We start from the raw sequence: 72089 nt of genomic DNA, 5'->3' as shown, positions 1-72089 counted from the left end.
TTTACAGTTTCACTCCTTTTGACGGGCTCAGGAGACAACCCTTACAGAACCTTTCTCTCCTCTCTTTACAACTCAAGACTTGAAGAACAGAAAGAGGAGAACTTTTGGACTTTACACAAATTTGAGCTCTTAGAATCACAGAAAAGATCAAGAATTCGATGTAGTTCTGTATCTTTTCAGTGCTGAATGGGTGGGGTATTTATAGGCCCCAACCCAGTTCAAATTTAGAGCTCAAAATGATCAAATCCCGGAATTCCGGGATCAGGCGGTTGCACCTCCTGACTGGGGCGGTTGCACCGCCTGGCAGAGCTCGAAGACTGAGCCTCTGGGCGGTGCTACCTCTGTCAGGGGCGGTTGCACCTCTCTGCTAGAGCTCGAAGACCGAGCTCAGGCGGTTGCACCGCCTGACTGGAGAGGTTGCACCGCCTGGCAGAGCTCGAAACTTGAGCTCTAGCGGTGCTACCTCCTGACAGAGGAGGTTGCACCGCCCAGTCTCGCTCGGAGACTGAGCCCTGGGCGGTTGCACCTCTTGGTTGGGGCGGTTGCACCGCCCAGTCTCGCTGGGAGACATAGCTTGGGCGGTGCTACCTCCCTGCCTAGGCGGTTGCACCTCCCACAGCAACCTGGGTCCGAATGGGTTGAACCATTCGACCCAATTTGAGTTCTTCAGGGGCCCAATTGCCCCAGGATTAAGCTAATGGGATCACCTCCCATTTCTAACTTAATCAAAGTGCTAACTACGATTATTTCCTAAGACATATTCTGCAGCTTGCTTCGGTGCGTCACTCGCTTCTTCCGGCGAGTTTCCGGCGAACTTCCGTCGATCATCCAATGAACCCTCGGTGATGCTCCTGCGGACTTCCGGCAAACTCCTAGACTGCGACGATCCACTTGGTAAGTTCCGACAAGCTCCTTTGGTAAGCTTCTGGACTTCTTGGATTTGTTCCCGTAGAACCTCCGACGACTGTCCGAACTTCCGTCGAGCTCTCGAACTTCCAGCGTGATCTTTGTCATGACTCCGGTGCAACTCCTGCTACATGTCTTTCTTCCATCGTAGTTAATCCTGCACACTCAAAACAAAAACTTCGATCGAGAAAATTAGTCCTAAGCAATTAACCAAGTTGTCCGGCATGTCATTGGTCTCTCGATGCTTCGTCCGATTCTTCGGCACATCGTCCTTTCCTGCAGCCTATTGCCCAATCGGCCAGTTGACTCTGCAACTCCGATATCTTTGGCACAATACCCGCTCTTCTTGGCCCGATGCCCGAGTTCACGACCCGAAGCCTTCTGTCGATACGTCGACCGATCCACCGGCCCGACGTCCAATCTTCTGACATGTTCCTCCGGCACAACATGATTTTCCTGCTTTAATTGTCTCATCCAGATCGAAACATCCTGCGTCACTCAAAACGCAGATTAAATCATAAACATATATCAAGTAGTTTCATCATCAAAATACTAGATTCAACAATTTGATTCTTAAATAGCCGTTATTTTTTAATCCCAATTTTTAGAAAGTGATCGTAAAATCTTGTTAACGAGTTCAAAATTCAAAAAACTTTTACCAAGTGCTTTTAAACCATTGACGACATCCGTATAACGGGTGTACATGTCAACAATGGTTTCACTTGGTTTCATATGAAAAAGTTTAAAATCATGCATTAAAAGGTTAATATTAGAATCTTTAACTCTATTCGTGCCTTCATGTGTGATTTCTAATGTGTGCCAAATCTCGAAAGTCATTTCGCAAGTAGAAAATCGATTAAATTCGTTTTTATCTAAGGCGCAAAATAAAGCGTTCATACCTCTAGCATTTAAAGAAAACGTCTTCTTCTTCAAATCATTCCAATGGTTCATTGGAAGAGAAGACATTTGAAAATCGGATTCGACTATGTGCCATAAATCGATATTCAATGAAAGCAAGAAAACTCTCATTCGAGTTTTCAAATAAGTGTAGTCTGTCCCATTGAAAAAGGGAGGACGAATGAGAGAGTGACCCTCTTGAAAGCTGTAAAGAGTCATTTCTCTTGGGTGTTAAACCAACTGAGAAATAACGAGGCTCTAATACCAATTGTTAGGATCAAAAGGTCGGCACTAAGAGGGGGGGGTGAATTAGTGTAGCGAAAAAATCACGTCAACTTCAAAAACTTCGTTGCGATAAAAATTGATTCCGACGAAAACCTTTTCATAAAGATCTTAACTTGATACCCGTTTGTAAATGTATTGAAAGCAGTAAACAATTAAAGAGGTTTGTAGTAAAGATATATTGCACAAATAAAAATACAAACCAGATTTTAGAGTGGTTCGGTCAACGTGACCTACATCCACTTTCGGCTTCCTCCTCCGACGAGGTCACTGGCGTCCACTAGAGGTCTTCCTTCAATAGGCGAAGACCAACCACCTTTTACACCCCTCTTCTCCTTTTCACGGGTTTCAGAGACAACCCTTACAAGCACTCACACTCCTCTTATAGGCTTCAAGTTGATTCAAACTTGGAGCCTAAAACTTTCCCATCCTAGGTTCCCAGGGCACGGGTGGTACCACCGCCTGCGCTGGGCGGTACCATCGCCTAGTGTCAGTTTGATACTAACACTGCCCTGGGCGGTACCACCGCCTAGCACCTTGCCAGGGGCGGTACAACCGCTCGGACTAGTGGTACCACCGCCTAACATAGTCTCGAAGACTGTGCCATGACGGTGAGACTTCTTGGGATATTGTTTGGGCCTCTTATTGGGCCCAACATAGTCCTTACATGGGCTTAGCTGGCCCTTAATTGGGTTGGCCCAAATCCAAACTCAATTATGTGCTAACTATTGAATCTCGTATTTTGATGATGAAACTACTTGATATATGTTTATGATTTAATCTACGTTTTGAGTGACGCAGGATGCTTTGATCAGGATGAGACAATTAAAGCAGGAAAATCATGTTGTGCCGAACGAACATGTTAGAAGATTGGACGTCGGGCCGGTGGATCGGTCGACGTATCGACAGAAGGCTTCGGGCCGTGGACTCAGGCATCGGGCCAAGAAGAGCGGGTATTGTGCCAAGGATATCGGAGTTGCGGAGTCAACTGGCCGATTGGGCAATAGGTTACAGGAGAGGACGATGCGCCGAAGAATCGGACGAAGCGTCGAGGGACCAATGACATGCCGGACAACTTGGTTAATTGCTTAGGATTAATTGTCTCGATCGAAGTTTTGTTTTAAGTGTGCAGGATTAACTACGATGGAAGAAAGACATGCAGCAGGAGTTGCGCCGGAATCAAGACGATGATCACATTGGGAGTTCGAGAGTTCGACGGAAGTTCGGACAGTCGTCGGATGTTCTGCGGGAACAAATCCGAGAAGTCCATGAGCTTGCCAAAGAAGCTCGTCGGAACTCGCTAAGTGGATCGTCGCAAGTCCAGGAGTTTGCCGGATGTCCGCAGGAGCATCACTGAGGGTTCCTCGGATGATCAACGGAAGTTCGCCGGAAGCTCGCCGGAAGAAGCGATTGACGCACCGGAGCAAGTTACAGTAAATGTCTTAGGAAATATCGTACTTAGCACAATGATTAAGTTGGAAATGGAAGGTGATCCCATTAACTTAATCTTGGGGCAATTGGGCCCCTGAAAAACCCAAATTGGGGCGAATGGATCAACCCATTTGGACCCTGATTTCTGCCAGGCGGTTGAACCGCCCAAGCCAGGCGGTGGCACCGCCTGGGCTCAGTCTCCGAGCGAGACTGGGCGGTGCAACCGCCCCAGCCAAGAGGTGACACCGCTTGGGCTCGGTCTTCGAGCTATGGCTGAGCGGTGCAATCGCCTCAATCAGGCGGTGGCACCGCCTGAGCTTGGTCTTCGAGCTCTGGTAGGAGGTGCAACCGCCCCTGACAGAGGTGGCACCGCCCAGAGGCTCAGTCTTCGAGCTCTGCCAGGCGGTGCAATCGCCTCAGTCAGGCGGTGCAAACGCCAGATCCTAGAATTCCGGGAATTGACAATTTTGAGCTCCAAATTCAAACTGGGTTGGGGCCTATAAAGACCCCACCCTTTCAGCACTGAAAGGGCACTCAAAACACACCAAAATCCTGATCTTATTCTGTGATTCTTAGAGCTCAAAATTGTTGTAAAGGCCAAAAGTTCTTCTTCCTCTTTTCTTCCAAGTTCTGATCGTTAAAGAGAGGAGAGAAAATTCTGTAAGGGTTGTCTCCTAAGCCCGTCAAAAGGAGTGAAACTGTAAAAGGGTGGTTCGCCTTCGCCTATTGAAGGAAGGCCTCTAGTTGACGTTGGTGACCTCGTCGGTGGAGGAAGCCAAAAGTGGAGTAGGTCAAGATTGATCGAACCACTCTAAATCTCGGTTTGCATTTACTTTGAGCATCTTATCCTTACTGTAAATCTCCTCAAAAGATTACTACTTTCTGTGCATATACGATCGGGTTTTAAGCTTTGCACTTTCGGAATCGGCGTTTAGACGTAAATCAGTTTTATCGTACGATCATCATATTTCAGTTTGCATTTACGTTTTGATTTCTATCATAACTGCAAACTGCTTTTATATCCTTGCTTTAATTGCATCTTGCTTAATCAAGTGATTTACGAATCAACATTTAGACATAAATCAGTTTTTTCGTACGAATATCATATTTCAGTTTGTGCCTACTATCTGATTTGAACCATAACTGTAATCTGCATTTATATCTTTGCTGCATCTCACTTAATCAAAAGTTAAAGTGATTTACGAATCAGCTTTCTTATCGAAATCACTTTTATTGAACGAACGTAGTTTTTTTTTTAATCGTAGAAGGTTTTCCGCTGCATTAATTCACCCCCCCCGCCCCTCTTAGTGCTCTTGATCCTAACAATTGGTATCAGAGCCTGGTATTTCTCATTTCGGATTTACACCCGAGAGAAATGGCTCTTCATGGCTTTCAAGAGGGCTTATCGGTTGTTCATCCACCGTTGTTTAACGGATTGGACTACACTTATTGGAAAACTCGAATGAGAGTTTTCTTGATTTCTATGAGTTTGGATTTTTGGAATATCGTTGAAAACGATTTTCAACTTCCCTCTAAACTGATGAACGAATGGTCGGATTTGGAGAAGAAGTATTTTTCTTTAAACGCAAAGGCTATGAATACCTTATTTTGCGCTTTGGATAAAAATGAGTTCAATCGGATTTCTACGTGCGAAACGGCTTTTGACATTTGGCGAACACTTGAAATCACGCACGAGGGAACTAGTAGAGTCAAAGACTCGAAAGTTAACATTTTATTGCATGATTTTGAGCTTTTTCGAATGCAACCAAGCGAGACTATAGGCGACATGTACACCCGTTTCACGGATGTCGTCAATAGTTTAAGAGCTCTTGGAAAATGTTTTTCGGATTTTGAACTCGTAAACAAGATTTTGCGTTCTCTTTCTAAGAAGTGGGATTCAAAAGTAACTGCAATACAAGAAGCTAAAAACCTAAACAACTTACCACTTGAAGAACTAATTGGTTCGTTGATGACATATGAAATGGTGCACAATGCACATGATGAACATGATGAACAAAATCACCTTCCAAAGAACATGAAGGATTTGGAAATCCGGACAAATGAATACCACTTGAGCGATGACTCAAGTGATGAGGACAATGATGAACTTGAACTTCGAACACTAAATTTTAATAAGTTTATTAAACAAAAATCTAAAATAGACAATGAACTTGAACGAAGGAAGAGGCCAAAGAAGAGGAAGGCAACCAAGGATGAATCAAGAACTTCCAAAGGTGAAATGGCGAATTGGGCTTTGATGGGCTTCGACTACAAGGTAAGTAACTCAACTCTCTTGAATTATTTTAAAATTACTTGAAGTTTTTCATGAGTGCTTAATTTAGATAGTAGGAATAAAAAAAAAATTTGTTTTTAAAAAATTATATCATGTTTTTCTTTTTAGCATCTTTGAAGAACTAAAAATTTTATCATGAAAAGTATATTGCTAAGGTTTCATGCATGTTATGTTTTGAAATGTTGAATGATGTATGCAACATTATGGATGATAGTTATATGATATGTGATAATGCTTAAGATTAATCCATGCATGTGTATTTTGATGATTTTATGTCATGCATAAGCTTTTGAAGTAAATGTTGATTTGAAACTCTCATTTTAGATTAACATTTTTTTGGTTTAATCATTTTTATGACATATTAAGATGACATAATGCATGTACATCTATGTATGAATTTCTTGATAATCTTTTGATGATAGAAGTGATATCATGATGTTTTATTTTTGATGTGTTTGGTCTTGACGGCTTTATGATGAAACTTATGTTTTGATTTTAAATGATGATACATGTTTTCACAAAAAAGACTTGAACACCCTCACATGAAATCAATTGTATGAAATGGAAATAAATTTTATATCCTATTGAGATTAATGAATTTATTTTACCAATCTTGTAAATCTCATGAAAATAAACATGATGAATATTTTGAAAATAAATGAGTGTATCATGCATTTGGTCTTAATGATTTCTCTTGAACATACTTTTTGAAATCATACTTGATAATGAATATCAAGATATTAAAAGGATGTTATCATGGAATCATGCTTGATAATTTATTTTATGAAATTTACCTTTCTATGTTGACATTCTTTTTAAAAGCAAAGTCATGCTCATAAGAAGCAAATCACATGAATAGAAATTTATAAAAATGTAATGTAATCCTCTATCTTATTGATTTTTCAATAAATCTATGCTTGTCATATATGAATTTATTGAATGTAATTTTGAGGATGATTTCAGATTTGACAAATGCTTGATTCGTATTTACGACATAAGATATATTTTAAATATGAATCATGCTAAATGCTTCAATCATTTTCTATCTCTAGTGTTCTCGATTTTGATGAAATAGTAATAACGTTATTCATGTTATGAATCTCAAAAATGATAATTTGATTATGATTTTTTTTATGAATTAACTTGAATGAAATTTTGTTTTAACCGAATCATGAACTTTCCCTTGACTTCTTGACTTAAGAATTTTGAAGAAACATGATGATTACTTGATATTTGATACTTGAAATTTCTTGTAAAATGTGATCTTGATAAGAACGTTTCAAGTTGCTCTTTGTGCTATATCTTTTCAAATGAATCATGAGCATTGATATCATATATTTCATAATATAGAAATAACAAGATTTCTTTGCCTTGTATGTCTTGTGTAATGATTGTACATCAATTTGCTTTATTATGAATTATATGAATCATGATCGTGAACTTGTTAAGAAGAATTTTAATGAACCATGAATCATATCTTTGGTATTCATGAATTGATCCTCATTGATATCTTTCATTGATATGATAAATTATCATCTCATGATATATCGCATAATTATATCATGCTTTGCGATTGTATCATGTGATCTTTGCTGAATTTTCACATTGATATTCTTCATGACATGATTTCTTTGCATTGTATGCTTCATGTGATAATATGAATACATGAAACACTTATGATATGATTTTTATACAATTCCGTGTATTTATAAAATATTTATCTCATCACCCAATAACTCTTCTTGATATTCCTTATGAGATAAAATGAAATAATGCATGAAATACAAATGAGAAGTTAATGCTCATGCATGATAGGATGTAATGAATTTTGACATTTAGATACCATCATTTGAATAGCTATGATCATGTTGCCAAAATGATATATCATGAATGCTTGAATATTATGTCTGATATGCTCATAATGATGATTGATTTTTTGGTATCGAGCATAAAAAATGAAATGTTAATGAATTTATGCATTAAAACTATAATGATGCACAAATAAGAATGATTACTTACCTTTGTCATGATTTATAAATTAATGTAAAGGGTTTTTCCCTTCTTTTTGACAATGACAAAGGGGGAGATAGATTGCTAGCACAATTCAAGAAAAAGACAAAAATTACAAAAGAGAAGAAATTGCTATCTTGAACATCACCGATAATTGCTAGCTTGAAATGTCAAGAAAATGCAAAAACTTGTTTATTTTCTTGCACATCTAAAGAGAAGATGCAAATGTAACACTTGCCAAATTGTTTGCTTGCCTCATGTAAAACATTGTCTCTTGGTAGTTTGGCATTTTGCTAAGAAAGCAAAAATGACACTTCTCAAAAGAGAAGAAAGAGCTTGCTATCTTAAACATCACAAGCTTGCCTATCTTAAGAAACAAAAATTTGCAAAATTGCTATCTTACCTATCAGAAGAAGCAAAACTTGCAACTTATATATTGTAATAGGAAGCAAGAATCATGAGCTTACACAAGAAAGCTATCTTGCATTTCCTTTCGAAATTTTTGCTAGCTTGTATGTAGTAAAACTTGCATATCGTAAAAATTACTAGCTTGTAGTATAAAGAGAAGCAAATAGTTGCTATCTCAAGAAAATTAAACATGCTAAACTTACACCTTGCAATGGAAGCAAAATTGGGAGCTCAAACATTGCAAAGGAAGCAAAAATTTGCTAGCTTGCAACTTGCATATTTCAAGAAGCAAGAGTTGCCTTCTTGAACATCTCTAAATTGCTAGCTTGCAAGTTCTAAAATGTTGTAACATTGCTAGCTTGCATGTTCTAAAAGTGCTATCTTGTATGCTATAAAACTTGTATATCTAAAACTTGATAGCTTGAATGTTCTAAGCATGATGTAACATTTGCTGAATTTTCTGGCTTCAAAACTGCATGATGATAAAACTTGATATTATGTTTTTTCATGCAATAAGTTAAACTAATATTCCAAACACAAGAATAGTTGGACTTCTCCTTTTTGTTGATGACAAAGGGGGAGAAGTATGATGTAATGCATAAGTTCATGATGACGTGTTGCAAGTATTCATGATGAATATTGTAATGACTTGAATTCAGTTTGAATTCAAGGTTCTATCAATATGGCATATTGATAGGGGGAGTTTGTTCAAACTCCGGGAGTTAAGTTTAACTCCGTCATCAAGTGGTTGTCATCATCAAAAAGGGGGAGATTGTTGAATCTTGTATTTTGATGATGAAAATACTTGATATATGTTTATGATTTAATCTGCATTTTGAGTGACGCAGGATGCTTTGATCAGGATGAGACAATTAAAGTAGGAAAATCATGTTGTGCCGGAGGAACATGTCAAAAGATTGGACGTCGGGCCGGTGGATCGGTCGACGTATCGACAGAAGGCTTTGGGCCGTGGACTCGGGCATCGGGCCAAGAAGAGCAGGTATTGTGCCAAGGATATCAGAGTTGCGGAATCAACTGGCCGATTGGGCAATAGGTTGCAGGAGAGGACGATGCGCCGAAGAATCGGACGAAGCGTCGAGGGACCAATGACATGTCGGACAACTTGGTTAATTGCTTAGGATTAATTGTCTCGATCGAAGTTTTGTTTTAAGTGTGCAGGATTAACTATGATGGAAGAAAGACATGCAGCAGGAGTTACGCCGGAATCAAGACAATGATCACGTTGGGAGTTCGAGAGTTCGACGGAAGTTCGGATAGTCGTCGGAGGTTCTGCGGGAACAAATCCGAGAAGTCCATGAGCTTGCCAAAGAAGCTCGTCGGAACTCGCCTAGTGGATCGTCGCAAGTCCAGGAGTTTGCCGGAAGTCCGCAGGAGCATCACCGAGGGTTCATCGGATGATCGACAGAAGTTCGCCAGAAGCTCACCGGAAGAAGCGATTGACGCACCGGAGCAAGTTGCAGTAAATGTCTTAGGAAATATCGTAGTTAGCACAATGATTAAGTTGGAAATGGGAGGTGATCCCATTAACTTAATCTTGGGGCAATTGGGCCCCTGAAAAACCCAAATTGGCCCGAATGGATCAACCCATTCAGACCCTGATTTCTGCTACGCGGTTGAACCGCCCCAGCCAAGAGGTGGCACCGCCTGGGCTCGGTCTCCGAGCTTTGGCTGAGTGGTGCAACCGCCCAGTCAGGCGGTGGCACCGCCTGAGCTCGGTCTTCGAGCTCTAGCAGGAGGTGCAACCGCCCCTGACAGAGGTGGCACCGCCTAGAGGCTCAGTCTTCGAGCTCTGCCAGGCGGTGCAATCGCCTCAGTCAGGCGGTGCAACCGCCAGATCCCAGAATTCTGGGAATTGACAGTTTTGAGCTCCAAATTCAAACTGGGTTGGGGCCTATAAATACCCCACCCTTTCAGCACTGAAAGGGCACTCAAAACACACCGAAATCCTGATCTTATTATATGATTCTTAGAGCTCAAAATTGTTGTAAAGGCCAAAAGTCCTTCTCCCTCTTTTCTTCCAAGTTCTGATCTTTAAAGAGAGGAGAGAAAATTCTGTAAGGGTTGTCTCCTAAGCCCGTCAAAAGGAGTGAAACTGTAAAAGGGTGGTTGGCCTTCGCCTATTGAAGGAAGGCCTCTAGTTAACGTCGTTGACCTCGTCGGTGGAGGAAGCCAAAAGTGGAGTAGGTCAAGATTGACCGAACCACTCTAAATCTCGGTTTGCATTTACTTTGAGCATCTTATCCTTACTGCAAATCTCCTCAAAAGCTTACTGCTTTCTGTGCATATACGATCGGGTTTCAAGCTTTGCACTTTCCGAATCGGCGTTTAGACGTAAATCAGTTTTATCGTACGATCATCATATTTCAGTTTGTGTTTATGTTTGGATTTCTATCATAACTGCAAACTGCCTTTATATCCTTGCTTTAACTGCATCTTGCTTAATCAAGTGATTTACGAATCAGCATTTAGACGTAAATCAGTTTTTTCGTACAAATATCATATTTCAGTTTGCGCCTACTATCTGATTTGAACCATAACTGCAAACTGCATTTATATCTTTGCTGCATCTCACTTAATCAAAAGTTAAAGTGATTTACGAATCGGCTTTCTTACCGAAATCACTTTTATCGAACGAACGCAGTTTTTTTTTTAATCGTAGAAGGTTTTCCGCTGCACTAATTCACCCCCCCCCCCCCCCCCCCCCCTCTTAGTGCTCTTGATCCTCACACTAACTATGAAATCTAAGACATAATCTGAGCTAAACAAGTCCGTAAGTCTATTCTTCCGGCGATCTTCTGGTGAACTTCTGACGATCTCTCAGCAATGTTCTAGCGGACTCCCAGCAAGCTCCTGGACTTCACTACGATCTTCTTGGTGAGTTCTGATGAGCTTCTCTAGCAAGCTACAAGACTTCTCGGCTGGTTTCGACAAAACTTCCGATGAACGTCCGGACTTCCGATGAACTCTCGAACTCCCAACGAAGTCGCATCCTTGACTCTAGGACTTCATTTTGCTTCATGGCTTGCTATCATACTTAATCCTGCATATGTAAAACATACTTCGATCTAGACAATTAATACTAAGCATTAATCATGTTGTCTGGCATGTCATTGGTCCCTCGACGCTTTGTCCGATTCTTCGGCGCATCATCCTCTCTTGCGGCCTATTGCCCAATCGGCCAGTTGACTCCACAACTCCAATATCCTTAGCGCAATATCCGCTCTTCTTGGCCCGATACCCGAATCCATGGCCTGAAGCCTTCTATCGATACGTCGACCGATCCTTTGGCCCGACGTCCAATCTTCTGACATGTTTTCCTCCGGCACAACATGATTCTTCCTACTTTAATTATCTCATCCTGATCGAAACATCCTGCATCACTCAAAACGTAGATTAAATTATAAATACTATCATTGGTTTCTTCATCAAAATACGAGATTCAACACTAAGTGTCACGAGCAGGTATCAAGCGGATCCAGGCTTGGAGCACTGGAAAGCAGTAAAGTGTATTCTAAAGTACTTGAGAAGAACTAAGGATCTTTTACTAGTATGTGGAGGTAGTAGCCTCAAGGTTGAAGGCTACACGGACTCGAGTTTTCAGTCCGATGTCGATGATAGCAAATCAAATTCGGGGTTTGTGTATACCCTGAATGGAGGAGCAGTATGCCAGAAGAGTTCCAAGTGAGATATTACTACTGACTCGACCATAGAGGCATAGTACATTGCTGTAGTAGATGCAGCAAAGGAGGGAGTTTGGATGAAGAAGTTCATCACAGATCTGGGAGCCGTGCCGGGTAGCGAGGAGTCGATTCCTTATATTGCGACAACTATGGGGCGATTGCTTAAATAAGGGAACCTAGGTCTCATCAGAAATGTTCTGAGGAGGTTCCAACTTATTAGAGAGATCATGACCCGAGAAGATGTAGTAGTGGAAAGAGTTCCATCCGAAGATAACATTGTAGATCCACTGACAAAGCCATTATCTCAGATTGTCTTCGAGCGTCACAGGGGTCTGATGGAGATCAGACACATTGGTGATTGGCTTTAGGTTAAGTGGGAGATTGCTAGTCATAGGTGCCCAGCAAGCCAATCACGTGAGTGATAGCATGTGTGACTTGACACGGAATCATTTTGCTTATTATATTTTGGCATTTATCACTTTATATTGACTATTACATATATGCATGTAAATATTGTGATGTCCTTGGATCTGTGCAATGGAAATCGAATCGTGATGAGATCACAATAATGAGACCGGTTCATCTTTAAACACATATCCTAAATAATTTCGGTCATAAGTTACTCGAGAGGGACATCGAGATAACCAGACAGACCGGTGTGCTGTATACCCATCTATATGATGGATAAAATTGGTGTCATAGTTGCTCATGTGGGGACACTAGGGATATAGTACAGGTGCTTATTGGAGAATGAGTTCACTAATTAATATGTTTACAAAATGCTGGATGGTTGATGATACCTTATTGTCAGACACCGACTCCGTAGTCCTAGTGGTGTATCTGGTCCTTAGACTTGAGACACCAAAAATTTTCTGTATGAGTGATCCATTCTTTGATACTGGAATTATAGGTTTAGATGTCCCAGATCTTGTACAACCGGTCATTGGGAGTGGTAGTCAACCTTATGAGGGCTATTGAGTGTCGATAGAGGATCATCCACTCTCAGTGTCATTAGAGGAATATCCCATGTGTTCTTGCTCAAACAAATCCCTAGCTAGGGTTATTCGGATTGAGAGAACAAGAGTTCTCCGGGAGAATTCGATTAGAGTGAGACTCGAGTAGAAACCGTATGGGTTTGACAGCACCATGCCCGTTATACGGTTTCTGGGATATTAGATGGATGAGAGACTATAGGTACATGGTAACTGAGAACAGATAGATCTAATGGATTAGATTCCCCTATATCGTTTGGAGACTACGGCATAGTGGCCTAATACGTCCATAGTCGATGATTCGAGTGAATTATTATAGAGATAATAATTCACTAACCTAGAAGGAGTTCTAACAATTATGACTCACGACCAGCTCAATATTGGGCCTAAAGGGTCACACATATATGGTAGGCACTACGATGAATAGAGGTACGGATATGAGATATCCATTGGAGCCCCCGTCTTATTAGATATCCAATAAGCCCCTGAATTATTGGGTCATATGTATGAGATCCAATAAGTGCCCATAAGAGATGATTGGATAGAGATCCACTAATCTAAGAGGCTTGGGTAGTTGGATGCAGATCCAATACCCAATAGGGGAGGATCCATTAGGGTTTGACAAGGGACCTCTATAAATAGGAGGGATTCAGTGGTTCATAGGCTAGAGCTTTTGCTTGCCTCTCCTATTCTCCTCCCCCTCTCCACCTCAGAGCAGGCCTCGAGTTTTGAGGAGTGTCGTCGCAGCCCTGCTGTGTGGATCACTATTAGAGAGGAGGGCACTTGACCTCCTTCACTCTCTCCTAGTGATCTACAAGGAAATAGGGATATATGATCTCCCTAGGTAACATAGTCTATTCTATACGTAGTTTTAAGTTTCGTGAATTTTTGCGCACCAATCTTTGCACAACGATGAACATCTCTTTAGGAATAGAGGATTTTGTTTTATGTTCTTCCGCTACACATGTGATGTCGCCCCCAAAGATTTACCAACACCAAAAACCTGGTTGGGCCTTGAATCTAACCAAAACTAGTCCAATTATGGGCCCAATTGGCCCTTAATAGGGTTAATGAGATTATCTCCCAAATGTAATACTAATTATATACTAATTATGATTTTTAAGGCATACACTAAACAAAACAAGCCCGATAAGTCTAGTTTTCTTCTAGCAAGCTTCTAGTGATCTTCTAGTGGACTTCTGATGATCTCTCAGCAATCTTCCAACAGACTTGTGGCAAGCTCCTAGATTTCATGATGGTCTTCTTTGCGAGTTCCAACGAGCTTCTTCTCGGTCAATTCCGGTAGCATTTTCGATGAACTCTCAAACTCCCAACGAAATCTCGATCTTGACTCTAGCACTTTGTTTTTCTTTATATCTTGATCGCTATTGTAGTTAATCCTGTATACTTTTCTCAATATATAAATTTGATTAAGTAATTTATCAATTGATTTCATCATCAAAATCCAAGATTCAATAATCTTCCCATTTTTGATGATGATAATCAATTGATGATGGAGTTAACCTTAACTCCCCCTATCTATATGTTAAACTTGTGAAAAGACACTCTTGAATTCAAGGCCTTTGAATTCAAGTATCAAACCGATAAGTTATATGCATTTAAACTTATCGATATGCACATCATGATACCAATCATGATTTACCATATCAAAATATGATACCACGTATTTATCATAATACAAATGATGTTAAGACATGACATCCATTTTTAAGTCCAATATATAATGATGATAGACAATAATCATTTCCAAGTATGATACGAATTTCAAATATGAAATTTAGCAAGATTCAAATTTCAAAGATGATAATTCATCAATCCGAGAAATGATATTAATTGTAAGTAGGAAATTAAGCTAATGATACTTTATCATAATGATAGACATTTATCAAGCATTCAAGAAACATTCCAAGTATCTACGATACATATGATGCATATGAAATGCATTTTGATATGTTTCAAGTATTTGCGATATGTTGTGATATATTTGACGATTCCAATCATATTTCAAGCATTTGCAAAATATTCAAGCATTTACGATAAGATACATTTTACACATTATTTCAAACATTCATAATACCAATTTGTCATCAATTCGCTATATTTCTCCCCCTTTGTCATCAACAAAAAAGAAAACCATTCAATAATACAAGCGTGTTAAAAAAAATTCAAGCAAGTTCCACACCAATTTATCTAAGCCAAAAAGGAAGATAAGCAAAAACTTTGCATGATAACTACTTTTGGTTTTCAAAATGGATAAGCTAACATTTTTTACTTTAGATGTGCAAAAGCTTTTTGGTTCTTCTTGAGATGTGCAAGTTTCTTTGTTCCTTTGTCATAAAAAAATAAGAAGAAGAGTAAGGGAGGAATTCATCAAGAACCAAATTCATGAAATGATTTGGACCAAGTCAAATTCAAAGCTGAAAAATATATTTCATTACAAAGATCATTAATGTCGATAGTGTATACATTGTTTTGTTTTAGAGCAATCATAGATTTGTTTTTGTATGGTTTTTCAATAATGCAAGCATTGGATTCAAATCTAATGATGTATCCTTTATCATACAATTGACTAATGCTCAAAAGGTTATGCTTTAATCCATCAACTAACAATACATCTTCAATAGAAAAGGTGGATTTATTACCTATGGTTCCTTTGCCAATGATTTTACCCTTGTTGTTGTCTCCGAAAGTGACATATCATTCGTCTATGTTAGTGAGCTTAGAGAATTGAGATAGATCTCCGGTCATAAGTCTTGAGCATCCATTATCAATATACCATCTTTTGCTCCTAGCTTGTGATGGTATACGTTTCTATAAAAAAGATGATTTTTAGGTACCCATTTGATCTTGGGTGCCTCAAAAATCTATCGTTTTAACTTATCATTTTGCATGGAGTTCTTTATGGTTCCTTTAGGAACCCAAATCAATTTGTGTGGACTGCATTTCTTAAATGGACAATGATAAGCTACATGCCCAAATTTGTAACAAAAGTTACATTTGTTTTGGGGTGAAACATGCAAAGTAGGACCTTTAACAAAGGTGGTTGGATTTTTGTGAGAGCTACTCACAAATCTGATTCTACCTTTTCTATAAACGTGACCCTTGTTGGCAAAGATCATGTTTAAGGACTTGCTACCAACCTCAAACTTTTCTAAGATTTTTTTAAGTAGCAAGTTTTCCTTTTGAAGTATTTCTTATTCATCACATTTCGTATATGGAGCTAAACTATCATTGTTCTCAACTTTTAATCTATTGTAATCACTAACAAGAGAATCATACTCCTTTTTTAACAATTTATATTTTTTACTAATTGATTTACATTTATCAAATAAATCATGAAAAGTATTTAATAGTTCATCGAAGGATAAATTTGCATCAAATGAACTTGTTATCTCATCTCCAATGGCCATTAGTGCATAGTGAGCAACTTGTTCAGTGTTGGTAGGCTCCTCTTATTCGGATGCACTTGAGTCGTCCCATGTTGCTTTAAGGGCCTTCATCTTTGGTGGCCACTTCTTGACTAGGGGACATTCACCCTTATAATATCCCGGCTTCTTACATTCGTAGCATATTACTTGATCTTTCTTATGTTCAAATTTATTTTTAGTATCATTTTTAAATTTATTCCTTTTTATGAATTTTTTAAATTTCCTTGTTAAGAGTGCCAAGTCTTCATCAAGGTCCTCATCACTTGAGTTTTATTTCAAGTGGTCTTCTTGGGTTTTAGTATCATATTCTTCCTGTTCTTTGGAAGGGTGTCCTCAAGCTCTTCATGAGCTTTACAAGTCATCTCATAGGTCATTAGTGATCCAATTAGTAATTTGAGAGAAAAATTATTTAGGTCTTTGGTCTCTTGAATGATCATGACTTTAGGGTCTCAACTCTTTGGAAGGGATCTTAAAATTTTATTAACAAGTTCAAAATCTGAGAAACCTTTACCAAGTCATTTTAGACCATTGACGACATCCGTAAATCGGGTGTACATGTCTCCAATGGTCTCACTCGGTTTCATTCGAAACAACTCGTAAGTATGCACTAAAAGATTAATTTTTTACTCTTTCACTCTATTAGTGCCTTCATGAGTAACTTCGAGTATGTGCTAAATATCAAAAGCAATTTCACAAATGGACACACGATTAAACTCGTTTTTATCTAAGGCACAAAACAAGACATTCATAGCCTTTACGTTTAAAGCGAAGTCTTTTTCTCCAACTCATTTGAATCTTTCATTAGAAGATAAGACTTTTGAAACCCATTTTCTATAATATTTCATAATTCAAAATCTATTGAAATTAGGATGATCCTTATTCTAGTCTTCCAATATGTGTAATCCGTCCCATTGAACATGGGTGGACATGTAATTGAGTGACTCTCTTGGTTACCGGCAAATACCATCTCTCTTGGGTTTCAAACCAAATGAGAGTGACTTCGCTCTAATACCAATTGTTAGGATTAAGAGCGGCACTAAAAAGGGGGGGTGAATTAGTATGGTGGAAAAATTATTCGTTTCAAAAGTCTTCATTTCAATTAAACTCGATTCCGACGAAAATCGGTTCATAAAGATTTTAACTCGAAAGCATATTGGAGCGAAGAGAAGGCAGTAAGAAGATAAAATAGCTTGTAAGAAAAGTAAATTGCTCAAGACAAAATGCAAACCAGAATTTAGAGTGGTTCGGTCATTGTGACCTACATCCACTTTTGAATTCCTCCTCCGTCGAGGTCACCGGCGTCTACTAATGGCCTTCCTTCAATAGGCAAAAACCAACCACCTTTTACAGCTCTTTCTCCTTTTACCGGGTTTAGGAGATAACCCTTACAAGTCTCACTCCTCTTTCTTAAATGGTTACAAAGCTAAGAGAGGGAGGAGGAGGACACTTCTCACTTTTACAACACTTTTGACACCCCAAATGTAACATCCCATTAGTCCCACATCGGAAGTGGGCAATGTGTATGATTAGCTTATAAGGGCCTGATGAGTGTACTACGTTAACTCCCGCTTAAGCATTTTGGTCCGCGGTTGAAAGGACCAAAATGGAGTTATTGGCCAATTGGCTCATCAGACTCGGGTCGTGACATTTGGTATCAGAGCCGACCTAGCATTAGAGCAGGGTGAGAGGGCTCGAGTAGGAAAGGGCTACCCGTGGATGGAGTCGAGAACTCATCACGGCGTGGAGCCACCACTGAGTTAAACCTCATATGCACTATGCTATGGTTCGATCTGGGTTATGTCGGGCCTTGACGAGGACGTCAAGCTAATTGAGTTGGGGATATTGTAACATCCCATTAGTCCCACATCGGAAGTGGGCAATGTGTATGATTAGCTTATAAGGGCCTGATGAGTGTACTATGTTAACTCCCGCTTAAACATTTTGGTCCGCGGTTGAAAACCGCCTTTGTCACGCCCCTTAAAATATCGACAATATTTAAAATTTTCATCACAACTAATCCAGGATCCAAACACACATTTGAGGTCACTAAGAAAACATTCAGACCAAAATTTCACCAGACTACAAATTTATAAACCCTGTGCAGTTCATAAATATACCACACAATCACTCGATAATTCATACAATCATTTCATTAGATACAGAGTGGCTTATACAACGCCCAAAATCTTCTAACTTTCCACTGCCTCAGCCCAGACGCTATCCTGAAAAATTTATCAACAAACGGATCATATCAAACATATAGAAGGTGTAGTGGGATCCAGAAAAATTTATCAACAAACGGATCATATCAAACATATAGAAGGTGTAGTGGGATCTCAGTCCTGAATGACCACCTGACAAAAGTCTCCCACGTCTGGGAGCAAACATATAGAAGGTGTAGTGGGATCTCAGTCCTGAATGACCACCTGACAAAAGTCTCCCACGTCTGGGAGCTCCATCCACCCACGTCTAGGTGAAGCCAGAGGGGGCCGGCAGAGCATCGCAGGCTCTAAGCACATACCCTTTACCATTTCTGGCAAAGGTCCAGACAATCCCACAAACACCTTATCAATAAGTAGCATATATCGGAAGCACACGCGGAACAACAAAACGTACATGTGCCTTTTCGAGATAATACGATGCAAGGAAAAAATCTCTCACAAATGTATTCAGATTTTGGAATGAAAGGAAAGTAAGAGTATACAGGGATTCCAAGCAATCATATTTAGCTTAATTCAAATAAGAAGGTTGGATGAATTCCATATCCAAAGAAATGAAACAGAAAACGCGAAATCGACCAGAGCTCGATTTCTGATAGAATTCAAGTGGCACATCGAACAAATACTTCAGATTATCAATTATGCTCCAATACCCATAAGAAAACTACTGTCGAAAGATATATCAATCTGTTTTCTGTCGAAACAAGTTTCGTATGAATCATGGTTTCCAACAAGGAGTTACCTTTGATTTGGTAACCCAAAGTCAAGGACACAATCACTGTTTTACAGAATACATAGGGTCAGATTCAACAGATAATAGGGAAGGCATTTGAATTCCAAAATTTTCAAACTATATGTCAAAAGAAAGGTCTGCAAGTCTAGTTTTGGACAAAGTCAGCTTGGTACAAATCAGAATTTTAAACAGAGAGTTATAGGCATTTTAGTATCGAAAGGTCAGAAATCTTAATCCCTGTTTTGCAGCATCTATAGGCTCATTTGAAACAGATGATTGGGTAAGTATTCGGTGTCCAAAATCTACAAAATCAGTGTCAAAAGAAAGTTATAAGAGTCTAATTTCAAACAAAATAGTTCCTGCCTGAATTCACCTTTTGTACTAAAAATTATAGCTGAAAAAGTGTATAGGGGTCAGTTTACCGAAAAATTTTCAGAATCCATGGTTCTATGTCCAAAGAGGGACATTTCAGGTTCCAAATGGAAATCTTTCAGATCTTTATGAATCAACATAAGAACATAAGCTAATATTGTGTAGGATGGGGTTAGAACACTTGCCTTTGAGAATTTTGACCCTAAGTGAAAGGATTTGAGCAAGAAACCTTAAAGCCCCAATTTTTATTTCTTCTTCTTTTCTTCTTCTTCTTCTTCTTCTTCTTTTTTTTCTTTCTTTCTTTCTTTCCCTGATCATCCATGCAGCTGCCTTCTCTGCTTCCTTAAGAATGAAGGCAGAGAGGCTTAAATGGTGGGATTTGTCATTTTGTGCATTTTGTAATTTAGTCATTGTATTTATTATTTTTACGATTAGGTCCTCAGGGTTTACATATTGGTCCTCAGACTTTTCTTTAACAAATCCTCCAACTCTTATGAATAAGTTCTCAGATTCATACTTTGAAATTTTATCAAATTTAAAATAGATACTTACATTTCAATTAGAAACTTATACGAAAATTCAGAAATGAGGGATGTTACACTCTCCCCCCATAAAAAGAAAATTTTAGTCCTCTAAATTTATTATACCTCTATCGATGAAGAGATGGGGATAAACCTTTTTCATTTCCTCCTCTAGCTCCTATGTTGTTTCCTCTCCAGAATGATGTCTCCAAATTACTTGAACCAGAGGGATAACCCGATTCCTTAAGATCTTTTCCTTTTTATCAACAATTTGATTGGGCTCTTCCACATAAGATAAATCTTTATCCCATTCACCTTTCTATTCCATAACATAGGCTCTAAGCAAATCCTCAAGTATTTGAATTGTTCTTTCTGACTGACCATCAGTTTGAGGATGATATGCAGTACTAAACTTGACTTTAGTTCCCATAGATTCCTGTAATCTTCTCCAGAATCTAGAGAGAAATCTGGAGTCTCTATCAGAGATGATCTCCTTTGGAATGCCATGAAGTCTTACTATTTCATTGGCATATAGATCTGCAAGTCCATCAAGCGAATAAGTCATATTAATCGGTAGGAAATGTGCAGATTTTGTTAACCTATCAATGATAACCCAAATAGCATCATGCTTTCTAGAGGTTATGGGAAGTCCTGAAACAAAATCCATGGTAGCCCATTCTCATTTCCATTCAGGAATATCTAAAGGTTGCAACAACCCTCCAGGTCTTTGGTGTTCTACTTTGATTTGCTGACAAGTCAAACATTTTGAAACATACATTGCAATTTCCTTCTTCATGCCTTCCCACCAATAGTGACTTTGGAGATCTCTATACATCTTAGTGCTCCCAGGATGCATGGTGTACTTCAAAGTATGACTTTCCTTTATGATTTGATTCTTGATATTTGGTTCATTTGGTACATATACTCTCTCCCCAAATCTCAATAGGCCATCCTTTGAAACTTGAAATTTTGGCTTCAATTCCTTTTCTACTTCATTCCTCAAGTAGATTAAACGTGGATCTCGTAATTGTCCTTCCTTAATTTGTTGAATAAGATCATTTTGCACTTGAATGGGGGCCATCAATATCATCGAGTCTTGCTCTTTCCTCAAAGCTTTCAAATCAAAATTTTCTTCTAATAACTTCCATTGCTTCACGACCAGACTAGCTATAAAACTTGTAGATTTCCTACTAAGTGCATCAGCTACAACATTGGCTTTGCCCGGGTGATAACGGATGGCACAATCATAATCCTTCAGAAGTTCTATCCATCTTCGCTGCCTCATGTTTAACTCTTTCTGAGTGAAAATATATTTTAAACTCTTGTGATCAGTAAAGATTTTAAACTATCGACCATACAAATAATGTCTCCAAATCTTTATAGCGAAAATAATTGCTGCCAATTCCAAATCATGAGTTGGATAATTCAATTTATAACCTTTTAGTTGCCTAGAAGCATAAGCAATCACTCTCCCTTCCTGCATCAAAACACATCCAAGGCCCTTTCTTGAAGCATCAGTATAAACTACAAACTCATCACTACCACTTGGAATAGTGAGAATAGGAGCACTAGTCAATCTTCTTTTTAACTCTTGAAAACATTGCTCACAATCATCACCCCATACAAATTTCATATTCTTCTTAGTGAGTTTGGTGAGAGGTTGAGCAATTCGAGAAAATCCCTCCATGAATCTCCTGTAATAACCTGCCATGCCCAAGAAGCTTCTAACTTCCGTTACATTTGTTGGTACTTCCCATTCAACTACAGCTTTTATTTTTCTTGGATCAACAGATATACCCTTCCCTGAAATCACATGGCCTAAGAAAACAACTTCATTCAATCAAAATTCACATTTGCTGAACTTTGCATACAACTTCTTTTCTCTTAGTATGGACAATACATTTCTCAAGTGTTCCTCATGCTCTTGATTACTCCTTGAATACACCAATATGCCATCAATAAATATAATTACACAGATATCCAAGAGCGGTTGAAATATCCTATTCATTAGTTCCATAAAAGCTGTAGGGGCATTTGTCATGCCCCTCAAAATATCGATAATATTTAAAATTTTCATCACAACTAATCCAGGATCCAAACACACATTTGAGGTCACTAAGAAAACATTCAGATCAAAATTTCACCTCTGTAGTCTACAAATTTATAAACCCTGTGCAGTTCATAAACATACCACACAATCACTCGATAATTAATACAATCTGAACTCAACTCATCAAAATAATAACCACAACATAATTTCACAAGTCGGGAAGTCTATGCAGTCACCAACCAACGTTTACCATAAGTTCATATCATTACATGAATTTAACTTATCATTCCAAAATCCTAAACATTAAGGGTCCTTTAACTTACACAAAATCCATGGGTTTAGATTCATCGTCAACATTTCATTAGATACATAGTGGCTTATACAACAAATACATATATGCTAATAAAGATCTGCCCAAAATCTTCTAACTTTCCACTGCCTCAGCCCAATCTTAACATTTAAGCAAGCGGTACGCTATCCTGAAAAATTTATCAACAAACGGGGTGAGCATAAAGAGCTCTGCAAGTGACTAACATATCTATATCGAAATAGGACAATTTCCAAAGAGATAAAGTTTCACAATACAAGGCAGAATGTACGAATTCGTAGACATAATATCATTAGGTGCAGAATCGCAATTGTCCTTTCAATCATACATATTTGGTTTATAACAGATGGGGCATATTGTAATTGGAGCATATCAGTAACGAATGAAATATTTCGGAGTTTATCAATGGCGTATGAAATGTTCCAAAGCATATCAACGGCATATGGAACATTTCGAAGCATATCAACAGAGAATGAACCATTTCAGAGCATATCAAAAACAAATACCGTACAGAAGCTCAAACGTCGTCCTTGACGTTGCAATCATATCATTCTTATCCAAAGCATGTACAAAAACACATAACCAAAGCTCTGGATATCATATCAAACATATAGAAGGTGTAGTGGGATCTCAATCAGAATGTGATTCATCCATTTCTGAATGACCACCTGACAGAAGTCTCCCACGTCTGGGAGCTCCATCCACCCACGTCTAGGTGAAGCCAGAGGGGGCCGGCAGAGCATCGCAGGCTCTAAGCACATACCCTTTACCATTTCTGGCAAAGGTCCAGAATAACACCCTTTACCATTTCTGGCAAAGGTCCAGAATAACACCCTTTACCATTTCTGGCAAAGGTCCAGACAATCCCACAAATACCAGAGTACAAGAGGGCAGTTTTATCAATAAGTCGCATATATCAGAAGCACACGCGGAACAACAAAACGTACATGTGCCTTTTCGAGACAATACGATGCAAGGAACAAATCTCTCACAAATGTATTCAGATTTTGGAATGAAAGGAAAGTAAGAGTATACAGGGATTCCAAGCAATCATATTTAGCTCAATTCAAATAAGAGGTTGGATGAATTCCATATCCAAAGAAATGAAACAGAAAACGTAAAATCGACCAGAGCTCGATTTCTGATAGAATTCAAGTGGCACATCGAACAAATACTTTAGATTATAAATTATGCTCCAATACCCATAAGAAAACTACTGTCAAAAGATATATCAATCTGTTTTCTGTCAAACCAAGTTTCGTACGAATCATGGTTTCCAACAAGGAGTTACCTTTGATTTGGTAACCCAAGGTCAAGGACACAATCACTGTTTTGCAGAATACATAGGGTCGGATTTAACAGATAATAGGGTAGGCATTTGAATTCCAAAATTTTCAAGCTATATGTCAAAAGAAAGGTCTACAAGTCTAGTTTCGTACAAAGTCAGTTTGGTACAAATCAGAATTTTCAATAGAGAGTTATAGGCATTTTAGTATCGAAAGGTCAGAAATCTTGATCCCTATTTTGCAGCATCTATAGGCTCATTTGAAACAGATGATTGGGTAAGTATTCGGTATCCAAAATCTACAAAATCAGTGTCAAAAGAAAGTTATAAGAGTCTAATTTCAAAAAAAATAGTTCCTGCCTGAATTCACCTTTTGTACTAAAAATTATAGCTGAAACAGTGTATAGGGGTCAGTTTATCAAAAAATTTTCAGAATCCATGGTTCTATGTCCAAAGAGGGACATTTCAGGTTCAAAATGGAATTCTTTCAGATCTTTATGAATCAACATAAGAACAGAAGCTAATATTCTGTAGGATGGGGTTAGAATACTTGCCTTTGAGAATTTTGACCCTAAGTGAAAGGATTTGAGCAAGAAACCTTAAAGCCCCAATTTTTTTTTCTTCTTCTTTTCTTCTTCTTCTTCTTCTTCTTTTCTTTCTTTCTTTCTTTCTTTCCCTGATCATCCACGCAGCTGCCTTCTCTTCTTCCTTAAGAACGAAGGCAGAGAGGCTTAAACGGTGGGATTTGTCATTTTGTGCATTTTACAATTTAGTCCTTGTATTTATTATTTTTACGATTAGGTCCTCAGGGTTTACATATAGGTCATCAGACTTTTCTTTAACAAATCCTCCAACTCTTATGAATAAGTTCTCAGATTCATACTTTGAAATTTTATCAAATTTAAAATAGATATTTACATTTCAATTAGAAACTTATACGAAAATTCAGAAATGAGGGATGTTACACTCTCCCCCTCTTAAAAGAAAATTTTAGTCCTCTAAATTTTTTATACCTCTATCGATGGAGAGATGGGGATAAACCTTTTTCATTTCCTCCCCTAGCTCCCATGTTGTTTCCTCTCCAGAATGATGTCTCCAAATTACTTGAACCATAGGGATAACCCGATTCCTTAAGATCTTTTCCTTCTTATCAACAATTTGATTGGGCTCTTCCACATAAGATAAATCTTTATCCTATTCACATTTCTATTCCATAACATAGGCTCTAAGCAAATCCTCAAGTATTTGAATTGTTATTTCTGACTGACCATCAGTTTGAGGATGATATGCAGTACTAAACTTGACTTTAGTTCCCATAGATTCCTGTAATCTTCTCCAGAATCTAGAGAGAAATCTGGAGTCTCTATCAGAGATGATCTCCTTTGGAATGCCATGAAGTCTTACTATTTCATTGACATATAGATCTGCAAGTCCATCAAGCGAATAAGTCATATTAATCGGTAGGAAATGTGCAGATTTTGTTAACCTATCAATGATAACTCAAATAGCATCATGCTTTCTAGAGGTTATGGGAAGTCCTGAAACAAAATCCATGGTAGCCCATTCTTATTTCCATTCAGGAATATCTAAAGGTTGCAACAACCCTCCAGGTCTTTGGTGTTCTACTTTGATTTGCTGACAAGTCAAACATTTTGAAACATACATTGCAATTTCCTTCTTCATGCCTTCCCACCAATAGTGACTTTGGAGATCTCTATACATCTTAGTGCTCCCAGGATGCATGGTGTACTTCAAAGTATGACTTTCCTTTATGATTTGATTCTTGATATTTGGTTCATTTGGTACATATACTCTCTCCCCAAATCTCAATAGGCCATCCTTTGAAACTTGAAATTTTGGCTTCAATTCCTTTTCTACTTCATTCCTCAAGTAGATTAAACGTGGATCTCGTAATTGTCCTTCCTTAATTTGTTGAATAAGATCATTTTGCACTTGAATGGGGGCCATCAATATCATCGAGTCTTGCTCTTTCCTCAAAGCTTTCAAATCAAAATTTTCTTCTAATAACTTCCATTGCTTCACGACCAGACTAGCTATAAAACTTGTAGATTTCCTACTAAGTGCATCAGCTACAACATTGGCTTTGCCCGGGTGATAACGGATGACACAATCATAATCCTTCAGAAGTTCTATCCATCTTCGCTGCCTCATGTTTAACTCTTTCTGAGTGAAAATATATTTTAAACTCTTGTGATCAGTAAAGATTTTAAACTATCGACCATACAAATAATGTCTCCAAATCTTTATAGCGAAAATAATTGCTGCCAATTCCAAATCATGAGTTGGATAATTCAATTTATAACCTTTTAGTTGCCTAGAAGTATAAGCAATCACTCTCCCTTCCTGCATCAAAACACATCCAAGGCCCTTTCTTGAAGCATCAGTATAAACTACAAACTCATCACTACCACTTGGAATAGTGAGAATAGGGGCACTAGTCAATCTTCTTTTTAACTCTTGAAAACTTTGCTCACAATCATCACCCCATACAAATTTCATATTCTTCTTAGTGAGTTTGGTGAGAGGTTGAGCAATTCGAGAAAATCCCTCCACGAATCTCCTGTAATAACCTGCCATGCCTAAGAAGCTTCTAACTTCCGTTACATTTGTTGGTACTTCCCATTCAACTACAGCTTCTATTTTTCTTGGATCAACAGATATACCCTTCCCTGAAATCACATGGCCTAAGAAAACAACTTCATTCAACCAAAATTCACATTTGCTGAACTTTGCATACAACTTCTTTTCTCTTAGTATGGACAATACATTTCTCAAGTGTTCCTCATGCTCTTGATTACTCCTTGAATACACCAATATGTCATCAATAAATATAATTACACAGATATCCAAGAGCGGTTGAAATATCGTATTCATTAGTTCCATAAAAGCTGCAGGGGCATTTGTCAAACCAAATGGCATCACCAAGAATTCATAATGACCATATCGAGTTCTGAAAGCTGTTTTTTGAAATATCCTCCTCTTTGAGCTTCAACTGATAGTAACCTGACCTCAGGTCAATCTTAGAGAATACTTGTGCACCCTGCAATTGTCAAACAAATCATCAATTCTAGGTATGGGATACTTGTTTTTGATGGTCACCTGATTCAACTGTCTATAATCAATACAAAGCCTCAATGTTCCATCTTTCTTCTTCACTAATAGTACCGGAGCACCCCATGGGGATACACTAGGTCGTATGAAACCCTTATCTAATAATTCTTGTATTTGCTTCTTTAATTCCTCTAGCTCGAGTGGTGCTATTCTGTAGGGAGGCTTAGATATTGGGGTTGTACTGGGGACCAGATCAATAGCAAATTCACCCTCTCTATCTAGAGGTAAACCAGGCAAGTCATCTGGGAATACATTAGGGAACTCTTTGACCACTGAAATTTCATCTAGATGGGTTTCCTGATTTGAATGCTCCTTTACACACACCATATAACAGAAACAACCCTTCTACATAAGACGATAAGCTTGAAGTGCTGATATCAAGCAAGGAGGTAAATCATGCCTAATGCCCTCAAAGTAAAATATAGGTTGATTTGGTATGCTGAAAGTAATTTTTTTTTTTTGTAACAATCAATACTAGCATGATAAGAATATAACCAATCCATGCCAAGTATAATATCAAACTCCAAATCTTTAGGAGAACTAAATCAACAAAAAGTTCAAGTTCTCCAATATAAATCAGACAAGAGGACCAGATTCAAGTTCATTATCAAAGAACCTCTAATGATCTCATTTTATATATATCACAAAATGCAGTGGTCTAGCTTGAATGCCCAAGTGATAAGCAACATGTTACGAATCAAATCGTAGATAGGACCCATGGTCAAACAAATATTTGCATTCTTTCATAAACATGCATAATACCTTTGACCACTGATTCAGAAGTTTTTGAAACATATTCAGTGATAGCATACACTCTGACATGGGCTGATGATTTATGAGGAAGTGACTCTTTCTTCTTGTTCAATGGGCAGTCTTTTATTTCATGATCCAACTTTCCACAAGCAAACTAGACTCTAGTCACCCACAAACATAAACTTATTTCATAATTTAACTTGCAATTCACATGCGATTGAATCTTTTGTGGTGACTTCCTTTTCAAATCCAAATATCTTGACCCTCTTGTTATCATTTTCTGATTCATTTCTAATCATATTCTTATTGGTAAACTTGCCCTTGTCATTCTTGCCATTGATCTCCAAAAATTCTTTTCATTTTTGCCATTAATGATCATCCTCTACTTCCAATATAAGGTGGCAAAAGAAATCTTTCGATCATCAGAACAATTTAGTACATCAAATATCTTTTCTATTCGCATCATCCATTTTTCTGCCACCAACGAAATTAGGTTCACCACGCTTCTGCTGCGTCACTCTGATTCAATATCCCCGATCAATCCTTTCATTCCCCTTAATTAATCAGAAACAAATGAAATAGGAAGACCAAATGTCCTCATCATCCCAGATTCCTAAAATACATCAAAGAAATTTCCACCAATCACTATAGTTCACTAGACCACAATATATTTTGCACATCAACATATCAAATAATTCAGTGATCCTCAAACCTTGCTCTGATACCACCTATGTCACGCCCCTCAAAATATCAACAATATTTAAAATTTTCATCACAACTAATCCAGGATCCAAACACACATTTGAGGTCACTAAGAAAACATTCAGATCAAAATTTCACCTCTGTAGTCTACAAATTTATAAACCCTGTGCAGTTCATAAACATACCACACAATCACTCGATAATTCATACAATCTGAACTCAACTCATCAAAATAATAACCACAACATAATTTCACAAGTGGGGAAGTCTATGCAGTCACCAACCAACGTTTACCATAAGTTCATATCATTACATGAATTTAACTTAACATTCCAAAATCCTAAACATGAAGGGTCCTTTAAATTACACAAAATCCATGGGTTTAGATTCATCGTCAACATTTCATTAGATACAGAGTGGCTTATACAACAAATACATATATGCTAATAAAGATCTGCCCAAAATCTTCTAACTTTCCACTACCTCAGCCCAATCTTAACATTTAAGCAAGCGGTACGCTATCCTGAAAAATTTATCAACAAACGGGGTGAGCATAAAGAGCTCAGCAAGTGACTAACATATCCATATCGAAATAGGACAATTTCCAAAGAGATAAAGTTTCACAATACAAGGCAGAATGTATGAATTCGTAGACATAATATCATTAGGTGCAGAATCACAATTGTCCTTTCAATCATACATATTTGGTTCATAACAGATGGGGCATAGAGTAATTGGAGCATATCAGTAACGAATGAAACATTTCAGAGTTTATCAATGGCGTATGAAATGTTCCGGAGCATATCAACGGCATATGGAACATTTCGAAGCATATCAACAGAGAATGAACTGTTGAATCTCGGATTTTGATGATGAAGTCAATTGTCATTTGTTGTCTAATCTATGTGTTGAGATAAGTGTGCAGGATTAACTACGATGAAAGATAGACAAGCAGCAGGAGTTACGCCGGAGTCAAGTTCATGATCACGTTGGGAGTTCGAGAGTTCGACGGAAGTTCGGACGGTCGTCGGAGGTTCTGCGAGAACAGATCCGACAAGTCCAGAAGCTTGCCAAGCGAAGCTCGTCGGAACTTGCCAAGTGGATCATCGCAAAGTCCAGGAGTTTGCCGGAAGTCCGCAGGAGCATCACCGAGGGTTCATCGGATGATCGACGGAAGTTCGCCGGAAACTCGCCGGAAGGAGCGATTGACGCACCGAAGCAAAGCTGTAGAAGTTGTCTTAGATTTAATCGTAGTTAGCATGTTGATTAAGTTAGAAAATGGGAGGTGATCCCATTGGCTTAATCTTGGGGCAATTGGGCCCCTGAAAGACTGAAATTGGGCCGAATGGAATGAACCATTCGGACCCTGATTGCACCAGGAGGTGCAACCGCCCAGGCCAGGAGGTGGCACCGCCTAGGCTAAGCCTCCCAGCGAGACTGGGCGGTGCAACCGCCCCAGCCGGGAGGTGGCACCGCCTGAGCTCAATCTTCGAGCTAGACTAGGCGGTGCAACCTCCCTGACAGAGAGGTGGCACCGCCTGAGCTCAGTCTTCGAGCAAGACTGGGCGGTGCAACCTCCCTAGCAGAGAGGTGGCACCGCCTGAGCTCGGTCTTCGAGCTCTGCCAGGCGGTGCAACCTCTCCAGTCAACAGGTGCAACCGCCTGATCCCAGAATTCCGGGATTTGATTGTTTTGAGCTCCAAATTTGAATTGGGTTGGGGCCTATAAATTCCCCACCCATTCAGCACTGAAAAGATACAGACCTACACCGAAATCTTGATCTTTTCTGTGATTCTAAGAGCTCAAAAGTGTTGTAAAGCCTTTAAGTCTCCTCCTTCTGTTCTTCAAGTTTTCAATTGTAAAGTGAGGAGAGAAAGGTCTGTAAAGGTTGTCTCCTAAGCCTGTCAAAAGGAGAGAAACTATAAAAGGGCAGTTTGGCCTTCGCCTATTGAAGGAAGGCCCCTAGTTGACGTCGGCGACCTCGTCGGTGGAGGAAGCCAAAAGTGGAGTAGGTCAAGACTGACCGAACCACTCTAAATCTCTGGTTTGCGTTTATTTTTGAGCACTTTATCATTACTGCAAACCTCCTTCATTACTACTGCTCTCTGCGCTTTCACGAACAAGTTCTAAGTGCTGTTCTTCCGAATCTGCATTCAGACGTAAATTTATGTTTTCGTACATTATAGTTTACTTTTACGTTTGATTCTGCAGAACCATCTTCCGTGCTTTTACGAACGAGTTTCTTTGCAGTTTACACTTACATTTTGATTCTATTGATAACTGCAAACTGTCCTCTACAATTTTACGAACGAGTTTCAACATTTAGACGTAAAACTGCATTTAGACGTAAATCGGCTTTCCTCGCACAATCATCAGATCTCAGTTCACGTTTACGTCTTGATTTCAACTGCATACTGCCTTCTGCGAGTATACAAACGAGTTTTAAAGTTCAGACGTAAATCTGCGTTTAAGACGTAAATCTGCGTTTAGACGTAAATCTGCGTCTAGACGTAAATCTGCGTTTAGACGTAAATCTGTTTTTTGCAGATTACTTTTTGAGCTGTACAACAGCAGCACATTGTCTTTATAATTCTGCTTAAACTGCTCTTAGACGCAAACTGTGTTTAGACGCAATCTGCGCTTAGACGCAATCTGCGTTTAGACGCAATCTGCGCTTAGACGCAATCTGCGCTAAGACGCAAACTGCGCTTAGACGCAATCTGAGTTTAGACGCAATCTGCATTTAGACGCAAACTGCGTTTAGACGCTAACTGTGTTTAAACGTAAACTGCACTTAATCATAAGTAATCTTAGAATCGGCTTTTGCATCAAAATAGTCTTTATCGAACGAACGCAGCTTTCATTTTTTAATCGCTGAAAAATATCCGCTGCACTAATTCACCCCCCCCTCTTAGTGCTCTCGATCCTAACAATTGGTATCAGAGCCCGGTTAACTCTCAAAAGGATTAAAACCCAAGAGAGATGGCTTACGCCGGAAACCAAGAGGGCCATTCTATTACACGTCCACCCATGTTTAATGGGACGGACTACACCTACTGGAAGACCCGAATGAGGATCTTTCTTATTTCTATGGATTTTGAATTATGGAATCTTGTCGAGAATGGTTTTTCAAAGTCTTCTCTTCCAATGATCGATTGGAATGATTTGGAAAAGAAGGCTTTCGCTCTAAATGCAAAGGCTATGAATGCCTTATTTTGTGCACTTGATAAAAATGAGTTTAACCGTGTTTCAACTTGTGAAACTGCATTTGATATTTGGCACACACTCGAAGTGACCCATGAGGGCACAAGTAGAGAAAAAGAGTCAAAAATCAATTTGCTGTTACACTCTTTCGAACTTTTCCGTATGAAACCGAGTGAAACCATTGGCGACATGTTTACCCGTTTCACGGATGTCGTCAACGGTCTAAAAGGACTCGGAAAGAGCTTTTCGGATTTTGAGCTTGTTAATAAGATACTAAGATCCCTTCCGAAGAGTTGGGATCCTAAAGTCACCGCTATTCAAGAGGCAAAAGATCTGCGAAATTTCCCTCTTGAAGAACTAATCGGGTCATTAATGACCTACGAAATGACTTGTAAAGCTCATGAAGAGCAAGAAGACATCCTTCCAAAGAACAGGAAGGATATGGCACTCAAAACTTCAGAATGCCACTTGAGAGAAAACTCAAGTGATGAGGACTGTGATGATGACTTGGCACTTCTAACAAGAAAGTTTAAAAAGTTCTTTAAAAGAAACAAGTTTAAGAATGATGCAAAAAATAAACTTGAACCCAAAAAGGACCAAGTAATCTGCTATGAATGCAAAAAGCCAGGACACTACAAGAGTGATTGTCCCCAAGTCAAGAAAAGAACAACAAAGAAGAAGGCGCTCCAAGCAACATGGGATGATTCGAGCGCATCTGAGGAAGAGGAGTCCAACACCGAGCAAGTTGCTCATTACGCCTTAATGGCCATCGAAGATGAGGTAACAAATTCAATAGATGCTGATTTATCTTTCGATGAATTATTAAATGCTTTCAATGACTTATTTGACGAATGCAAGAGTATAAGTAGAAAATATAAATTGCTGAAAAAGATGCATGATAGTCTTACTTGTGAGTTTGATAAGTTAAAAGTCGAACATCATGATAGTTTAAATTCATGTATCAAATGTCATGATTTAGAAACTTTGCAAAAAGAAAACCTGCTACTCAAGGACACCTTGAAGAAATTCGAGGTTGGTAGCAAGTCATTAAACATGATCCTTGCAAACAAGGGTCACATTCCAAAAAGGAGCGGAATTGGATTTGTGAGAAGTCCTCACCAAAATCCAACTACCTTCATAAAAGGCTCCATCTTACATGTTCAACACCAAACCAAGTGCAACTTTTGTTGCAAATCTGGACACAAGACACATTGTTGTCCATTCAAGAAAATAAGTCCAAACAAACTAATCTGGGTTCCTAAAGGAACCATGACAAATTCTATGCAACATGATAAGAAATGTAGATCTATTTATGAGGCACCCAAAAGCAAATGGGTACCTAAACATCATCCTTTCTTGTAGAAAACTAAACCATCGCAAGCTAGGAGCAAGAGATGGTACCTTGATAGTGGATGCTCAAGGCATATGATCGGAGATCCATCTCAATTCTCTAAGCTCACTAGCATAGACGAAGGATATGTCACCTTCGGAGACAACAACAAGGGTAAAATCATTGGCAAAGGAACCATAGGTAACAAATCCAACTTCTCTATTGAAGATGTTTTACTAGTTGATGGTTTAAAACATAACCTCTTGAGCATTAGTCAATTATGTGATAAAGGATATATTATAAGATTTGAATCTAATGCTTGCATCATTGAAAAACCACACAAAAATATATCTATGATTGCATTAAAACAAAATAACGTATACACTATTGACATCAATGACTTATGTGATGAAATGTGTTTTGCCGTTATGAATGAGGATGCTTGGCTATGGCATAGAAGATTAGGTCATGCTAGCATGAAACTAATCACTCAAGTATCATCTAGAGAACTTGTAAGAGGAATTCCTCATATCAAGTTCATCAAAGATAATGTATGTGATGCTTGCCAATTAGGTAAGCAAATTAAGGGTAGCTTCAAAGCTAAGAATCAAATAAGCACATCTAGGCCCTTACAATTGATCCATATGGACTTGTTCGGACCAATCTCTACATCGAGTCTAGGAGGTAGCAAATACGCCTTTGTCATTGTTGATGACTATAGCAGATATACATGGACCTACTTCTTAAAACAGAAAAATGAATGCTTTAGATGTTTTACCAAGTTTTGTAAACTTGTTCAAAATGAGAAGGGATCTATGATTTCGTCAATTAGAAGTGATCATGGTGGAGAATTTCAAAACCATGATTTCCAAGAATTCTGTGAACTCAACGGATACAACCATAATTTCTCTACTCCAAGAAATCCTCAACAAAATGGGGTAGTAGAAAGAAAAAATCGAAATTTACAAGAAATGGCAAGAACCATGTTGAATGAACATAGCCTACCCAAATATTTTTGGGCCGAAGCTGTAAACACTGCATGCTATATTTTAAATAGAGTCCTAGTAATACCCTTACTCACCAAAACTCCTTATGAGTTATGGAATAACAAAAAACCCAATGTCTCATATTTTAAAGTCTTTGGGTGTAAGTGTTTTATCTTGAATGAAAAGGATAACTTAGGAAAATTCGATGCTAAATCTGATGAAGGAATCTTTCTTGGTTATTCTTCGGTTTCTAAAGCTTTTCGCATTTTCAATAAAAGAACCTTAATTATTGAAGAATCCATCCATGTTGTTTTCAATGAGATTTCAGAAATTAAGAAAAATGATCTTAATGATGATGTTAATTTTGATTCCTTGAATTTAAACGAAACCCCGTCTCCAACTAGCAACTTGGATGCATCCACTTCCGAAACATCCTTACCCAAGGATTGGAAGTATGTAGATGCTCATCCTAAGGAGCTAATCCTAGGAGACACATCAAAGGGGGTTCAAACACGATCTTCTTTTAAAAACTTTTGTGCCAACGCCGCCTTTCTCTTCCAAATTGAACCCAAATGTGTTGATGAAGCCATGAAAGATGATTCATGGATTATCGCAATGCAAGATGAATTAAATCAATTTGAGAGAAATGAGGTGTGGACGCTTGTTCCTAGGCCAAATGACCATTTAGTTATTGGTACTAAATGGGTCTTTAGAAACAAGCAAGATGAAAATGGTATCGTAGTTAGAAACAAGGCTAGATTAGTGGCCAAAGGTTTCAACCAAGAAGAAGGTATCGATTACGAAGAAACCTTCGCACCTGTGGCTCGATTGGAAGCCATAAGGATGCTCCTTGCCTACGCTAGTTGTAATAATTTTAAGTTATTTCAAATGGATGTTAAAAGCGCTTTTCTAAATGGTTTTATTTCCGAAGAAGTTTATGTTGAACAACCTCCTGGATTTGAAAATAATAGCCTCCCTAATCATGTGTTTAGATTAACTAAAGCTCTCTATGGTTTAAAACAAGCCCCAAGGGCTTGGTATGAGAGACTTAGTTCTTTTCTCATTGAAAATAATTTCATAAAAGGCAAGGTTGATACTACATTGTTTATCAAGAATTTTGAAAATAATTTTCTTATTGTTCATATTTATGTTGATGATATCATCTTTGGCTCTACAAATGAATCTCTTTGTGAATCTTTTGCTAAAACTATAAGTCTTGAATTCGAAATGAGCTTAATGGGAGAATTAACATTCTTCTTAGGTTTACAAATCAAACAACTAAGCAATGGCATCTTTATTAGTCAAACTAAATATGCCATGAATTTATTAAAAAGGTTTAACATGAACAACTCAAAGGCTAGTAACACTCCTATGAGCACCTCCACTAAGTTAGAAATTGATGAAAGTGGAGAAAGCTTTGATCAAAAAACTTATAGGGGTATGATAGGAAGTTTACTTTACCTTACTGCAACCAGACCAGACATCATGTTCAGTGTAGGACTTTGTGCTAGATTTCAATCAAACCCTAAGATATCTCATCTCAAAGCAGTTAAAAGAATATTTAGATATCTTAATGGTACCACAAATCTAGGATTATGGTACCCAAAATCAGAGAATTTTGAGTTAATTGCTTATGCTGATGCTGACTTTGCTGGCTGTAGATTAGATAGAAAAAACACATCAGGATCATGTCAATTTTTAGGACATGCCCTTGTTTCCTGGTCATCAAAGAAACAAAACTCGGTTGCACTATCAACAACCGAAGCTGAATATATTGCAGCAAGTGCATGCTGTGCACAAGTTGTATGGATGAAAAATACCTTAGAAGATTATAAAGTTCATCTCAAAAATATTCCAATTAAATGTGATAACACAAGTGCAATATGCTTAACCAAGAATCCTATACAACACTCGAGAACAAAACATATTGATATTAGACATCACTTTATACGAGATCATGTCACCAATCATGACGTAACCATAGAGTTCATTGATACTAAACATCAACTAGCTGACATTTTTACAAAACCTCTAAGTGAAGAACAATTTGATTTCATTAGAAGAGAATTAGGAATGTTGATGTGTCCGAACAAATAAATTTGTTAAAATCATTTTTTTTCGGACTATATTGTATGATCAAATCACTTGATTAGATGTGAAAATCTGCAACAAAATCATGTGTATGTATTCCATCCTGCAAAATCTTTACAATGGATTATAACACAAAGGGGAAGAAGTATTTAAAGCAATCTATGTAAAATTCCTCTATAGTATCATGATTACTATGCTTTTTGTTGATGACAAAGGGGGAGATATATATATGAATTGATAAACACTGCCATGATTAGAAATACTATGAATGATGCTATAAACACTGCTATGATTATGCCATCCTTGCATCACCAAGAGATATATGAACATGTGCTAAAGTTTGCATTATGCCCTGAGTTGATATCTTATCATGTGAAGAAAATGCAAAACTTGCTAGAATATTTCAAATGTGTGCATCATGTAATAGTGTTTCACAGCTTTATATGATAATGTTCTAACTACATGATGAATAGTTACAAACACAATCATACAAACTTGTTGATGTATGTCAAGCCCTGACATCATCCTTGAAGAGATACATCATGATGAGTATCATGATGGGAGTATTGATAAGTTTAACTGATCTAACTTATCAATACGTCACTTGAATTCTTAGGTCTTGAATTCAAGGTTGACTTATCTCAACTAACGCATATAGACAGGGGGAGTTAAGGATAACTCCATTATCAATTGATTGTCATCATCAAAAAGGGGGAGATTGTTGAATCTCGGATTTTGATGATGAAGTCAATTGTCATTTGTTGTCTAATCTATGTGTTGAGATAAGTGTGCAGGATTAACTACGATGAAAGATAGACAAGCAGCAGGAGTTGCGCCGGAGTCAAGTTCATAATCACGTTGGGAGTTCGAGAGTTCGACGGAAGTTCGGACGGTCGTCGGAGGTTCTGCGAGAACAGATCCGACAAGTCCAGAAGCTTGCCAAGCGAAGCTCGTCGGAACTTGCCAAGTGGATCATCGCAAAGTCCAGGAGTTTGCCGGAAGTCCGCAGGAGCATCACCGAGGGTTCATCGGATGATCGACGGAAGTTCGCCGGAAACTCGCCGGAAGGAGCGATTGACGCACCGAAGCAAAGCTGCAGAAGTTGTCTTAGATTTAATCGTAGTTAGCATGTTGATTAAGTTGGAAAATGGGAGGTGATCCCATTGGCTTAATCTTGGGGCAATTGGGCCCCTGAAAGACTGAAATTGGGCCGAATGGAATGAACCATTCGGACCCTGATTGCACCAGGAGGTGCAACCGCCCAGGCCAGGAGGTGGCACCGCCTGGGCTAAGCCTCCCAGCAAGACTGGGCGGTGCAACCTCCCCAGCCGGGAGGTGGCACCGCCTGAGCTCAGTCTTCGAGCTAGACTGGGCGGTGCAACCTCCCTGACAGAGAGGTGGCACCGCCTGAGCTCAGTCTTCGAGCAAGACTGGGCGGTGCAACCTCCCTGGCAGAGAGGTGGCACCGCCTGAGCTCGGTCTTCGAGCTCTGCCAGGCGGTGCAACCTCTCCAGTCAACAGGTGCAACCGCCTGATCCCAGAATTCCGGGATTTGATTGTTTTGAGCTCCAAATTTGAATTGGGTTGGGGCCTATAAATTCCCCACCCATTCAGCACTGAAAAGATACAGACCTACACCGAAATCTTGATCTTTTCTGTGATTCTAAGAGCTCAAAAGTGTTGTAAAGCCTTTAAGTCTCCTCCTTCTGTTCTTCAAGTTTTCAGTTGTAAAGTGAGGAGAGAAAGGTCTGTAAAGGTTGTCTCCTGAGCCTGTCAAAAGGAGAGAAACTGTAAAAGGGCAGTTTGGCCTTCGCCTATTGAAGGAAGGCCCCTAGTTGACGTCGGCGACCTCGTCGGTGGAGGAAGCCAAAAGTGGAGTAGGTCAAGACTGACCGAACCACTCTAAATCTCTGGTTTGCGTTTATTTTTGAGCACTTTATCATTACTGCAAACCTCCTTCATTACTACTGCTCTCTGCGCTTTCACGAACAAGTTCTAAGTGCTGTTCTTCCGAATCTGCATTCAGACGTAAATTCGTGTTTTCGTACATTACAGTTTACTTTTACGTTTGATTCTGCAGAACCATCTTCCGTGCTTTTACGAACGAGTTTCTTTGCAGTTTACACTTACATTTTGATTCTATTGATAACTGCAAACTGTCCTCTACAATTTTACGAACGAGTTTCAACATTTAGACGTAAAACTGCATTTAGACGTAAATCGGCTTTCCTCGCACAATCATCAGATCTCAGTTCACGTTTACGTCTTGATTTCAACTGCATACTGCCTTCTGCGAGTATACAAACGAGTTTCAAAGTTCAGACGTAAATCTGCGTTTAAGACGTAAATCTGCGTTTAGACGTAAATCTGCGTCTAGACGTAAATCTGCGTTTAGACGTAAATCTGTTTTTTGCAGATTACTTTTTGAGCTGTACAACAGCAGCACATTGTCTTTATACTTCTGCTTAAACTGCTCCTAGACGCAAACTGTGTTTAGACGCAATCTGCGCTTAGACGCAATCTGCGTTTAGACGCAATCTGCGCTTAGACGCAATCTGCGCTAAGACGCAAACTGCGCTTAGACGCAATCTGAGTTTAGACGCAATCTGCATTTAGACGCAAACTGTGTTTAGATGCTAACTGTGTTTAAACATAAACTACACTTAATCATAAGTAATCTTAGAATCGGCTTTTGCATCAAAATAGTCTTTATCGAACGAACGCAGCTTTCGTTTTTTAATCGCTGAAAAATATCCGCTGCACTAATTCACCCCCCCCTCTTAGTGCTCTCGATCCTAACATGAACCATTTCAGAGCATATCAAAAACAAATACCGTACAGAAGCTCAAACGTCGTCCTTGACGTTGCAATCATATCATTCTTATCCAAAGCATGTACAGAAACACATAACCAAAGCTCTGGATATCATATCAAACATATAGAAGGTGTAGTGGGATCTCAATCAGAATGTGATTCATCCATTTCTGAATGACCACCTGACAGAAGTCTCCCACGTCTGGGAGCTCCATCCACCCACGTCTAGGTGAAGCCAGAGGGGGCCGGCAGAGCATCGCAGGCTCTAAGCACATACCCTTTACCATTTCTGGCAAAGGTCCAAAATAACACCCTTTACCATTTCTAGCAAAGGTCTAGAATAACACCCTTTACCATTTCTGGCAAAGGTCCAGACAATCCCACAAACACCAAAGTACAAGAGGGCAGTTTTATCAATAAGTAGCATATATCGGAAGCACACGCGGAACAACAAAACGTACATGTGCCTTTTCGAGACAATACGATGCAAGGAACAAATCTCTCACAAATGTATTCATATTTTGGAATGAAAGGAAAGTAAGAGTATATAGGGATTCCAAGCAATCATATTTAGCTCAATTCAAATAAGAAGGTTGGATGAATTCCATATCCAAAGAAATGAAACAGAAAACGCGAAATCGACCAGAGCTCAATTTTTGACAGAATTCAAGTGGCACATCGAACAAATACTTCAGATTATCAATTATGCTCCAATATCCATAAGAAAACTACTGTCGAAAGATATATCAATCTGTTTTCTGTCGAAACAAGTTTCGTACGAATCATGGTTTCCAACAAGGAGTTACCTTTGATTTGTTAACCCAAGGTCAAGGACACAATCACTGTTTTGCAGAATACATAGGGTCAGATTCAACAGATAATAGGGTAGGCATTTGAATTCCAAAAATTTCAAACTATATGTCAAAAGAAAGATCTGCAAGTCTAGTTTCGGACAAAGTCAGTTTGGTACATATCAGAATTTTCAACAGAGAGTTATAGGCATTTTAGTATCGAAAGGTCAGAAATCTTGATCCCTGTTTTGCAGTATCTATAGGCTCATTTGAAACAGATGATTGGGTAAGTATTTGGTTTCCAAAATCTACAAAATCAGTGTCAAAAGAAATTTATAAGAGTATAATTTCAAACAAAATAGTTCCTGCCTAAATTCACCTTTTGTACTAAAAATTATAGCTGAAACAGTGTATAGGGGTCAGTTTACCGAAAAATTTTTAGAATCCATGGTTCTATGTCCAAAGAGGGACATTTCAGGTTCCAAATGGAAATCTTTCAGATCTTTATGAATCAACATAAGAACAGAAGCTAATATTCTATAGAATGGGGTTAGAACACTTGCCTTTGAGAATTTTGACCCTAAGTGAAAGGATTTGAGCAAGAAACCTTAAAGCCCCAATTTTTTCTTCTTCTTCTTTTTTTCTTCTTCTTCTTCTTCTTTTCTTTCTTTCTTTCTTTCTTTCCCTGATCATCCACGCAGCTGCCTTCTCTGCTTCCTTAAGAACGAAGGCAGAGAGGCTTAAACGGTGGGATTTGTCATTTTGTACATTTTGCAATTTAGTCCTTGTATTTATTATTTTTATGATTAGGTCCTCAGGGTTTACATATAGGTCCTCAGACTTTTCTTTAACAAATCTTCCAACTCTTATGAATAAGTTTTTAGATTCATACTTTGAAATTTTATAAAATTTAAAATAGATACTTACATTTCAATTAGAAACTTATACGAAAATTCAGAAATGAGGGATGTTACACCAAACACTTAGAATTTTTCACACTATCAATTGCACTTTGTTACCCTTTCATACAGAAAAGTGTGGGGTATTTATAGGCCCCAATGGCTTCTAAATTGGAGCCAAAAAGTGTCACTTCCCCGGATTTTGGGGTATTAGAGATACCACTACCATTATTGGGCGGTACTATCGCTTGTAGACTAACATTGGATGGTACCACCACTCAATTTGGGTGGTATAATCGCTTGACAAAGCTTAGAGACCGAGCTATGGTGGTACCACTTCCTGATAGCATTAACTATCGGTGGTACCACCACCTAGAACACATAGGAGACCGAGTCCCAAGTGGTGCCACCACCGGCCCTAGCGATGCCATCGTCAACCGTGATTTCAGATGCTGAATGGGCTATTCAATCCAGCCCAAATCAGCCTTGTTAAGGGCCTAGTTGGCCCCTATATGAGTTAATGGGATTACCTCCCAATCCTAACTCAACTAATGTACTAACTACAATTAAGGCAAGCGATTAGTCCAGTATGTTGATTTCTCTCGGCGATCCTCTGACGAACTTCTCAGTGAGTCTTTTGGCGCACTTCCGGCGAACTCCCGACGAACTCTCGATGATCTTCCAACGAGCTCTCGGTGATCTTCCAATGAGCTTCTGGCAATGAACTCTCTGCGATCTTCCAATGAACTCTCGACAATCTTCATGCGAGCTCTTGGTACATCGTTCGAATCTTTGATTCCGGCTCATCATCTGCTTTATGTCTTATTGCTATCGTAGTTTATCTTGCACACTTATCTCAACACATATATTAGGTTAAACAATTTATCAATTGATTTCATCATCAAAATTCGAGATTCAATACGAACTTTCGACGAGCTTTCACTACATCGTCCGATCCTTCGGTGTATCCCCCGATTCATCTAGCCCGATGCTTGATCATTGACTCCGGCACAACTTTGAATCTTATTTAATCATTTTGCCTTTCTCATGATTATAGTTAGTCCTACATCACTTATCTCAACACATGGATTAGATCATTAATTCACTAATTGATTTCATCATCAAAATCCGAGATTCAACACCCTTGCCATGTGGATCACCACAAGAGAGGAGGATGGTTCACCTCTTTCATCCTTTCCCAGAGATCTGTATGTTTTCAAGGATATACGATCTCTCTATGTAACATATCTTTCTTATATGCGTAGTTTTCGATTTTACGGGTTTTTGCATAATAATCTTCGCACGATGATGAAACCTTCTTTTTCTGTGGGAAATTATGAGATTTTATTTTTTGTTCCTCCATTATGCATGTGATGTTACCTCAAATTTTCCAACAATGGGTTGGTCGTTCCTTTGAATGCTAATCTCGGATATCCGCTTCTCTGATTGACTTCTTTCCCTCCATCTCTATGTATATTTCCCTCAAACAATCGTGCATGTTGGTTGCCCTTAACATAGCTCTGCTAGGTCCCTCACATTTGCATGCAAAGTGTTTCTAAGTGTACTTTTCTCAATCTAATACCATATATTATAAACTTAGCTGATTTTGCTTAAGTTGTGTAGCACCCTTTCATGTCTATCGATAAAGGGTTAACCTCCTTAAAACATCTTATGGTCCCATAAGAACCTGTAAAAGAGAAGATGAGTTAGAGAAATTATTTAACTTAGGATTCCATAAGTAAACATTCCAATAAATACTTGATAGGTAATATAAATTATAAACATATAAATCGTAAGCTTTAAACATTCATGCGACAAAGGGTCCAAGGTGGTTTATTGTAGTCAAAAATCCCTAAAAGTACCCACATGACATTGTTACTAAATAAAACAACAAACTAACCTTAGACAATACCCCCAAGGCCTATCTAGCTATGTGCTAGCTGCCCCATGGTGTTGTACTAGCTAACACTCTATATTATTCTTTAGAGCTAGAAAATCCTCAAAATGGCTATATTGATGATATATTTTTGGATAGTTTTGTCTCTACATGACGACTATATACAACCTGTATTTACAAGACTAAAAAAATCACAAAAGCCAACTAAAATAAGATTGTCAAACCTATACAAGTCCTCTACTTGCTATACAAAATATTAACTAAATTGAAAGATACAAACATATACAAGCATTATATTGAACATTTTTTGTAAAAATTTATCCATGATAACATGCTATCAACATAGACTATATGCACTCCCGAAGCAATAGACAAAGGTGAGAGCATGACAATATCGATTGACGAAGCCAAGGGTGAGGATGATGAGATGCATTACTGCAGAAAAATAAGGGCACCATAAAAGAAAAAAAACATAAAAATATCATCTTATATATTCATAAAAAGAAAAGGTTTTTAGAAAATCATCTTATATATTCATAAAAATATCTTAAAATCACATATTTGCACGATATATGTGAATCATAAAAATATCTTAAAATCTCAACGTAAATGTGTCAAATATGGAGAATGTTTCTTTTGGTAACTCATTTATTCTGTTCTATATTACAGTAGATAATGATTGATATAACATGAAATTATTAATTTGTAGTAATTGAAAGTATTTCAAGAAAATGTTAAAAGATTCGGCCATTTCGGGTCGGGTTATCGGGCTCGATCAACATCTTCCGCTCCGTCGAGCAAACGAAGATGGAAGCGCAGTCGACAGATTTGTAGCGCCCCGACTTTTCGGGTCGGGTTAACGGGTTCGATCAACATCATCCGCTCCGTTGAGCAAGCGGAGTTCAAAGTTTTCTCGAACTATTTGTAGCCACACGTTGCTGCCTTTGGTGTAGAAGATAGCGTACGGGGTCGGCTTTCGATCCCTCTCCCGCGTTCAGCCATGGCCGCGGCGTGTTGCTCCTCCTCCTTCACCCGTCCTTTCTCCGTCGCTTGCTCCTCCTCCTCACCAGCAGGTACTACTCCAATTGATCCCTTCTTCTTCTTTGCCTTCTCTCGACTATTCTTACGATCGATCTTTTGATACAGAGAAAGAGACCTCCAAGCTGAGGGACGACTGGCGGAAGCGCTCCAAACCCATTCGTCCCGGCGGCGTGTACCCCGCGAAAGACCACTGCAGGTCTCTCTTCCCTCTTCTCTCTTCAGTTCTCTTTACTACCTCGTAATCGATTTCATTTCTTGATCGGGTTCTATCCGTCGTTGATGTCGATTTGGGCAGCCGTTGCGGGCTCTGCGATACCTACTACATTGCCCATGTGAAGGATGCGTGTGCGTTCTTAGGTGACGGCATGTCCAGGATTGAGGTGATCGGCTTCCATTTTTTCTCTTCCACCGCTTTGAATGACCTCAAAATTAGCAGTTCGTTGTTGGGGATAAATATTCTTGGCTTATTTCCCCACTTCGGATGATCGTGTCTCCATCGAAGGAGTTTCAATTAGATTCTGTGGTTAGAGGGCTGCAAGAATTCAATAATTATTAGTAATTTCCATGTTCTGCTTTTAATTTTGTTTTCATGATACCAAAATCTCCATTATCCATCAACATAAATTCTACCTAGTGTTAAGCGGTATTTTGTGAATGCACAAAACTTCCCATAGGAGAGTCAGGTTCAGATGTTCACATTCTCAATAAGAAGGATTTAGGTCGATCCCTTACTCGGATGCTACTCTAAGAGATCATGCATCTACAGTAATCCATAGGTGTGATTTCACCATTGTGGAGGGTTTGGCGGCAATGGAGCTGTCCCCTCTAGTGTTGCTTCCTCGTTGTTATAAGGAAAGGTATTCCAACCTTGTAATCTTATGTTTTTGTTACTGAATTTTGATGTCTTCTGTGTCCTTGGACATAACCCACATGCGGATGAACAATGTGAATGTCTTGTGTGATTTGGTTGTTATTGGTTTCAGTATCTCTTGTTTTCATTTTGTCTTTATACATGCAAAACTTGGGTTTGCTTATTACTGGATCCAGTTATTCAAATATTTTTGTGATTTGACTTCTAGCATAGTGACTTTGCTCGTATAATCATGATTGAAAGTTGCCTTGTTTGCTGGTTTGGAAATGCTTGCTACCACTGTAGCAGGTGGAAGCCTTAGTTTATCATATACAGTCTTTGAGTTTGCTATGACAAGTTTGTTTTGGGGCTTGCAAGTGAGTATTCTGAGCCAAGAGCAAAGTTGAGAAATTAGATAGAACCCAACTGATGAAATAGTTCTCTTCATGAACTTAAGAGAGTATTTATTTTCTTCTCACAAGCATTTCCATCTGGAAGGAAATATTTTTTAGTTTTCCTTTTAATAAATTTTACAAAGAGAGGAACTGTAAACTCCATGGAGATACTTTTTAGCTTATAATGCATCAAAAGAGATTCAATTTATGTTTCCATCTATCTGTTTTTCTTGGTCATATTTTCTTGTAATTTTTCAATCTGTTAAAGGTCTGAAGAAAGGAATCTTAAATAGATTTTCTGATGATAATTTGTCAGTTTGTTAAGGTATGAAGAAATGAAACTTAATTGGATTTGCTGATGCACTATGTCTCAACTAGCTGATCAAGCCTGATTCATCAATAGTCATCTCCTAAACAATGACCGGAGTTCATAGATCATGTTGAAATAGCTGTAGATGTGTAATAATGTCATTCAATACTCTGAATGAAGTATAAAATGAAGCAGGAATTTGCTAGAATTGGTTGATATTCCTTAAAATTTTCATCACTTAGCTGATTGATGTGATTTGTAAATTGAAAAAAGAAACTTGCTGCTTATATAGGATCACCACTCTCATTAAATTATATTCTTGGAGCATAAATGTTTAGTGAGGTATTTGTTGAGAATATTTTTGGGAAAAAAGATTGACATTGACACATATTTTCAGTTTATAATTTTGTGTAAAAACATAAGATACCTTTAATACGAATATACAGATTCTTTTTCCTGCATCGCTTTTGCTTATGAGCAGTGTTAAGGGGCTGGAGGCCTCAAAGAGATGGATTTTGGATGATATGCTCCTCTTCAATTGTAGCTTTATTTTTTTTCCTTTTTATTTTGCTAAAACTGGCTTATAATTGAATAGTGATATTATCTCGAGAAATTTGTGGTGTCTGAATCATTGGTTGACCTTCCTTTTTATCAGAATACATATTGGACAAGAGACAAAAATAAACATGATTGTAGTGATTAAAGTGCATCATTGCTCAGATTTCTGATGCACTGTGGACTAATTTTATGAATAAAGGTTTCCTGCATCAGGTTTTGGAACCAACAGTACATGGACGAGCCAGAACAGTGGAATTTGATGAGATCTACTTTGGCGTTCATGAGCAATTATTGTATGCTAAGAAGATAAAACCTGTAGAAGGTACTGTTGCATGTCCAGTATTTCTAGTAGAGATAACAAAGCAGTGTTTTCTTCTTATCATATCTTTTATTACATATATCCTACTATCATGCTAATTCAACTTGTCATTTGCATAATTCTGCAGTTCCATTTCACACAAGTGACATGTTAATATTCATAATGACTAACTGTTTCTATATATACTTATTTGACTTGGTTATTGATTAGACTAAATCTGCTCTTTATTGGTTTGATATTAGTTGCTATTGTACTTCATGCTAGGAACATAAAAAGTAAAATTATCTGGTGATCTCTCAGTTAACTCAATATTTTGAAAGAATGATACTGGTTTCTGATAATTTACATCTAGTTGCCTTCAGGTTGTAATGTGAGTATATAACTGTAGTGACTCCTTTTTTCTCCACACTTGAAGGGTCCATATTTGTTTGTATGCACCCTAATTAATTCTCCAGAATACAAATTTGTTTCATCATTTTATCTTTAGGAGCTCAATGGACGGGGATTGTGACAACAATTGCTGTAGAAATGCTTAAAGCAAATATGGTAGATGCTGTCATTTGTGTGCAAAGGTAGTTGCATAAAATTGTGTTCATGCCAAAGAATAGCTATTCATTTAGGATGTGTTTAGTGGACTGAGATTAAAACTCCTTCAAATGCTGCAGTGATCCAGACGACAGGCTTACTCCGAGGCCAATTTTAGCCAGGTATGAATTTTAAGCATCACGTTCGGTTGAATCTATTGCATTCTCGATCTTTTCTTTTTGTTGTTAGAGATATAAACTTATGGACCTCTCTTAGGAGATTGTAGTTTCCTGATTGGTTTCTATAAAAGTAGTTAATTGATGGAACTTCTTTTTGGCAGGACCCCTGATGAAGTTTATGCAGCAAAAGGTGTCAAGCCGACATTATCTCCTAACCTTGATACCCTTGCCCTAGTGGAGGTGATGTATTTCTCTCTTTATTACCCTGAGGAAATATGTTTTTCTTATGTGGTTATCTCATCTAACACTTTTTCTACTTCACCCTGACTGAATTCAGATATGCTTTATTAAAAAAGCCTAGGGTTCAGAATGTTGTTTAATCAAGATGTATTTAATGCAATTAAATGAAGCTTTCCCTTATGTGATCATCCTTACCTTTTCTGAATATACATCATTTCACATATATATCCAAAAATCAGATCTGATTTTAAACAATAATTGCATAATTTCACTTAAATACCATTATTACAAACTTTTGATATGGTAGTTCTAAACCATTTTTTATGTTTTTTAATTTGTAACAGGCTGCAGGAGTAAAACGCCTTCTTTTCTGTGGAGTAGGTTGTCAAGTGCAAGGTATATATTTTTTTCTATTTAGGTTTTGATTTAATACTTGTAGTTCATGCTTTGTTATAACTCACTAATATTGAGATGCAGACTGATTTCTTGATGCAGCATTAAGATCTGTTGAAAAATACCTTAGCTTGGACAAGCTTTATGTTCTTGGCACCAATTGTGGTATTTGGCAGTTTCCTGTATCTTTAAATTTTTGTTTGTTTCTTATGATGCATGCTCTTTTTTGGGTTAAAATGTCAGTTTTGATAAAACTCACTACCTAGTGTCCATGATACTTAGCTCCTGCATTTTCCTTCTGCAGATTTTTTTTATATGGAACAAATTTAGGGCTGTGCAGTTATGTAATAGTTCAAAATTTTGATTTCATTTTTGTTTATTCATAGTGGATAATGGAACTCGGGAAGGCCTAGAAAAATTCCTCAATGCAGCAAGTAGTGAGCCAGAGACAGTCCTGCATTATGAATTCATGCAAGATTACAAGGTTTCTTATTCTTTTTCAGCAATTGTGCCTTCTAGAATAGCAACAAGAAAGAAGTTTTCCTATACCTCGTAGCTTGCATTAGTAATTTTTTTATTATGATGTGTCATCAGGAAAACAGTATTAACAACCTGTAGGCAAATTAACTTTCTAGTCACAATCTTATTATACATTACATAACCTAGTGTTTTATCAGGTTCACCTAAAGCATTTGGATGGCCATATTGAAGAGGTAAAATGCTATTTCTTTGAGGTAGCCTGACCATATAATTTCAATGGTTGTGCTATTTATATACTAGCATTTAAATCTTCCTTTAAAACAGGTGCCTTACTTTTCCCTGCCAGCAAATGAACTGGTCGATGTTATTGCACCGTCCTGCTACAGGTACGTCATTTCTTTCCTCTCTTTGTGGCATTCTGCTAATTAATGTAATTGTGATAACTTTAGAGTTTGCTCGAATTGGAGGTTCTAGATTCTTGTAGAGGTATAGAACATTGCATTACTTTGAAATTCTGAATTAGTTAGAATTAACCAATCACTTTATGGAACCAAAGACAAGCAAGTTCCAGCACCACTGAATATATGAGTTATTTAAGGTAGTTTGAGGGACACCGTGTGCATGTCGGTGACACTTCCTAGTGGTGCTCTTGGTGTGTATATCATCTAATTTTCTGAAAAATAAGCTCTAGTTATACTAAAACAAGTGTGGTCCAGTATACAAGGAATCCAGTGTTTCGTGAGAGTAACCTGTATGGTGCTCGACTGTTTCCAATAGGTTCTCTTAGAGCAACCTAACTATGGTGCTAAGCTTGCCCTTGAGGCTCAATACTGAGATATTATACAAGTGGTAAATGTGAAGGTAACCCATTATCTAGTAAGAGCAGAATCCTATAGGGAGTGGGCAAGTTAAGAGCAAAAATATTCTTATACAAAGCATCTTGTCTTGCACTAAGTGGAGATGGTTAGTGACTTGTTTAAATGGGTCAGTCACAACCATAGTTGAATAGTGTACTTGAATACATACTCTCTGTTTTTTTTTTCTTGGAAAAAGTTTTATTATTATGAAAAATAAAAATTCTACTTTTGAGAAGCCTTGATTTTTGTAATTTTCTGAATGTTGTGTTATCGAGAAAAATTCTTAATTTCATATAGAGCCTAGTTTCTGCCAAATGCTCAACATGTTCTGAATGATATGCTTATTTTTAACTGGTTTTACTCTATGATATTGTTACAAATAGTAGGTTAGTTCCATTTGTTCGACTTGCTTGAGCCTGCATGTTAGGATGAATGATTTCATTTGTAGACTTGTTTCATTAACCATGAAGTGAACATGCATTGCCTACTTGTACATATCTTTGTGCTTTTGCAGCATAATTAAAGAATCTTGCTAATTGTTTACCTGTATGTTCTGCAGCTGCTTTGACTACACAAATGCATTAGCGGTAAGTTTGGTTTTTCTTGTTTGGAAAATATTTACATTCTAAATTTCCCTGTAAGAAATTATTCAGTGTCTGATATGATAAAAATTTTGGATTGCACCTTGTCGAGTTCTTTCAGTGTTTGCATTGTGGACTTTCTTTCAATTCGTCATGATCACTAAATTTTCATTCAAGGAAATTATTTCTATACATAGAATCATATGCTGGTTCTAGTAGGCGGTGACCATGTTGGATCTAGTTTTATTTTTTTTTTCTCTATGGATTTAGTTTATTAGTAATGGTTTCTTGCTATATCTTCAATAAATTTTTTTTAATCTCAATTTCATCTTATATGCTCTTTCATCCGTCAGCTATATGTGAAGAAACTTCTGACACTACATTTACCATTTCTTTGGCATGAAATTGATGAATCATTGCAGGACTTAGTGGTGGGCTATATGGGTGTGCCAAAGTATGCCGGAATAAGCATGACTGAACATCCACAATATATTACTGTTAGGTAATGTAGAAAAAGTACATATGCATTGTCAAAAGCAGCATCGTTAATAATCAAAAGTGTGTAAATAGCAAACTTCTGATTTGCTTATTCGGTACAATTTTGGAATCATTTGCTGATGGAAATTGAAAATTCTAAAACAAGCTTTATAAGTAATAGTTGTTGGTAAGGTTGTATCCTAGTTCAAAGTTTTATTCTGCCAACTGGGTGGCTTCCATAGTCCTTTTTTTCCCCTCTTTTCTGTCTGTCAAAATGTTGGATATAATTGTGGATTGCCAAATACTTAGCTGCTGCAAAATGTCTTTACCAACTAACTGTTTGGAGCTTCCATGACAGGAATGAACGTGGAAGGGAGATGCTAAAACTGGTGGAGAAACTTTTAGAGATTACTCCAACAACAAGCAGTGTATGCCTGGCTGGCTCTTTTCAAATATCGGAAAAATTAATCTACGAAACTACAGTAAATCAAGCTGATATTTTTTCCCCCAATTTTGAATATTTGTTTCAGGGTAACCGAAAACCATTTGTTATGGAGACAGTTAAAGCTGATGACAAAGCAAAATCTGGTATGTTGTTGCTCAGTGTTTGTTAGCCATTATGCCTCCTTATGACTAGAAATGGTAAATTGAGAACGTCCATGTTGATGTGTTCTTATCCTATTTTAGAGTTCCGAATTATGTGATATTTTGTGGATCTCCAGGAGAACTAAAATGTAAATCACTAACATCCATTTCAATTCTGATACTTTTAAAGGGAAAGGTCCTGAGCCAGCTCCCAAATTCATTGGAAATATCATAACATTTATACTCAACTTGGTGAGTGTGGCTTTGCTGTGTGACAGTCATATGCTGATCCGAATTATATACACTTCAAAGCTCATATGTACACTTGTTCTGATTCAGATTGGCCCAAAAGGTTTGGAATTTGGTCGCTACTCGTTGGATTACCACACAATAAGGAACTACTTGTATGTTCATCGACAGTGGGGAAAACAAAGGTATAAACTCGTTATATTGCCACCACAATGCATGAGGTAACCATTACTTATATATACATTATCTCAATTCTTGCAGAGCTGAAAGGCACATTCCCTCGTACGCCAAGAAAATTGTTGAAAGCTATAATGATGATGGACAAATTTATGAGATGCTTTCACAAGATTGATCCCATGGATGGTAATTTCTGCATAATATAAAGCATGATTAAGAATCTGTACAGTCGTCTGTGCTAGTCTTCTTGATCAGTAGTGTTTTGTCAAGGTTTTAAACTATATGTCATGGTTGTGTGCTGCATGCATTTGCATTATATTGTGTTTTTAGATGATGTCCAAGAATTTTCCGTGCAGTGTATTCTCAACATTAAGTTAAAACATATAATTGAACTTGCTGTCCAATTATATCTCTAAAATGGTATATCAAATCTTATGTTTGTTTTTTTTTTTGTTTTAAATTAAACAAAATTGTACAGTACATGTGATTAGTGTTTAGAAAATTTGCTCCCTCTATATACAAGTATTGCATAATTATGCAATATAAAACTTCTCAACTATTTGAATGTCGTGAGATAATACATGGAATAAACATGAGGTTCCACTGGCTTACTTGATAAAAACTTTATTCTACAAGTTTACTATAACAAATGAACCATATTTTTTATTTTATATTGGATGATAAATATATTATGATATCCTTGGATCTATGCAATGAAAATTGGATCATGATTAAATCATGATAACGAGATCAATTCATCTTTAAATATAGATCTTAAATATTTTCGATCATAGGTTATTAAAGAGTGATATCGAGATAATCAAACATATTAGTGTGTTATATACTTGTTAATATGATAGAGGCAACTAGTCTCATAGTTAATGCAGGTGTTTATTAAAAAATGAGTTCACTAAATGATCCGCTTAAAAATGTTGGATAATTAATGATACCTCATCGTCATACGACGATTCTATAGTCTTAGTCTCAGTTGTTTATTTAGTTTTTAGATTTGAGATACCAAATATGCCTTATTTGAGTACTCCATTCTTTAATATTAGACTTATTGGTTTGGAAGTTCCAGTTCTAGTATAGACGATCATTGAGAATGATAATCAACTTTACATGGGCAATTAGGTGTTAATAGAGGATTATCCACCATTAGTATCATAAAAGGAATATCTCGTATGTTCTCACTTAAGCAAATCCCTGATTAGGGTCAGTCGGATCATGATGACTTCGATAAGCGTGAGATTCAAATTGAGAGAGCAGGAGTTCTTTGGGAGAATCTGATTAGAGTGAGACTCGGATAGATTTTATTTGGGCTTGATAGTACTATACAAGGTATATGATATCTAGGATATTAGATGGATGATGAACTATGTATATACGATAATTAAGGGCAAACAAGTCTAGTAGATTAGATCCTTTGTACCATTTGGGGATTATGGCCTAGTGGCATAGTATGTCCATAGTCGATGAGTTCAACGAATTATTATGAGGGTAATAATTCATTGAGTCAAAAAGAGTTATGACAAGTGCAACTCACGACCAATTCGATATTAGGCCTAGAGGATCATACACTTATAGTGAACAATGCGACGAATAGAGGATTTGATATGAGATATCTGATAAGCCCCTATTTTAATGGATCATTGGGAGAGACCCGATAGAGCTTAGATTGGTTCTTGGATGAGGATCTAATATCTATTAAGCCATAGTAATTGGATGAAGATCCAATACCCGTTAAGGCAGGATCCATTGGGATTAGTTAAAGGAGGCTCTCTATAAATAGGAGTTGAGACTTTAAGGGTCATAGGCTGGACCCCTTTAGCCACCCTCCTCATCTCCTCCCCCCTTATTCCTCCAATCGATTGCCCCTCTTCGGTGCCAAGAGGACAACAAAAGGGATCGATCCCTCCTTGTGTGCTGTTGCGTGGTGGTGCGCGATCACAAGGAAAGAACATGATGTGCAAGGAGGTGCGTTGTTGCTACGTCCATCGTGTGGATCATTGCTAGAGAGGAGTTTGCGAGAGCTCTTTCATCCATAGTCTAGGATCAGTGATATTAAGGGATATGCGAGTTCCCCTAGGTGAGAACGTCTCACACCCCTTACACGGTTTTTGTCGCTTTGAGTTTTACGCTCTCGTTCATCGCACGATGATTCGATAAAATTATTTTGAGAAACCAGTTTTTGTTTTTACTTTTCACTGTGCATGTGATGCTATCTAAGGTTTCTCAATAGTGGTATCAAAGCCAGGTTGCTCGTGCGATGATCGATTATTGATTACATGTTGTGTTGAATCGGTTTCTCGTAAACTAGTTATGTTTTCATCGAATTGACATTAGAACAGCGTAGTTTATGGCGTATGAAGTGTTTAGTCATTTAAAAATTTCTCGACATAAGATATGACAAAACAGGACGGCAACAACTGCCCTATAGCCTTGGTCGAGGGCTACTTGGCCGAAGGCAGCCTTGGTGGCTCGGGTTTCTTGGCTATAAGGGGAACCTTGACGGCCAAGGTTTCCTAGTCGCCAGTGGCACCTTGTGCCATGGTTCTGCCAAGGTTTGCCAAATTAGATTAAGGGTTAATCCAAGTCCAATTGATTAAAAGTTAATCTAAAATTAATTAAAGAGTTTAATTGATTACCACCTAGTTAGTCTGATATGTATATATACATATGATGTGTATATACATATGGTTTTCATACGAAAAACTTGAGCATGCTTATATGAAATCAATCACTTAAAATGTATCACTTAAAAAAGGGAAAATATGTTATCAATGAAATCATTAATCTACTTATGTTATGAATTTTGTGAACCATAAAAATGATTTTGAAATTAGTTTTATCAAAATCATGATCTTGATTTCTTGGAATAACATGAGATTTTCTTTGATGATCTTTTTATGTAAAAGGAGATTTGTCAAAATGATTCATGGAATTTTGGATTTATGACTTGATCCTTCATTTGTTTATGAGAAGATTGAAATCTTTGTACCTTTGAATTCTTCCATTCTCCTTTCGATTTTTGAATTTATGCATGTTATATGTTGAAGATTTGAAACCATGTTTTGATATCATGCATACCCAAGAAATGTTGATTTGACAAATTGAATGAATTGAAAATGAACGATGATTTTTCTCTTGAATATAACTTGTGATATGTTTTTTTTTGAATTATCATCTTGATTTCTCGGTATTCAATATATGAAACTTTATTATGAATCAAGATTTTTTCGTTAATCGATCTCCTAAGATTTTCTTTTGATTATTTATGAGGAGGTTTTTTCAAAAGAAATCATGCCTTTTCGTATTCACTTGTTCAAATATTTCATGATATGATTTTTATGCAATTCCTTGTATTCATGAAATATTTATCTCATCACCTAATAATTCTTCTTGATATTCCTTATGTGATGATATGAATACATGAAATATTCATTAATTTGTTTTGATGTATACAAATAAGAAGTTTCGATCATGCATGGCAGGATGTAATTTGACAAAATTGGTACCATCATGATGTGAAATAAATGATGATTTGGAATCATGTATGTAATGATGATTTTATATTCTATATACATGATGATTTGGAATTATGCATGTAATACTTTAACTTATGATAAAGATGCATGCAATGATAAAATATTCATGATGAAAAATTGTTTTGATATTCACATCTTGATTTTTTCATCTTTTGTTACCTTACCTTTGCAATAATTTGAATGTATGAAATAAAGGGTCTTCCTTTCTTTTTGACAATGACATAGGGGGAGCAAAACGTGCTAGAAAGAAAATTTGCTAGCTTGCACAATTCGAAAAGATGCAAACTTGCTAGCTTGCTAATCTAAAAAAGGAAGCAAGAAGTCCTATCTTGCAAATCTCAAGAGAAGCAATGTTTGCCAAGTTACACATTTCAAAAAGAGGCAAAATAGTCCATCTTGCACATCTCAAAAGATGTAAAATTTTGCTAACCATTTATTTGTAAAATTTGATAGCTTGCATACTATAAATTTACATACCAAAAGTGCTATCTAGCCTATCTCAAGATGCAAAACATGCTAACTTGCACTTTGCAACGGAAGCAAAATTGCTAGCTCAAACATTGCAAAGGAAGCAAAAATTTGCTAGCTTGCAACTTGCATATTTCAAGAAGCAAGAGTTGCTTTCTTGAACATCCTTAAATTTGCTAGCTTTCAAATTGCATGATGATAAAACTTGATATTATGTTTTTCATGCAACGATTTAAACTTAGATATCTCTAAACCCATGAGAGTTGGAACTTCTCCTTTTTGTTGATGACAAAGAGGGAGAAGTTTGTTGATTGATTATATGTCAGGATTTTATCATGACATGTTGCATAAATTTTTGAATCCAAGAGTTTCTATCAATAAAGCATATTGATAGGGGGAGTTTGGTTAAACTCCGGGAGTTAGGTTAAACTCCGGGAGTTAAGGTTAACTCCATCGTCGGTTGGTTGTCATCATAAAAAAGGGGGAGATTATTGAATCTCGGATTTTGATGATAAAACCAATCGATATGTGTTTATGTTTTAATCTGCGTTTTGAGTGACGCAGGATACTTCGATTAGGATTATTAGGATCAGGGTCGGCACTAAGAGGAGGGGTAAATTAGTGCAGCGGATAAAACCACGTCTTCAAAAATGTTTTGTATGATAAAAGTGTTTACGACGTAAAAGTCGATTCCGAAAATATGCTTAGATTGAAAGTGTACGGAAAAGTATTGAAGGCAGTAAGCTATTGAAGATGTTTGCAGTAAGGTAATAGTAAGAATAAATGCAAACCAGAGAAGACAGCTATTTATAGTGATTCGGTCAATCGTGACCTACATCCACTCCTCTGATTCCTCTTCCGTCGAGGCCACCAGACTAGAGGCCTTCCTTCAATAGGCGAAGGCCAACACCCTTTTACAACTCAATTCTTCGTTTACCGGGTTTAGGAGATAACCCTTACACCCCACTCACTTCTCTCTCAAACTATTCTAACACTTAGAACTATGAGAGGAGCTCACACAAGATTGCAACAGCGTTTCTATACTTTTTTGCTCTCAATACTTGTGTTCTTCAGCCAGGGATGAGAGGGGTATTTATAGGCTTCAAGTTGATTCAAACTTGGAGCCTAAAAACATCTCATCCCGGGTTCCTCTAGCACGGGCGGTACCACCGCCTGCGTTGGGCGGTACCACCGCCCAGTGTCAGTCTGGCTCACACTGCCCCGCCCAGGTCTGGTGGTACAACCGCTTGGGAGGCTGTGCTGGGCGATACCACCACCTAGCACCCTGCTAGGGGTGGTACAACCACCCAGACTAGTGGTACCACCGTCTGACACAGTCTCAAAGACTGTGCCACGACGGTGAGTCTTCTTGGGGCACTATTTGGGCTTCTTATTGGACCTAACACAGTTCTTACATGGGCCCAGCTGGCCCCTAATTGGGTTGGCCCAAATCCAATCCCAATTACGTGCTAACTACGATTCCTAAGACATATTCTAAGCTAAACAAATCCCTATGTCAATTCTTCTGGCGAGCTTCCAGCGATCTTCCGACGAACCTCCGATGAACTCTCGGTAATGTTCCGGCGGACTCCTGGTAAGCTCCCGGACTTCATAACGATCTTCTTGGCGAGTTCCGACGAGCTTCTCTGGCAAGCTCCGTGACTTCTCGGCTGGTTCCCGCAGAACTTCCGACAAACTCTTGAACACCCAACGTGATCTCGATCTTGACTTCGGGACTTCATTTTGCTTCATGTCTTGCTATCGTAGTTAATCTTGCACATGTAAAACAAACTTCGATCTATAAAATTAATACTAAGTATTAATCAAGTTGTCCGGCATGTCATTGGTCCCTCGACGCTTTGCCTGATTCTTCGGCGCATCGTCCTCTCTTGCGGCCTATTGCCCAATCGACCAGTTGACTCCATAACTTCGATATCCTTGGCGCAATGTCCGCTCTTCTTGGCCCAATGCCCGAATCCACGGCCCGAAGCCTTCTGTCGATACTATTGAATCTCGTATTTTGATGATGAAACCACTTGATATGTGTTTATGATTTAATCTGCGTTTTGAGTGACGCAGGATGCTTCGTTCAGGATGAGACAATTAAAGCAGGAAAATCATGTTGTGCCGGAGGAACATGTTAGAAGATTGGATGTCGGGCCGGTGGATCGGTCGACGTATCGACAGAAGGCTTTGGGCCATGGATTTGGGCATTGGGCCAAGAAGAGCGGGTATTGCGCCAAGGATATCAGAGTTGCGGAGTCAACTGGCGGCAATAGGCCGCAAGAGAGGACGATGCGTCGAAGAATTGGATGAAGCGTTGAGAGACCAATGACATGCCAGACAACTTGATTAATTGCTTAGGAGTAATTGTCTAGATCGATCTTCTGCTTTACATGTGCAGGATTAACTACGATAGCTTGAAGACATAAAGCAAGTCTACCGGAGTCAAGTTCGATGGGTGTTCGAGAGTCCGAAGATTCGTCGGAGATGTTGTCGGAACCAACCGAGAAGAAATCGGGGACTTGTCGGAGTTTTCGGAAGTCTGCCGAAGAGATCGTCGGAGGTTCGCGGAGATCACCGAGAAGGCTCGGCTACTCGCTGAACTCACCACAAGATCGGGAGCCTACTGGGAGTCCATCAGAAGAAATCCGAGGGTGTATCGGAAGTCCGCTGGAAGATCGCCGGAAGGAGACTCGACGTTTGCCGGTTAAAAACTTGCTTAGGACTATGTTTTTAGTTACGTAGTTTGTATGTAATTAGGGTTAGGATTAAGGGATAATCTTATATCCTAGTTAGGGGCCAACTAGGCTCGATATTACTTGGTTTGGGCTAGATTTGAAGCCCATCTAATGACTCGTATGGTCGGGCGGTGGAACCGTCGGATCGGGTGGTGGTACCGCCGGATCGGGTGATGGTACCGCTGGACTGGGTGGTAGCATCGCCCAGCACCAGAATTGTCGGGCGGTGGCACCGCCACCCACAGGCGATGGCACCGCTAGTAAACGGTCAATGTGATATTAACAGGCGGTGGCACCGCCAGCTTCGGGAACCCAAGAGAATTCAAATTTGAAGCTCAAATTTAAATCCTTTTGGGGTCTATAAATACCCCTCAATTCTCAACAGAGAATACAACTTTTTGAGAAGCAATAGATTGAGAAAAAAAGCCTTAGCAAAGTCTTTAGCAAGTCTTGTTTTCAATTGCTTGAGTGTTCACCTCCTTTTTTTTCTTTGAAAATTTGTAAGAGTGTGAACCACTTGTAAAACGTTGTAAGAGTGGTATTTGTCCTTTCCCTTCAAAGTGATTTGCTAGTGGAAGTTGGGAGCCTCATCGAAGAAGGCTTCGTAAGTGGATATAGGTCATTTGACCGAACCACTTTAAATTAGTGTGTTCCTTGAATGTTATTTACCTTTCTGAAATTGTTATTTACACTGCAGCAAGCTTTCGTTTTCATCTTCTCACTTTACTCAAGTTACTGTCGAATTGAAATATCCTTGCATTTACGAATTCGTTTTCAAACTTACAAGTTAGCACTAATTCACCCCCTCGACTATTTGTGCCGCTCCGATCCTAACAATTGGTATCAGAGCCACGATTTTTTACTTTGGTTTAACACCCAAATAGAAATTGATATGAATGATCAAGTTGATTATAATTCTGCCAAAGACCCTTTAACTATTCATCGAGGACCAATAACAAGAGCAAAAACTAAAAGGATGAAAGAAGTCTTAACTTGTTTATTAGAAGGCATTTGGAAGGAGTAAGCTAGTCAAAACTTGGTAAAGGTTCTATGGATACAAGAAGAGCCTAAAATAATCAACCCGATTCAAATAAGTCAACATCATGAAGAGAAAGTTCAACCTTGAGAGAAGGATGAATTTTTAGCCATCTTTGAAGAATAAAGGTCATTCAACCATATTGGACCATATTAGGAATTGTGGGCTTATTCATGAATAATTATTCAAATCAATTCAATGTAGATTCATGAGTAATCTACATTCATGCATTAGGAATATGAATGTCATTTAATATATTTAATGGATTCATTCCCTTTGTACTTGGCCTTTGTACTATATAAACAAGGCTGACTCTCTTTGTAAGAATCCAAAAATTGAGAAGTGTATTCAACTTACAACAACGGTGAGTGTTTTTGAAACTTATCAAGCATTTCTGTTTGTAGCATTCAAAACCCAAAAATATTTGTTTTCCTTTCAACTTATCAAGCTTCTTAGTTTGTGGCGTTTTAAGAGAATCAAAGTGCTATTCTAATTACTTTATCAAATTTTCATTGATTATGTGATTTGAATAGTTTTCCTAACTTCAATCTTGAATGATCCATCTTGTTTTAATTCGTTAGAGGGGGTTAATTTGCATTCCATATGTATCATAGCTCTTTAGCTATCGGGGTATATGGTTGCTAAGTTGAAGATTTCCATCAGAAATGGCTCTTTTCGGCCTTCAAGAGGGTTACTCTCTCATTCGTCCTCCCTTTTTCAATGGGATGGACTACATTTATTGGAAAACTCGAATGAGAGTTTTCTTACTTTCTTTGGATTTGAATTTATGGCACATATAGTCGAAAATGGATTTGAAATGTCTTCTCTTCTAATGAACCATTGGAATGATTTGGAGAAGAAGATGTTTTCTCTAAATGCAAAGGCTATGAATGCCTTATATTGTGCACTTGACAAAAATGAATTTAATTGTGTTTCAATTTGTGATTTGGCTTTTGATATTTGGAGAACTCTTGAGGTCACTCATGAAGGCACTAACCGAGTAAAAGAGTCCAAAATCAACATTCTTGTGCACTCTTACGAACTTTTTCTAAATGAAACCAAGTGAGTCCATCGGAGACATGTACACCCATTTTACGAATGTCATCAATGGACTCAAAGCTCTTGGTAAAGATTTTTCTAACTTTGAACTTGTAACTAAAATCTTAAGATCCTTTCCTAAAAGTTGGGATCCAAAAGTTATGGCCATTCAAGAGGCCAAGGACCTTAAAACATTTTCTCTTGAAGAATTTATTGGGTCTTTAATGATCTATGAAATGAACAATGTGACAAAAAGAAAACTCGAGAACAACCTTCCAAAGGACAGGAAGGATTTGAGACATAGAACAAATGAAGACCACTCAAACATAAGCTCAAGTGATGGTGAACTTTAACTACAAATGAAATAAAAATTAAAAAGCAAAAAGAACGGAACTACTTGCTTTGAACGTAAGAAGAACAAAAATTGGGATGAATTGAGCTCCTCCGAAGACGAGGAGAAAATCAAGAAAGACAAGGTGGCAAACTTTGCCTTAATGGCTTTCAACAATGAGATAATCGAAACCCCCTTAATTCATTTTGAAATTACTTGATATTTTTCGTGATGCATTTTTTTTTTGAATAATTATTTTTCTTGAAAATTGCATGTTTTATGTTTATAGAATAAAACGTTAGATTTAAATCTAATGATCATATGTATGTTTTTCTTAAGAAGAAAAAATATGTATCTTGATGATTTTCGATTTTGATTGAAACCATGCTTGATATCTTAATAAAAATATTAAGAAATTTAACATCATGCTTAATGATGATGCATGGCTTTTGTACTGAAAACTAAGCATAAAAAGATAGATTAATCTAAAAAGAAAAATGCATGACTATAACAAATAACAAAATTATTTTGGTTAAAAATACCTTATGCTCAATGAAACAATGATTGATGAATATACTTTATGTTTCATGATTTCTTTGTCTTGTATGTCCTATCATGATAAATATTTTAAAAATAAATGAAATCATGTTTGATTTGAAGTAATGCAGAATGATCATGCTTAATGAGTTTTCTTTCAAAATAATGCATAATGATTTTTATGATTTATGGATTATCAATTTTCATGATATTAAAAGTGACTTTTTCGATTTAAAAAAAAAATTGATGCATGTTTTGATTTGACATAAATGAAATACGCATGCTTATATGAAATAGTATAAGTGTCATGTATGACGATTGTATACTTAATAGTGTTTGATGTTCTAATAAAAATATTGAAGTTTTAATACCATGATTGATAACTTTATGCATGAGATTTTAAAGTAATACATAATGATTTTTATAATTTATTGGTCTTGATGGTTTTATGATGAAATTTATTTTTTTGATCCTAAACGTTGATGCATATTTGAAAAGCATGTTAACATGAAATCAATCACTTAAAATGAAACACTCTTAAAAAAAAAAGGAAAAATCTATTATCAATGAAATCATGAATCTACTTATGTTATGAATTTTGTGAATCATAAAAATGATTTTGATAATTTGAATTCGAAATGAGTTTTATCGAAATCATGATCTTGATTTTTTGGAATAATATGAGATTTTCGATCATTTTGATTATTTAAAAGGAGATTTGTCGAAATGATTCATAGAATTTTGGATTCATGACTTGATCATTCATTTGTTTATGAGATGGTTGAAATCTTTGTACCTTTGAATTCTTTCCTTCTCCTTTCAATTTTTGAATTCATGCATGTTATATGTTGAAGATTTGAAATCATGCTTTGATATCATGCATACCAAGAAATGTTGATTTGACAAATTGAATGATTTGAAAATGAATGATGATTTTTTTCTTGAATGTAACTTGTGATATTCTTTATGAATCATTTTCTTGATTTCTCGATACATAAAATTTTTTCATGAATCAAAATTCTTTCATGATGTGATTCTTCTTGGTATTCACTAAAAATGATTTATTCAAATTAACCTATGCTACTCGACATCTTGATAATTTATGACTTGAATTTTATTATGTAAAATTTCTTGTATTCATGAAATGTATATTTCATCACCAAAATTCTTTTGATAATTTGAATAATATATGAAATATAAATGAGAAGTTAATGATCATGCATGATAGGATATAATGAACTTTGACATTTAGATACCATCATTTGAAAAGCTATGATCATGTTGCCAAAATGATTTATCATGAATGCTTGAATATCATATATAATATGCTCATAATGATTGAGTTATTTGTATCATGCATGAAAAATGAAAGATATAGTTTTGAAATTGTGCATGTTCGAATTTCAAAATATGATAATGCATAATGATGAAATTGTATAATGAAAATAGTAAACATTTTGAAACCATGTTTTAGTGTCATGCATAATGATCATGCTTAATAAATTTTGAAATTATGCATGATGAATCTTGCGATTTACGGATTATTGATTTTTACCATAATAAAAGTGCCTTATTGATCTTTGTTATAATAAATTTTACACTTTCGGTTTTAAACATGATACATATTTTTATTTGGCATAAATGAAATAAAATCATATGTTTTGAAACAACCAAAAAGAGGAAAACATTCTTCTTGAAAATTATTTTGCTCTATCTTATTGATTTTGATGAATCCATTTGTATCATCTTTGTGAATATCTTGGATTTTGATAATGATTTTGATGATTTAAATTTGAATAAATTTTTATCGAAATTATGATCCTGATCTCTTAAAATTTATAACATGAAATCCTTTATGAATCAAGATTTCTTACTTTTTATTCTCTTACATTTTGAGAAAATTTTCAGTATGAATCATAAGAGTTCTTATGTATGAATTGAAATCTTTTTCTCCTACGTTTCCTTTTGTGATTTACTAAAGAGAATATCTTTTTCTAAAATTCTTGACTTAAAATTTTATTTGAAAGTCTCTTATTATTTGATCTCCTAAGATCTCTCTTTGAATATTTAAAGAGGAGCATTTTCTAGATGAATCATGATTTTGATGATTGAATATTTTATATGCATGAATTGAGATCTTGCTCTCATACTAATTTTTCTATTCACCAAAAAGAAGACTAGTTCTAATAAACCACGATATGCTATATGAATTTTATTGCATTCATGAAATAATGTCTCATCACCAATTTTTGTTTATATTCCTTCATGTGATGATATGAATGTATGAAACATTTATGATATGATTTTTTATACAATTCCATGTATTCATGAAATATTTATCTCATCACCCAATTAATTCCTCTTGATACTCCTAATGTGATAAAATGAAATTATGCATGAAATACAAATGGGGAGAAGTTTTGATCATGCATGGTAGGATACAATTTGATAAATTAATACCATCATGATTTGAAACATTTATGATTTGAAATTATGCATGCAATTGCTTTTTATTGTGATGATATATGCATATAATGTGTATCATGAATGCTCTAAATGATGAATGCTTGGTATCATGATCAAAATATTGATAAATGCTATGATTTATTACCAAAATGATGTATCATGTATGATATGCACATAGTGATTAATTTATTTATATAATGCATGAAGTAAGGATACAAATGTAAAGTTTTGAAGTTGTGCATATTTTAATTTGAAAACATAATGATGCACAAATAAGATTGATACTTATCTTTGTCATGATTTAGAAATTGATGTAAAGGGTCTTCCCTTCTTTTTGACAATGACAAAGGGGAGATAGCTAGCTTGCACAAGACAAGAGAAGCAAAAATTGTAAATGTACATATCGCAAAAAGGGGCAAAACTTATTAGTTTGCTCAACTCAAAAGCAAGAAATGCTATCTTGTAATCTCAACCAAAAGTGCTATCTTACAAATCTTAAAGAAGCAATATGTGCCAAGTTACATATTTTGAAAAGAGGCAAAATAGTCCATCTTGCACATCTTTTTGTTAACTTTTTATACGTAAAAGTTGATAACTTGCATACTATAAATTTGCATACCAAATGTGCAATCTGCTAGTCATAGGTGCCTAGCAAGCCAATCACGTGAGTGATGGCACGTGTGACTTGATACAGAATCTTTTTGCTTATTATATTTTGGCGTATATCACTTTATAACTATTGCATAAATGCATACATATATTGTGATGTCCTTGGATTTGTGCAATGGGAATCGGATCGTGATGAGATCACGATAATGAGATCGGTTCACCTTTAAACACATATCCTAAATAATCCCGGTCATAGGTTACTCGAGAGGGACATCGTGATAACTGGATAGACTGGTGTGCTGTATACCCGTCCATATGATGGATACAGCTGGTCTCATAGCTGCTCGTGTAGGGACACTAGGGATACAATACAGGTGCTCATTGGAGAATGAGTTCACTGATTGATCCGCTTACGGAATGCTGGATGGTTAATGATGCCTTATTGTCAGACAGCGATTCCGTAGTCCTAGTGGTGTATCTGGTCCTTAGACTTGAGACACCAAGGATGTCCTGTATGAGTGCTCCACTCTTTGATACCAGACTTATAGGTTTGGCTGTCCCCAGATCTAGTACAGCTGATCATTGGGAGTGGTAGTCGACCTTACGAGGGCTATTGAGTGTTAATAGAGGATCATCCACTCTCGGCGTCATGAGAGGAATATCCTATGTGTTCTTGCTCAGACAAATCCCTGGCCAGGGTCATTCGGGTTGAGAGAGAAAGAGTTCTCCGGGAGAATCCGATTAGAGCGAGACTTGAGTAGAAACCGTATGGGTCTGACAGCACCATGCTCGATATACGGTCTCTGGGATATTAGATGGATGAGGGACTATAGGTACATGGTAATTGAGGACAGACAGGTCCAATGGATTGGATTCCCCTGTATCGTCTGGGGACTACGGCGTAGTGGCCTAGTACGTCCGTAGTGGCCTAGTACGTCCGTAGTCGATGAGTCGAGTGAATTATTACAGAGATAATAATTCACTGAGTTAGAAGGAGTTCTGACAGGTATGACTCACGGCCAGCTCGATATTGGGCCTAGAGGGTCACACACATATGGTAGGCATTGCGATGAGTAGAGGTTCGGATATGAGATATCCGACGGAGCCCTTGTCTTATTGGATGCAGATCCAATACCCACTAGGGAAGGACCCATTAGGGTTTGACACGGGATCTCTATAAATAGGAGGGATTCACAGCCTCATAGGCTAGAGTCTTTGCTTGCCTTTCCTATTCTCCTCTCCCTCTCCACCTCAAAGTAGGCCTGGAGTTTTGAGGAGCGTCGTCGCAACCCTGCTGTGTGGATCACCGCTAGAGAGGAGGACGCTTGACCTCCTTCACCCTCTCCTAAAGATCTGCAAGGAAACAGGGATATACGATCTCCCTAGGTAACACAATCTCTATACGCAGTTTTGTGTTTTGCGGATTTTTGTGCACCAATCTTCGCACGACGACGAACATCTTTTTGGGAATCGGGGATTTTTGTTTTCTTGTTCTTCCGCTGCGCATATGATGTCGCCCCCAATGAGTTCCCAACACAATCTTGCCTATCTCAAGAAGCAAAACATGCTAACTTGCACATCTAGCAAACTTGTGTATTTCAAGAAGCAAGGGATGCTTTCTTGAACATCTCAAAACCGCTAGCTTGCATGTTCTAAAAGTGTTGTAAAATTTGCTAGCTTATATGTTGTAGTAATTACTATCATACTACCTTGCATATCGATGATAATAGCAAAATTGTATGATGATAAAACTAGGAGATTATATTAATTATGCAATGTGTTGAACTTGGACATTTTAAAAACTTGCAACTTGCATATTGCAATAGGAAGCAAGAATCATGATGCACAAGAAAGCTATCTTGCATTTGCTTTCGAAATTTTTTGCTAGCTTGCATGTAGCAAAACTTGCATATCATAAAAATTGCTAACTTCTAGTCTAAAGAGAAGCAAACAGTTGTTATCTCAAGAAAAGCAAACATGCTAAACTTTCACATCTTTAATTGCTCGATTGCATGATGATAAAATTTAACACTATATTTTTTCATGTAATGTATTGAACTTTATATCTTCTCCTTTTTGTTGATGACAAAGGGGGAGAAGTATGATCATGTTATGCATGATGACGTATTGCAAATATTCATAATAAATATTTGCAATGACTTGAATTTGGCTTGAATTTAAGGTTCTATCAATATGGCATATGGATAGGGGGAGTTTGTTTAAACTCCGGGAGTTAAGGTTAATTCCGTCATCAAGTGGTTGTCATCATCAAAAAGGGAGAGATTGTTGAATCTCGTATTTTGATGATGAAACTACTTGATATGTGTTTATGATTTAATCTATGTTTTGAGTGACGTAGGGTGCTTCGTTCAGGATGAGACAATTAAAGCAAGAAAATCATGTTGTGCCGGAGGAACATGTCAGAAGATTGGACGTCGGGCCATTAGATCATTCAACGTATTGACAGAAGGCTTCGGGCCATGGATTCGGGCATCGGGCCAAGAAGAGTGGGTATTGCACCAAGGATGTCGAAGTTGCAGAGTTAACTAGCCGATTGGGCAATAGGCCACAAGAGAGGACAAAGCGCCGAAGAATCGGATGAAGCATCGAGGGACCAATGACATGCCGGACAACTTGATTAACTGCATAGGAGTAATTGTCTAGATCGAACTTTTGTTTTACATGTGCAGGATTAACTACGGTAGCTTGAAGACATAAAGCAAGTCTACCGGAGTCAAGTTCGATGGGTGTTCGAGAGTCCGAAGATTTGTTGGAGATGCTACCGGAACCAACCGAGAAGAAATCAGGGACTTGTTGGAGTTTTCAGAAGTCCGCCGAAGAGATCATCGGAGGTTCGTGGAGATCACCGAGAAGGCTCGGCTACTCGTTGAACTCACCACAAGATCGGGAGCCTGCTAGGAGTCTGCTGAAAGAAATCTGAGGGTGTAATATCCCTCACTTTTGAAAATTTATTAATAAAGACTTATATGTAAATTGGAGGACCTATATGTAAATATAGAAATTTCAATGACTAAACTGTTAAGTTGCAAAAAGAAAAAAATAAAGAAAACCGAAAATTTCGGTTTTATCCCACCGCCTCCCACGTTCTCTGTTCCCGAAACAGAGAGAGGAGCTGTGGGGCGTGGGGAGAAGAAGAAGAGAAGTAGAGGGAGAAGAAAAGAAGAAGAAGAGGGAAAAGAAGAGAGGAAGAAGAGAAGCAGAAGAAGAAGAAGAAGAAGAAGAAAAGAGGAGGTGGCTGCGGCAAGGGCTGCAGCGAGGAGCTGTGGGGCGTTGGGGAGGAGAAAGGAAGAAGAGGAGAAGAAGAAAAGAAGAAGAAGAGGGAAAAGAAGAGAGGAGGAAGAAGAGGGAGAAGAGAAGAATAGAAGAAGAAGAAAAAGAGAGGGAAGTGGGAGAGGAGCGAGAGGTGGCAGCAGCTAGGGCTGCAGCATCTCTGTTTCTTATAGGTGGAAACAGAGGAGAGGTGTGGGGCGTTCGAAGAGGAGAAGAAGAAGAAGAGGAAGAGAAGAAGAAGAGGTTGTGATACCTCTGTTTCCTGTAGAGGAAACAGAGGAGAGGGTGTGTGTGACGCAGGGGAGGAGGAGGGAAGAAGAAGAGGAGAAGAAGAGAAGGGAAAGGAGGAGCTGCGACTGCGACGGTGGCAGTTGCGGCTGGAAGAGAAGGTGAGGAAGAAGAGAAGAAGAAGAAAGGTAGGAGAAGGAAGAAGGAGAAGAAGAGGGAAAAGAGAGGGAAGAGGGAGAGGAGCGAGAGGTGGCAGCAGCTAGGGCTGCAGCACCTCTGTTTCCTGCAGGTGGAAACAGAGGAGAGGTGTGGGGCGTTCGAAGAGGAGAAGAAGAAGAAGAGGAAGAGAAGAAGAAGAGGTTGTGATACCTCTGTTTCCTGCAGAGGAAACAGAGGAGAGGGTGTGTGTGACGCCGGGGAGGAGGAGGGAAGAAGAAGAGGAGAAGAAGAGAAGGGAAAGGAGGAGCTGCGGCTGCGGCTGCGGCGGTGGCAGCTGTGGCTGGAAGAGAAGGAGAGGAAGAGAAGGTGAGGAAGAAGAGAAGAAGAAGAAAGGTAGGAGAAGGAAGAAGGAGAAGAAGAGGGAAAAGAGAGGGAAGAGGGAGAGGAGCGAGAGGTGGCAGCAGCTAGGGCTGTAGCACCTCTGTTTCCTGCAGGTGGAAACAGAGGAGAGGTGTGGGGCGTTCGAAGAGGAGAAGAAGAGGAAGAGGAAGAGAAGAAGAAGAGGAAGCAGGAGAAGAGGTTGTGATACCTCTGTTTCCTGTAGAGGAAACAGAGGAGAGGGTGTGTGTGACGCCGGGGAGGAGGAGGGAAGAAGAAGAGGAGAAGAAGAAGAGAAGGGAAAGGAGGAGCTGCGGCGGTGGCAGCTGCAGCTGGAAGAGAAGGAGAGGAAGAGAAGGTAAGGAAGAAGAGAAGAAGAAGAAAGGAAGGAGAGGAAGAAGAGAAGGGGAAGAAGGGGCTACGGCTGCGGCGATGGCAGTTGCAGCTGGAAGAGAAGAAGGAGAGGAAGATGAGCAGGGGAGGAAGAAGAGGCTGCGGCCGTGTCTGAGGCTGCGACTGCAGCAGTGCAGCTGGGACAGAAGAGAAGGAAAGGAAGAAGAAGAGAAAGGAAAAGGGAAGAAGAGAGGAAGAGGAGAAGGGGAGGCAGCTGCGGCAGTGGCAGCTGCAGCTGGATGGAAGGAGAGGAAACAGAGCAGGGGAGGAAGAAGAGGCTGCGGCTATGGTGGCTGCGGCCGTGGCTGCGACTGCGGTTGCGGCTGCGACGTTGGCTGCGGTAGCTGCGGCAGCGGTGGTGGCTGCAGTAGCTTCTTTTGGGAAAGAGAAAGAAAGGAAAGGGAAAAAAAGGGGGGCTGTGGCCATGATTACGACTGCGGTGGTGGCGGCTGCGTCTGCGGCAGCTGTGTTTGGGAAAGAAAAAGTAGGAACGAGAGAAGGGAGGAAGGAAGGTAGTGCAGTGGAAGGGGCTGCGACTATGGCAGCGGCAGCGGTGGTGGCTGTAGCAGCTGCGTTTGGGAAAGAAAAAGAAGGAATGAGAGTAAGAGAGCATGTGACTATGCCTCGATGTTCGACACGTGGTGTAGTTGCGAAGAAAGAAAGAAAATGAGTGCACAAAACGAAACAAGGAGGGGACGGAGGAAAAGTAGAAAAAGGATTCGAGCGTACACCTTCGAATTTTTGGATCAAAACCTTCAAAAGGCAAGTTTCCCGATCGTTTCTCCTGTAATTGTTCTAATTTTTCTTATTGCAAGTATTATGATCTTCCTTGTGCAAGTGTTCTTATCTTTCCTATTGCAAGTGTTCCGATCCTTCCTATTGCAAGCATTCTATTCTTTCCTATTGCGAATGTCCTGATCTTTCCTTTCTGTAATTTTATCTCTACATTTGATTTGAATATGAGGAACTTTGAATTGTTCTAGCCTTGCATTTGATATATCTCTTGTTTAGGCATATCGATCTGAATCTGTGCAACTTCTGAGATTCTGACCTTTCTACCTTGTTATGATTATAACTTCATGTATTGACCTTTGATTTAGATAAAACTTATTTGATCGAAATATAGACTCATAAACCTTTCTTTTGATAGCTTTATTGAGTATATTGGAGCACGATTGATAGTTTGAATCATTTGTTCAATGTGCCTCTTGAATTATGCCAGAAGTCGAGCTTTGGTTGATTTCACATATTTTGGTTTCATTCCTTTGGAAATTGATTTCATCTAACATTCTTATTTGAATTGAGCTATATGTGATTGCTTGGAATCCTTGTATACGCTTGCTTTCATTTCCTTTCAAATATGAATACATTTGTAAAGGATTATGTTTGCATCGTAATGACTCATAAAGGCACATGTACATTTCATTGTTCCGTATGTGCTTCCGATATGTCCCAATTTATTGTTCACAATACCCTTTTGTACTCTAGTGTTTGTGGGATTATTTGGACCTTTGCCAGAAATGGTAAAGGGTATGTGCTTAGAGCCCGCGATGCTCTAGATTATGTTTGGTGGTCATTCAGAAATGGATGGACCATATTATGTTTGGAATCCCACTTCACCATCTATCTGTTTGATATGAAATTCAGAGCCGACCTAGCACTTGGGCAAGGTGAGAGGGCTCGAGTAGGAAAGGGCTACCCGTGGATGGAGTCGAGAACTCATCACGGCGTGGAGCCACCATTGAGTTAAACCTCACATGCACTATGTTAGGGTACGACGTTTGAGCTTCTGTTTCGTATTTTGTATTGATATGCTCCAAAATATTTCCTATGCCATTGATATACTTCAAAATGCTTCACATACCATTGATATGTTCCGAAATGTTCCATTTGTCATTGATATGATCCGGAACATTTTATACGCTATTGGTATGCTCCAATTACTCTGTGCTCCATTTGCTATGAACTGATATGTTCTGAAATGTCCTATTTGCCATTGATATGCTTCGGCACATCTCGTACGCTATTGATATGCTCCAATTACTCTATGCTCCATTTGCTATGAACTGATATGTTCTGAAATGTCATATTTACAATTAATATACTCTGAAACATCTCGTATGTTGTTGATATACTCCAATTACTCTATGCTCCATCTGTTATGAACCGAATAGGTTTTGAATGACATGACACATATGATTTTATATCTAATGAGATGGTATCCTTGAGAATTCTTGTATTCTGCCTTGCATTATGATAACTTACTTGTTTGAAACCGTTCCTTTTGTTCTGAATATGCTTTGTCACTTGCTGAGCTGTTTTTAGCTCACTCCGTTATATAAATATTTCAGGTCAGCTTGTCACTCTTTGAGATGTTTGAATTGGGCTGAGGCAGTGGAGAGCTATTCAGAATTATGGGCAAGTCTTGTTGGTTATTATGTTATTGTTGTATAAGCATATTTTGTATCTAATGAAATGTTGTCGATGAACCGAAATGGATATACCTTGTAAAAGTGTTAGACGATCTCTCTTATTTGGAATTTCGAAATGTCAAGTCTAATTTACGACGATATGAACTTGTGGTAAATGGTTGGAGTTCTGATTGTATAAATTACTTAGCTTGTGGATTTATAAATGTTATTCATATTTGTTAAGTTGGCTTGGGTTGTCATAAATGTGAATTATCGAGTGATGTGATATATGATTATAAACTGCAAAGGTTTTATATATGTGAATTTGATAGAATGTTTTTCAGTGTCCTTAAATGTTAGCTTGGATCCTGGATTGGTTTGTGATGAATCTATTAAAATCATCGATATTATTTGAGGGGCGTGACAGAGGGTGTATCGGAAGTCCGCCGGAAGATCGCCAGAAAGCTCGCTAGAAGGAGACTCGACGTTTGCCGGTTAAAAACTTACTTAGGACTATGTTTTTAGTTGCATAGTTTGCATGTAATTAGGGTTAGGATTAATGGATAATCCTATATCCTAGTTAGGGGCTAATTGGGCCCGATATTACCTAGTTTGGGCTAGATTTGAAGTCCATCTAATGACCTGTAGGGTCGGGCGATGGAATCACCTGACCGGACGGTGGTACCGCTGGACTGGGTGGTAGCACCGCCCAGCACTTGAATGGTCAGGCAGTAGCATCGCCATCTGTTAGGATCAAGAGCACTAAGAGGGGGGGGGGGGGTTAGTTGATGCAGCGGAAAACCTTCTACGATTAAAAAAACTACGTTCGTTCGATATAAGTGATTTCGGTAAGAAAGCCTTATTCGTAAATCACTTTAACTTTTGATTAAAGGAGATGCAGCAAAGATATAAATGTAGTTTGCAGTTATGGTTCAAATCAGTTAGTAGGCGCAAACTGAAATATGATATTCGTATGAAAAAACTGATTTACGTCTAAATGCTGGTTCATAAATCACTTGATTAAGCGAGATGCAGTTAAAGTAAGGATATAAAGGCAGTTTGTAGTTATGATTGAAATCAAAACGTAAACGCAAACTGAAATATGATGATCGTACGATAAAACTGATTTACGTCTAAACGCCGATTCAGAAAGTGCAAAGCTTGAAACCCGATCGTATATGCGCAGAAAGCAGTAAGCTTTTGAGGAGATTTGCAGTAAGGATAAGATGCTCAAAGTAAATACAAACCGAGATTTAGAGTGGTTCGGTCAATCTTGACCTACTCCACTTTTGGCTTCCTCCACCGACGAGGTCACCGACGTTAACTAGAGGCCTTCCTTCAATAGGCGAAGGCCAACCACCCTTTTACAGTTTCACTCCTTTTGACGGGCTTCAGAGACAACCCTTACAGAATTTTCTCTCCTCTCTTTAAAGATCAAAACTTAGAAGAAAAGAGCGAGAAGAACTTTTGGCCTTTACAACAATTTTGAGCTCTAAGAATCAAAGAATAAGATTAGGATTTCGGTGTGTTTTGAGTGCCCTTTTAGTGCTGAAAGGGTGGGGTATTTATAGGCCCCAACCCAGTTTGAATTTGGAGCTCAAAATTGTCAATTCCCGGAATTCCGGGATCTAGCGGTTGCACCGCCTGACTGAGGCGGTTGCACCGCCTGGCAGAGCTCGAAGACTGAGCCTCTAGGCGGTGCCACCTCCTGTCAGGGGCGGTTGCACCTCCTGCCAGAGCTCGAAGACCGAGCTCAGGCGGTG

At 38.1% G+C, this 72089-nt stretch overlaps 1 protein-coding gene and 1 long non-coding RNA gene across 2 annotated transcripts; one reads left to right on the top strand and one right to left on the bottom strand.

Moving 5' to 3' along the window:
- Positions 1 to 22491: 22491 nt before the first annotated feature.
- Positions 22492 to 24570, bottom strand: LOC135672455 (uncharacterized). Its single transcript, XR_010512993.1, has 2 exons — positions 24432 to 24570; positions 22492 to 22743 (listed from the first exon to the last, which is right to left on the bottom strand). It is a non-coding gene; the product is annotated as an uncharacterized LOC135672455 (long non-coding RNA).
- Positions 24571 to 43414: 18844 nt separating this feature from the next.
- Positions 43415 to 70569, top strand: LOC135649739 (7-hydroxymethyl chlorophyll a reductase, chloroplastic-like). The gene is made up of 20 exons (XM_065168459.1): positions 43415 to 43549; positions 43623 to 43713; positions 43813 to 43897; positions 45844 to 45952; positions 46437 to 46521; positions 46615 to 46656; positions 46815 to 46893; positions 47238 to 47289; positions 47389 to 47451; positions 47673 to 47770; positions 47964 to 47999; positions 48091 to 48152; positions 49183 to 49210; positions 49627 to 49706; positions 50040 to 50109; positions 50212 to 50269; positions 50457 to 50518; positions 50606 to 50700; positions 50777 to 50878; positions 70267 to 70569. The coding sequence occupies exons 1-19, from the start codon at positions 43477 to 43479 to the stop codon at positions 50865 to 50867; spliced, it is 1359 nt and encodes a 452-aa protein (XP_065024531.1). The 5' UTR covers positions 43415 to 43476; the 3' UTR covers positions 50868 to 50878; positions 70267 to 70569.
- The last annotated feature ends 1520 nt before the right edge of the window (positions 70570 to 72089 follow it).

Source organism: Musa acuminata, chromosome BXJ1-4 (genome assembly GCF_036884655.1).
Source record: "Musa acuminata AAA Group cultivar baxijiao chromosome BXJ1-4, Cavendish_Baxijiao_AAA, whole genome shotgun sequence".
NCBI lineage: Eukaryota > Viridiplantae > Streptophyta > Magnoliopsida > Zingiberales > Musaceae > Musa > Musa acuminata.
Note: the sequence above shows the minus strand (reverse complement) of the source record. Positions and strands in the feature narration are given on the sequence as shown.

Coding starts and splice junctions, on each gene's coding strand:
- LOC135649739 (XM_065168459.1), top strand. CDS start 43,477: ATGGCCGCGGCGTGTTGCTCCTCCTCCTTCACCCGTCCTTTCTCCGTC. Junction 47,290..47,388: donor AGTAGGTTGTCAAGTGCAAG/GTATATATTTTT, acceptor TTCTTGATGCAG/CATTAAGATCTGTTGAAAAA. Junction 48,000..48,090: donor TGGATGGCCATATTGAAGAG/GTAAAATGCTAT, acceptor CCTTTAAAACAG/GTGCCTTACTTTTCCCTGCC.